This window comes from Mustelus asterias, chromosome 1, assembly GCF_964213995.1.
Source record: "Mustelus asterias chromosome 1, sMusAst1.hap1.1, whole genome shotgun sequence".
Classification (NCBI taxonomy): domain Eukaryota; kingdom Metazoa; phylum Chordata; class Chondrichthyes; order Carcharhiniformes; family Triakidae; genus Mustelus; species Mustelus asterias.
In genome coordinates, this window is record NC_135801.1 from 67,684,165 (window position 1) to 67,756,253 (window position 72,089).

Genomic DNA, 72,089 nt, shown 5'->3' on the forward strand with positions numbered 1-72,089 from the left:
TGCAATCACTTCTCTTGCCTCCCAGAGAATCCTTGGATAAATCCCATCCGGACCAGGGGATTTATCTATTTTCAGACCCTCCAGAATATCCTGCACATCCTCCTTATCAACTGTAATACTGTCTATTCCACTCCCTTGCAACCCAGTGTCCTCCTCAGCTATATTCATGTCCCCTTGCGTGAACACCGAAGAGAAATATTGGTTCAATGCTTCACCAATCTCCTCCGGTTCCACACATAACTTCCCTCTGCCATCTATAACTGGCCCTAAACTTGCCCTAACCAACCTTCTGTTCTTGACATACCTATAGAACGCCTTAGGATTCTCTTTAACCCTATCCGCCAAAGTCTTCTCATGTCCCCTTTTAGCCCTTCTAAGCTCGCTCTTCAACTCCCTCTTAGCCAATCTAAAGCTTTCTAGTGCACTACCCGAGTGCTCACGTCTCATCCGAACATAAGCCTCCTTTTTCTTTTTAACCAACAAAGAAACTTTTTTGGTGCACCACGGTTCCCTAGCCCTACCAATTCCTCCTTGCCTGACAGGGACATACCTATCACAGACTCGCAGTAGCTGCTCCTTGAAAAAACTCCACATGTCGGACGTTCCCAGTCCCTGTAATCTCCTAGTCCAACCTATGTTTCCTAATTCTCTCCTAATAGCCTCATAATTACCCTTCCCCCAGCTAAAACCACTGGCCCGAGGTTCATGCCTATCCCTTTCCATCACTAAGGTGAACGTAACCGAATTGTGGTCACTATCACCAAAATGCACACCAACTTCCAAGTCTAGCACCTGGTCTGGCTCATTTCCCAGCACCAGATCCAATATAGCCTCACCTCTAGTTGGCCTGTCTACATACTGAGTCAAAAAACCTTCCTGCACGCTTTGAACAAAAACTGACCCCTCTAACGATTTTCACAGTAACTTCATTGCAGTGTTAATGTAAGGCTACTTGTGACACGAATAAATAAATCTTTTTCCCATCAAACGAATTGGGGCACCTTTCCCCCCTGCAGGACATCAGAGCACCACGACACCCTCATCCGCTGGCCTACCCCCTCAGTACCACAATTATCCTCATCCCAACTCCCCAGGGAGTTCCCTACACTCCTGACCCAGGGACCTTTGGCTTTTGCTACCAAATAAACCTGTTGGACTTTAACCTGGTGTTGTTAAACTTCTTACTGTGTTTACCCCAGTCCAACGCCGGCATCTCCACACCAGGGACCTTTGCCAGTCCAGGACTTAAACCAGGGCAGAATGCTGCAGTACCACTTCTGGCCACTGCAGCACTGTGCCGGGGTTGGAGAGCTGTTGGCCAATCAGACTGGCTGGCAGCTCTCACGGGAGGAACTTCTTTCTGAGGGTGAACAGTAGTCCCCCACACTGCCAATCGGTGCTCAAGTGACCGTTAAATGGCAGTGGGATTTTGAGAGTCAGTGGTTGCGTCTTACATGCTGACTCTTGGGATGGTGAGCGCCAATTGCTTACGATCCTTAAAATCCCACCCATTATGTTAAAGGAGCCTTGTCAATACAAATTGGTGTTGACATGTGACCACCAGTGCCTTACTAGGCTCAGGTTTGCACAACAGGTTCTTGCAAGACCTCCCTCCCTAAGCACTAGGTGGACATACATTGCTCTTGGCAGTTAAGGTGCCAGTCATTGGAAGGGCACCCCCATCCCCTCCATTCTACTCACAAAGAGTCTCAAATTCTCACTGGAGTCCCTGCTGCAGGGAGAGAAAGCAGAGAATTCCGTGAGAAATGGTTGAGTGTACAAGAGGGATGAACAACATTTATATCTAGGGGACATAGGTTTAAGGTGCGGGGTAAAAGTATAGAGGAGATGTGCGAGGCAAGTTTTTTACACAGAGGATGAAGAATGTCTGGAACGTGCTGCCCGGGGAGGTGGTGGGAGCAGGTACGATAGCGGCATTTAAGGAGCAACTAGACAAATACATGAATAGGATGGGAATGGAAGGGTATGGACTCTGTAAGTGCATACGGTTTTAGTTTAGGCAGACATCATGATCGGCACAGGCTTGGAGGGCTGAAGGGTCTGTTCCTGTGCTGTACTGTTTTTGGTTCTTTGAGGGTAACTGTGAGGCAGGAGTGTGGAATGAATACAAGAATTAAGAGCAGGAGTAGGCCATTTGGCCCCTCGAACTTGCTGCACCATTTGGTACATTCATGGCTGATCTGATTGCGGCCTCAAATTCATTTTCCTGTCTGTCTCCATTAGCCTGAACTCCCTTTGCTGATCAAAAGTCAAATTCAGCCGTGAACATATTCAGTGACCCAGCCACCATTCTTCTCTAAGAGAATTCCACAGACTCAACCCCCTTAGACAAAATAATTCTCCTTGCCTTAGTCTTAAGTAGGAGACCCCTAATTTTAACCCATGTCTCCTGGTTCTAGACTCCCACACAAGGGGAAACATCCTCTCAGCGTCCACTCTGTCAAATCCCCTCACAATCTTATATATAGTTCAATGAGATGGCCTCTCATTCTTCTAAACTGCAACCTGCTCACTGGAATGAGTGAAGCTGCAAGGTGAGCTGGTCTGAGGCGTATGGTGCAGGAGAACGCTGAGGAAGTCAGGTTGTAGGGGTTGGATCCAAAAGTGTTCCAACCTTTCTCACCTCCCGAGGTGCTGGATCCTCGTACTGCATTGTCTCCAGGTAGGAGGGAACCATATTCCCGCTGCTCACTTCCTCAGCCTCTTTCCTCTAGGCCTGCTCGGTTTGAGAGGTTCTCCTCTTCCTCCAGTCCTTGGCAAACGGCACCTCACTCCAGTCCCTCAGATCCCACAGCAGGACCTCGAGTCCGAGTCTCAGGAAGGCCATCTCCCCAGGTCTCTTCCCCATTCTGATGATTGCTGCAGCCTCAGGATCCATGTGCAGTTCAACTTTCTGACCCAGGACGGTAAGCCTTTAACTAGAAATTTTGTGACAGAATTGGCATGTCATCCTGTCGGCCCTCTCAGATTGGTTGGGACACTCAGTAATGGGAGACCCAGTTAAAGAGCCTCAGCAAAGCCTGTTTCTTGGGTCGATGAACACCCGGTCCACTATGAGCCTCCTCACTGCCTCTGGGTCAGTGGCATTGAAATTCCATTCTGAAAACTTTGGTCTTAATTGGAGGAGATTCCTGTTCATTCAGTACCAGATGTGACAGTGGCAGAGTCAAGGGAAGTGATTATGAAGCAGAGCTAGACTCCTGTGGTGGCGGCACGGTAGCACGCTGCCTCACAGCTCCAGGGACCTGGGTTCAATTCCCGGCTTGGGTCACTGTCCATGCAGAGTTTGCACATTCTCCCCACGTCTGCATGGGTTTCCTCCGGGTGCTCTGGTTTCCTCCCACAGTCCAAAGATGTGTAGGTTAGGTTGATTGGCTATGCCAAATTGCCCCTTAGTGTCCTGGGATACATAGGTTAGAGGGATTAGTGGGGTAAATATGTGGGGTTACGGGGATAGGGCCTGGGTGGGATTGTTATCAGTGCAGACTCAATGGGACAAATGGCCTCCTTTTGCCCTGTAGGGATTCTATGCAACTACCAACAGTGTAGAGCCGGGTTGTATGGCCTTGCTCTATATGGACAGTGATTTCACAATGCAGCTTCAATCATGTGGTAGTTTAATGGTCCAAAGTACATTACTTCAGAACAACATAAACCTGTCATGTTATCTGATTACAGCATCTCATCACTTTAGAAAGTATACCTGTACTACTCATCGTAGCATTTCTATTGTGACTCAAAAACGGGCAAATTCATGAATGAAGTTACAGATTCTTTACACTTTCTGTAAATGGCATTCTTCTGTGTACTAAATTGTCTCCATGTACAATTCTGCTGGCATGTTCAGTCTAAAATACTGTATGTTTATCATCTTAAAGAACATTTTTACAAGATGTATTTTCCAAATCTACTATTCGCCTGAGGAAGTCAAGTTTAACCCTTTGCAGCCTGCATGAGTTTAATGCATCACTAGCATTCCAAAATTCATAAATCAGATTTTTAATTTCATAACAATTCTCCTTGTTTTGTTTCAAACAAATCTATTTGACTTTCTTATTCCCCCCTCCATCCCGCCCAAAGAAGTGTTAGTGAGAGCATCACTGCAGCGTTTTCCACTTGGCATTTGTTGAGATCGGCCTGGATTCCAATCGATGTGCGTGTAGGCCACATTCCCAGCATGCCAAGGGTCAGAGTGGCCCAGCCCTTCATTTCCATGAATGTTCCCAGCAGGTCCCGATCAAACCAAGCCAGAAGCACAGCACCTGGCCAGGCAAGAGTGGGAACTTGGCAGTGGGATGCCACAACCCTTGGAGAATAGTTCCTGACAGTCAGTGGAGTGGCTGGTGATGAAGGGAATGGAGGGGGTGCTTTGTTTGGAGGCCATTGGTTGGGTGTGCGCTGGAGGTGACTGAGGTGGCAGGGGGAAGTCTGCAGATTCTATTTAGTAGGGATAGGTCTCCTTGTGATTGGAGTGAATATGGGCAAGCAAGGAAGACTAAAGTTTCATTGTGATACCTAGAAAAGCACTCCTTCTGGTCCACAAAGAAATGTCAAATAAAATGTTAAGACTGGGTGTCCTCTCGTACCCTTCTGGCAGCTTCACTTGAGATGTTCAGCTAAACTTGCAGATCATGTTCTGATGATTTTATAGGTCTCGCTCTGTATAGATAAAGAAACCACACTGCCATTTGGTGGATATTTTGTTCAGAGGAGCAAGTTAAAGTCAGGACACGAAAGAAAGGCAATGGGATCAGAGGGGATTAATGTTTGCTCTAATTTTAAGGGCTCTCTATCCCTACTTGTCAACCTGTCTAATATCTGTTGTGGATAAAGAACAGACCAGAGGCACTACAACGCACCCCTATAGAAAAATCCTGATATTCTTACTGCATTCAGTAACATTGGTTTGTCCTGCGCATTCAACTTATGAGGTGCATTTTTCCTCTGAAGCAGAGAGGGAGTGGGGGTTGGGCTGAATTGAGGTTGGATCAGGCCAAAGAACCTGATTAAAAAGTTTTGTCTTCATTCCACGACTGCAGAGACCCAGATTGAGAGGGTCTAAGAGCAAAATAGTGGGAATATTGGAAATCTGACAGAAAAACAGAAAAGACTGGAAAAGGCAGATCTGGCAGCATCTGTAGAGAGAGAATCAAAGTTAACCTTTCGGGTTGAGTTTTCACCAGAATCTTTGATGAAGGGTCATTGACCGGAAACATTGGACTGGGATTTTCCCACCCATCATGTTGTGACCCGCCATAAGGGGCATGATAGCCCAGTCAAGAGCCTTTCGGCAGGACCAGAGGATCCTGGTAGCAGGTGTGGCCAGAAATTCCCACCTATCAGTTCCGAGTTTCGCTCCATGGGGCTGTCAGATCCACTGAGCGTATTTCCTGACCAGGAGGCTGGCTGGCTCCCAGGAAGGTCGAGCTTTCAGCACCAGTCAGGGAAGGGAAGAGGGATAGGGTGGGATCAGAGAGGTTGGCTAGAGGGAGCTGCAGAGTGGAAGCCTGGGGTTTTGGAGGCCAAAGGGATCGGAGGCCTGTGGAATTGAAAGCTTGAGTGGGATTGGAGTGCATCAGATCTCAAAGACCATGGGGTGAGGGACAAGGGTCAAAGAATCATAGAATCCCTACAGTGCAGAAGGAGGCCATTTGGCCCATCGAGCCTATACCGACCACAATCCCACCCAGGCCTTATCCCTGTAACCCCATTTATGCTGTTAATCCCCTTGACACTGAAGGGCAATTTATCATGGCCAATCAACCTAACCTGCACACCTTTGGAGTGTGGGAGGAAACCGGAGTACCCGGAGGAAACCCCCGCAGACACGGGGAGAATGTGCAGACTCCACACAGACAGTGACCCAGAGAATCAAACCTGGATCCCTGGCGCTGAGAGGCAGCAGAGCTAACCACTGTGCCACCATGCCGCCCCAAAGGCCTCATGGGTGGGTGGGAGGGAGGATGGTGGGAGAGATCAGAAAGGTTGTGCATGGGGATTTAGCGAGACAGATGTGCTGGACCCAGCAGCTGTGAGTAAAGGCACTTATCTCCCAGACTCAGCAGTCCTCCCCTTCCGTGAACTGCCGGGTTTCCCAAGGCCCATGAAATCCGGCTGGAGGAGTGAAATCTGAAACCATGGTCCAATGTGAAGCTGCCTGCCTGATTATAACATGTATATTGCTAACCCCCCTCCTGGATGCAAGTTGTTCCTCCATCCCCCGGCCACACACACACACATCACTAACTTCATCTCACCTCATTAAAACCGGAAGTGGACAGGTCGGGGGTTGAAGGTCGCACTTCGATCTCTTTAACCTCCCACCCCATCCAAACCAGCCCATCCTTCAGGGTTAAAATTCCAAGCCCCCCCCCACCCCCCACCCCCCCACCCCGCCACCCACCCCGGTCTCTCAAAACACAAGTGTGAAAGATTTACACCCACCACAGATAAGGCAGAGAATAATAGTATTTATCAGTTGTAAATGCTGAACATTTCAACATGGAGAGGGATGGGGGAGGTGATGTTTACCATCCGCTGGTAAGCAGGACGTAATCTGGAAAGTTGGCAGTATCGAAGGTGACTGGCATCATTATAAACAACTGTTTTGCTCCACTATGCCATCTGGTCCAGCAGCTGATTGGTCCTTAATAGAGAAAACAGCAATGGGGAGTATTCCAGGCTGGAAAGGGTTAAGTTCGCTGGCTGTGTTTCAGTCACTAATCAGATCGGGCTCAATGTTAAAGAGTATGTCGTCGTTTCCCCGGCGAACCTCGAGCAGCAGAGGGAACTCATTCTTCACGGCTTCCTGCAAATCATTTGTCGTCTTCAAGGGAACCCCGTTCACTTTGACAATGACATCACCATCCTGGATGCCACCTCTGGAAATAAGGAAATGGAGATACATCAGACTATGACAAAAAGCTGATTTTTAATTATTGTCGTGCGTTCACTAAGCATGAAGTTAGTTCTAGCACTCAAGTGGTGGCATTTTCCCAACCAGCCGCTGTTCTGCGCAGAGGCTGCTGCATTGTTTCATTGCCACACTGGCCACTTCCTGAGGGGGACTTGACAGGGCGGACGTGGAAAGGACTTTTCCTCTTGTGGGGGAAACTAGAACGTGGGGTGGAATTAAGCAGCCCCTCCCCCAGCTAGTATTCTCGCTCCTGTCAAAGTTAGTGGACTTTTGAATGGCTCACTGCATTTTCCGGCCCATCCCCCACTGCGACAAGGCCATAGAATTCCACCCTAGGGGGTTGTAATAAGTCTGCGGAGGGAGAAGTCCCTTCACCAAAATCTCTTTATTTACAACTCTAACAGCAGTACACAGAGCGCTATCAGTCAGCAGTCTACCTCTGGGGGCATCAGAGGAAAGACTCCCTGATTGGCCCACCAATTGGATCCTTAATCAGGGAGCTCATACTCCAACAGGCCAACCTCAATGGCCTGATTGAAGTCATTACAGGGGTCACGCTAAAAATAATGGATCGCCCATTTAACACCGAAATGAGGAGAATTTATTTTTCTCTCAGAGGGTTGAGAGTCTTTGGAACTCTTCCTCAACAGGCAGTGGAGGCGGAATCAGAGCTAGATAGATCCTTGAAAAGCAAGGAGCTGAAAAGTTATTGGGGGCTAGGCAGGAATGTGGACTTCAGAGTTACAATCAGATCAGGTTCGAAGGGCCGAGTGGCCGACTCCTAATTTGTACGTTTGGATGTATTTTGCTCACAGGTTGAACGGCGCTGGAATTCCAGCTGGTTCACTGGGAGATAGGAATTCCTTTGGTGTCTGTTACTGCAATTCTGTGACGGCAAGCAGGCCTCCCGAATCAGAGGTGCGCTCTAAAGAACAACCACACTACATGGCCTTGACCTGAATACCACCACCACCACTCAGACAGGTGGGCGGTTAATATATTGGGATTGAGCAACCTGACCCAATCGCTGCCTATTAAAAATTTAAACAAATACAAATCAGCCCATCCCATAAAAGCAAGACAGAAGCCTTGTTAACATTCAAGATTTGAAAAGCAGGCCCACGCTTTGGGATTCCCGGCAGTACACATGGCATGGGCTCGATGGGCTGCATGGCCTTTCTATGCTGTAATGACTCACTGACATCTGAAGCAGGAGGCATCGACAGGCCAATGTGAGTACTGAACATCTACTCCTTTCATCACTCTTTATGGCGCAGGAGGAGCAGGAGTGCTCCCCACAGGCGTCACAGGGAAGCCTTGGGGGCCTTGCCCAGCTCTGATAAAGGCTGCCATATCCCAGTTTCTCCACCACGCTTCCCATTGATAATCCTGATCTATTCACTCACCACCCTCATGCATTATCCTGTTCATGGCCCTGAGTCTTTAGCCTCTAGTCACAGCTGGAGACCAGTCGTACAGCTCTTGGCTGTGGCCTCCTGCCATTCATTTGTCTTCCTTCCTACCAGCCAGGCTATCCACATAGCCAGTATCATGTGGCAGATTATTATTTAAATGAGGCCCTACCAATCAAAGTTTCCGTGTCCCAGACCTCCTGATCTTTTCCCCTACGCCAAGACAGTTCTTCCTTGCCTCACCCTTACTAATATTGGGCCCATATTTCTATTAAATCTTAGGTGGCTACCTTTAAAATGAATAGAGTTGCTTGCAATGCCTCGAGTCTTTGCTGTTGTAGACGCCAGCAACACTATTGAGGTTTGAAATGCTGATAGGTTGATTCAGTTTTTCCTAAGACTGCAAGGTGCACATTCCCTCGTCGGTGGGTTTTTAGCCGGTGAGGGGTGCATGAAATGGAAGGAATAGGCTTCCTAGCGGGTTCCCGCTCTCCTGATTTTATGCTGCAGTGGACAAGACCTCAGACAGACCACCTGCCCTTGTCCCAAGGCAAGCAATGGTCTAGTGATATTATCGCTAGAGTATTAATCCAGAAACTCAAGCTCATGCTCTGGGGACACAGGTTCGAATCCCGCCATGGCAGGTGGTGGAATTTGAATTCAATAAAAAATATCTGGAATTAAGAATCTACTGATGACCGTGAAACCATTGTCAATTGTTGGAAAAACCCATCAGGTTCGCCAATATCCTTTAGGGAAGGAAATCTGCTGTCCTTACCTGGTCTGGCCTACATGTGACCTCAGAGCCATAGCAATGTGGTTGACTCTCAACTGCTCTCTTCAATTGCCTAGCAAGCCAATCAGTTGTAGCAGTGTTTTAAGGTGGGAGCCTTCTCAAGGGCAACTAGAACAGATAATAAATGCTGGCCTGCCAGTGATGCCCATATCCCATGAGTTTCTGATAAAAAAGAAACATTGAGGTCCTTTTGGCCACTTAATGGCCGTTTCCCACCCAGCCTCAATTTTTAAGGTGCAGGGGAAAGCATTGAGCTGGAAATGGGGGACAGGAGGGGCTCCATCAGAGTTCCAACTTCGGGCACCCACCCCTCCCCTTCCTTAAGGTTGGGTGACCACTGGACCTCCGTTGCCCACTAGCCACTCCGCCAACACCTCAATTGCCCACTTTCCACCCCCCAGGCCTTGCCTACCCTCCCCAACCCGAGACCTCAAAAAAATATATCTCTCTATCCAGTCCCGGGACTGCAGCTCTGTCACCTTCCTTCAATTCCTCTGTCCACTGCAGGGACTAGAGCGCTGCCAGCCAATCAGATTAGTTGCTAGCTCTCCAAGGTGGGACTTCCTCCTATGGGAGGGGCAGAATTCCCTCCTGCAGCCAACTGACGCTCACTCAAAACGGTTGTGGACCAGACAGGCCCATCAGTTTAAAGATCCCAGCTTCTAAGAGAGAGAAGCTAAATGTGTACGATAAGATGGTAGGATGGGGTCAGGTGATGGTGAAGGGAGTTGGGTGGATGGGGGGAGGTGGTCGAGGGGTGTGTGGTTGGAAGGGGCATGTTAGGTGGTCATGGTCAAGACCATAGTTATCAAGGAATTAGCAGACATCTTAATCCATCTAACTTTTAATGCACCTAAGTTTGTTCCACTATTCTGGACGGCATGGTGGCACAGTGGTTAGCACTGCTGCCTCACAGTGCCAGAGACCTGGGTTCGATTCTCGGCTTGGATCTGTCTGTGCGGAGTTTGCACATTCTCCCTGTGTCTGTGTGGGTTTCCTCCGGGTGCTCCGGTTTCCTCCCACAGTCCAATGTGCGGGTTAGGTGGATTGACCATGCTAAATTGCCCCTTAGTGTCAGGGTGACCAGCTAGGATAAATGCATGGGGTAATGGGGATAGGGCCTGGATGGGATTGTGGTCGGTGCAGACTCGATGGGCTGAATGTTCTTCTTCTGCACTGTAGGATTCTATGATTCTATTCTGCTCAGAGAGGTGGAAGCATCCAAAGTCTCCAATTGAAATTGGAGTATTGGACATTTCCGGATGCAGGGTAATTGCCCATTGGAAGTTGGAATTTCCTGGGTAATTCCACGCAGTCCCCTGGTGTGGGGAGTTCAGCACATCTGCAGGGGTAGCTGCGGGTAGATCTGGGCCCTTATTTCAGGTGAACTTGTGGTCGGAATTCACATGATACCAACTCCACCTCATCTCTCTTGCCATGAACCAAGATGATTGATGCTTTGCTTTTTTGGCTTCGGGTTACTTCAATGTCCATGACCTGCTCAGTTTCCTGTGGAGCCTTTCAGGCATTTGGCACATTGTTCAAATTCCACATGATAGTGCAGATGGAGCATCGATCAGCCTTTCATTACTCTAACAATTTCCCAGTGCTGAATACTTTTCTCCCTCCGTTTGTTAGCATGCCAGACATCATCCTAGCTGCAGTGCAAAAGCTGCTTTCTCTTCAGCCATGATAATGTCGTCCCTCACCTCATCATCCTTCTCTTTAGTATTGAGCGCAAAGTTTGGAATTACAATTACTCATGGACCAAGTGGCTAACTGGCATTCAAAAGTCAAATTCTGCAGCTTGGCACAAGGGGGTGATATTACGCTTGCTGCCAGAGAGAAAACCAACCAGATCACACCCACCCCATCACCGCAACCCCCCCCCCCCCGCCAAGCCAGAAGTGGTTCACTCCAACGGGGTTTACAACAGCACCCCACGAACGGGGAGCTGGCATCCCAACCCGCTGAAGTGAAGGGGGGCAATCGAGGCCCCCCAGGAGGTTGCCGGTGGGGGGGTTGCCCCCTGTGCATTGCCAGTTGGCACTGCCCAGAGATGCTGAATCTGCTAAGTCTCTTCCACTGATTTACTTTGCTGTTCTTTACTGAAGCTCTTTTTTACTCAAATGTATGGAGCTTACCTGTATGCTGGTGAATCTGGAATGACTTCATGTACGTAGATGCCAGCATGAACATTAGGGAAGTCAGGAGTTCTTTGTTTAAGTTCTTCTATTAGGCTGGAGAAGAAGATAAACACAAACCTTTAAGACAAAGCTAGAGAACTAGTCAATGATGTTTTTCTGTCCAATGTCAAAATAATTTAAGAGAGAATGTTAAGAGAATAAATGCACAAAATTGCTGTGGGTGAAATCCTTTCAGCATAATTTATTAAAACAACAAGGGTGGAATTCTCTCCCAAATATTTTAAGTGTTGAATTCGCGGGAAAACTGGAGCAATTCACGCTGGTTTTTACAGTGGGAGTTCAGACTAGAATCTCCCACACTCTGTGCAGTGCGTGAATATCATTCGATTTCAGGGAGGCCACCTGGGAGGGTGAAAGCAGTGTGTCTTTGCGCATGCACAGAGCTGTCAACCTCCCATTTGCTGGCCAACTCAATCACTGGCCAGCCCCGCAATGCTACCCCCATCACCCCCAGGGCCTGATCGCGCCCCCCTGACCATTCCTGGGTCCATCCCTGTCCCGGACCGCCCCGATCTCCAGCAACCCCTCCCCCTGCAGTGCCAATCTTCCCAAACCCCGCGGTGCAGAGACCCCCGCAGTTCATTCAAAGTAGGAACACTCCTCTGGGCCCTAAAAAAAGGCCACCCCTCACCAAGCTTCAACTTCTCCCACACCCCATTGCTAGACCTTCCCAAACTGTTGAAATAATAGTATGTAGGCACAGCAAGTGATTTGGAAGACAAATGGAATGTTGTTGCTTATTGCAAGGGGAATGGAATATCAAAATAGGGAAGTTTTGCTGCAGTTACACAGGGCATTGGTGAGACCACATTTGGAGTACTGCGGACAGTTTTGGTCTCCTTAAGGAAGGATACAGTTCAGAGAAGGTTCTCTCAACTGATTCCCGAGATGGAGGGCTTTATCTTATGTGTAAAGGTTGGACAAGTTAGGCCTGTAAGAAGAAGGATGAAAGGTGATCTTACTGAAATATATAAGATCCTGAGGGGACTTGACAGGATGGAGAATGAGGAATGTTTCCCCTTGTGGAAGAGATTAAGGGGGTGATTCTCTGCTTCTGCCAGCTGGAAGCGGGATGGCCGTTGGCCCATTGAATCGGGCGTCAGGGCTAAAACTGGAATTATGCGAGGCATCAAACCCACTGCAATTCTCCCGGCCCCGGTTCCTGCCCAGAGCAGCAGGAACCTAACTGAAATGCTTACAATGTGATTTACATGTTATTACTGGGTTTGAATCCAGATGCTCCAGCTTTCCAGTATGCTCCCACCACCGCCACCCCCGCGTGCATGGAGTCCAGCAGGCAGGATTTGCCACAGGTCCTGACAAGCGTAGACTACAGGGGGGGGAGGCAAGTGCTGTGCCCATGTGTCCCTCTGCTGCTGCCAGGCTGTGGAGGGAGGGTCTCCCAAGTGAGTTGGAGCTTGAATGGGCTCAGACTGGGGGAAGGGGTTGACCTCAGCACTCTCCCCCGGGATGTGATCTCATGGCTGGACTGCCCTTCTAACCCTAGGAAAAGTGGAGATCACTCTTACCATGGTGATCTCTGACAGCTTTCAGTTCCAAATCTTCATTCTTGTCTGTTTACCATGAAACCTTTGAAGTGGCCTGGTCACTTTAATATCCATGTCCCCTGGAAGCCTTCAAAGTCACAGCAGCACTCCATTCTGCAAAAGGAATTGTCCTTTCTCTCTTACAGAAGCCCAGGTGTGAGCAGACCCCTTTGAAGTCATATGACTGACAGGAGATGTCAGCTTCACTAGAGAGATTCCATTTTGTAGACTGAGCAGTAAGTGCAGCCTGGCAACTTTGAACTGCTCTGACTGACAACTCCTGAGCAGATCAGACAGTTCATTGTTGATACTATCCAGTAAGCCTCAAGTACCAAAAGCCTCAAGTGTGGCCAAATTCCCCTCCAATTCGATTTTCAAGTTTGCTGACGACACCACCATAGTGGGTCGGATCTCAAACAATGACGAGACAGAGTACAGGAATGAGATAGATAATCTGGTGAACTGGTGCAGCAACAATAATCCCTCTCTCAATGTCAACAAAACGAAAGAGATTGTCATCGACTTAGGAAGCGAAAAGGAGGACATGCCCCTGTCTACATCAATGGGGATGAAGTAGAAAGGGTCGAGAGCTTCAGGTTTTTAGGTGTCCAGATCACCAACAACCTATCCTGGTCCCCCCATGCCAACACCATAGTTAAGAAAGCCCACCAACGCCTCTACTTTCTCAGAAGACTAAGGAAATTTGGCATGTTAGCTACGACTCTCACCAACTCTTACAGATGCACCATAGAAAGCATTCTTTCTGGTTGTATCATAGCTTGGTATGGCTCCTGCTCTACCCAAAACCGCAAGGAACTACAAAAGGTCATGAATGTAGCCCAATCCATCACGCAAACCAGCCTCCCATGCATTGACTCTGTCTACACTTCCCGCTGCCTCGGCAAAGCAGCCAGCATAATTAAGGACCCCACGCACCTCGGACATTCTCTCTTCCACTTTCTTCCTTTGGGAAAAAGTCTGAGGTCATGTACCAACCGACTCAAGAATAGCTTCTTCCCTGCTGCTGTCAGACTTTTGAATGGACCTACCTTGCATTAAGATGATCTTTCCCTACACCCTAGCTATGACTGTAACACTACATTCTGCACTCTCTCATTTCCTTCTCTATGAACAGTATGTGTTGTCTGTATAGCACGCAAGGAACAACACTTTTCACTGTATGTTAATACATGTGACAATAATAAATCAAATCAAAACCTCCTCATTTCACCAGACTTGCTCACTCAGTCCCATTCTTTTAACATTGCCTTTCGTTTTAGGTGTCTCTGGGCCTTCTTGAAAAGGTCTGAAAAAGCTTTGCGTTCATTCAATTTCATGCTCCAGTCCTTTTAACCAGCCTTTGATTGACAGGTTGCATCAATTACACACCAGCCAGGAGCTTTGTTTGTTTTACTTTCCCTTTGTGGTTGAATGCATCTCAAGTATTAGGTTTGTTGCAAATATTCTTATTCTGATTGACAGGTTACATCAATTACACACCAGGCAGGAGGTTCCACTTCCTGTTTTCTAACCACAATGTTTATAAACAAGTCAGGGTCAGATTATGTAGATAGAGTCCTAGACACTATGATCTATATCTGTACTGATTCCACACTGCAAGTTGAGAGGCAGATGTCTCTAGCGAAATTAAAAGGGATCATCAACCGTTCTCAGTTTGCAACCACCTTCACGTTTTGGGAATCATTTTGAGTGGAAAGAACAGCTTTGAAAAGATAAGGCGCAGCACAGTGGTTAGCACTGCTGCCTCACAGCGCCAAGGACACGGGTTTGATTCCCGGCTTGGGTGACTGCCTGTGTGGAGTCTGCACATTCTCCCCGCGTCTGCGTGAGTTTCCTCCGGGTGCTCCGATTTCCTCCCACAGTCCGAAAGATGTGCTGGTTAGGCGCATTGGCCATGCTAAATTCTCCCTCAGTGTACCCGAACAGGCGCAGGCGATGAGGGGATTTTCACAGTAACTTCATTGCAGTGTTAAGGTAAGCCTATTTGTGACACTAATAAATAAACTTAAAGAGTAAAGTAATGCTTATAAACTTACGCAGGAGTTACAGTCAGCATCCTCACACCGATGAAACGCTTTTTCATGCCTGTGACATCTATATTAAGCAGAAGGAAAAAAACAATTACAATAAATTCTCTCTTGCCTAATAATATGGTAATTAGCAAATTACTTTTTAAACATACAAATATCTTTAAAAATAAAATTCCTTGTGGCTATCAATGTCTACAAGGTGAACGCCATCTGCATCGAGTCAGTCTATCATTTTGTTTTGAGGGTTCAGGCTTGGAGTTTGGACTAGCTTCCTGAAAGATTTTTAATTTTCTTTATTCTTCCTCCTTAATTCATTCATTAATCTACTGAGCCAATAGCACTGGGGGAGACATTCCAACACAATTCACTCTGACCACAGAACAGAATCACGCCATTACCACGAATCAACTGCACCCTGAGAATCAGTTTCAGGAGGATACACAAAATTCAAAAGAAGTCTCTACCCACATTTCCAATGTCAGTTCCATTGCCCAAAACTGAATTATTAACATCCGCACCAGGAAAGTGCCCGACAGAGAGCATCTCCAACAAGAGAAAATCGAAAACCATTTCCCCTTGACATTTGACAGCATTACCAAACCCCCCATTATCCTGGGAGGGGTTAATACCGACCAAATGTGGAACTGGACTTTTACAAAATGTATTTGTTCACAGGAAGTGAGCATCGCTGACTAAGCCAGCATTTATTACTCATCCCTAATTGCCCTTGAGATGGTCATGGTGCGTCGCCTTTTTTAACCGCTGCAGTCCCTGTGGTGTAGGCACACCCACAGCTGTTGGGGAGGGAGTTCCAGGATTTTGAAGTGACAGTGAAGGAATGGTGGTAAGGGGCAGAATCTTATCATATTCTTTCAAAGTGTCAGGTTTAGACTGAAAACTGGCATGTAGCTCACCAGCTCCACAGCCCAGTTTGCTGTCCAGGGGTGGGATTCTCCGTCCACGTTCATCCCTAAACCAGAGAATCACACCTGAGGTCAATGACTCGGGGGGCTGTGATAGGTAACCATGTCCCCCCCCCAGGGGCTATACTTCATTTTATGCCCCCAGAGGGATCCCCTCAACTGAATCTCATCTTTCAAAACCTATTGTAAACCTCGCCAACTTGATGACATGTCAACGAGCTTTGACTATTCAGTGAGGAGGCACCATGTGGTGGGGGGCTGGCAAGTTATATTCAAATGTATTGAAGTCCATTAAAATGAAGTTTGCTCCCTTTGTAGGCATGAACCTCATGACATCACCGGAAAGGCGTGTGGAAAATGGGAAACACGATTCTCTCCGGAATTTCCACCCACGTCATCATTCTCTCTGACGGTGAACGCAGGCTGAAAATCGCCCCATAGTTCCAAGTCAGAATGGTGTGGGGCTTGGAGGGAACTTGTAGGTGGTGGTGTTCTCATGCATCTACTGCCTTTGTCCTTCTACATAGTAGAGGTTAAAGGTTTGGAATATGCTCTCCAAGGATCCTTGGTGAGTTACTATAGTGCATCTTATAGATGGCTTGCAATGCTGCCACTGTGCACCAGTGGTGAAGGGAGTAAGTATTTAGGGTAGTGGATGGGTAACAATCGAACTTTGTACTGTATGGTGTCAGGTTTCTTGAGTGTTGAGTCACCCAGCTTCTTGAGTCACTCAGCCAAGTGGAGAGTTTCCCATCACACGCCTGACACGTGCCTAGTAGATTGTTGACAAGCTCTTGTGGAGTCAGATGGTGAGTTACTTGCTTCAGAATTCTCATCCTCTGACCTGCTAATGTAGCCACAGTTTTTATATGGCTGGTCCAGTTCAGTTTCTGGTCAATGGTAACCGCTGGGATGTTAATTGTGGGGGATTCAGTGATGGTAATGCAGTTGAATGATAGGAGGTGATGGTTGGTCTCTCTCTTCATGGAGATGGCACTTGTGTGCCATGAATATTATTTGTCACTTATCAGCCCAAGCCTGAAAGTTGTCCAGGTCTGACTGTAAATGGATATGGACTGCTTTAGTATCTGAGAAGTCGTGAATGGTGCTGAACACCCCCACTTCTGACATAATGATGGAAAGAAGGTAATTGATGAAGCAGCTGAAGATAGTTGGGCCTCGGACACTTACACATGAAAATCTCCACCCATCTCCCCCTAGATTTACAGAGCTCCTAAATATACCTTTTTCCTCTGTTTAAAAAAAAAAATTCTTATAAATTGTCTAATACTGCAATGGAGGGACACCAGAATCAATTATTACCACATAAACATTTCCTTGCATTTTTTTCAAACAGGGGGTTACTTGTATCAGCACTTCTTATTTTTTTTATGCAGGAATTGCACATTTTTGTTTCAGGATGCATCTAATCTAGAGATCCAAATACCTGCTATTCTCGAGACAGGATCAAACTCATCAGTTTCTAGGATTGTTACATTAAAATAAAAAGAAGCTGGCTGCTTCAATGAGGTCTCTCTCTAACTCACCTAGGTATTAAAACTGCACCTTCTAAAAATACAGTTTGGTGAATACTGTGGATAAAGAAATTATAGAATCATAAAACCCCTACAGTGTTGAAGGAGGCCATTCAGCCCATCAAGCCTGCACTGATAACAATCCCACTCAGGCCTTATCCCTGCAACCTCATGCATTTACCCGAGCTAATCCCACTGACACTAGGGTCAATTTAGCATGGCCAATCCATCTAACCCACAAATCTTTGGACTGTGGGAGGAAACCGGAGCACCCGGCGGAAACCCATGCTGACACGGGGAGAATGTGCAAACTCCACACAGACAGGCATCCAAGGACAGAATCGAACCCAGGTCCCCGGGTCCCTGCTAGTCACTGTGTTACCGTGCTGCCCTAAATGTAGGTTTTGTGTGATTTCTTTCACATTGCCTTTTAATGTTGGAGGCAGGAACTCCATTTTGAGGGTGCAGAGTTGACTTGCATGGCTCATTTCTGAAGCTATGTTTTTTTTCCCCTTCCACCTTCCTACTTTCTGTTTATGGGAATGCATATCGGAATGTGAATTTTGGGCGGTGTTACGTCTGATCCAGCATTCTCCAGACTGCAACACTCTTATAAAATGAACACATATGGTTTTGCATATTTGACAACATTTCAAAAATTACTTCTAATTTTATAGTTAATCTTCTAGTTGTGGAAAGAAATATTCCTGCCCCAAGTCTTTTCCCACACTACTAGTCAAAACATTTGCTTCCTATTATTAGTCTGGCCTGTTAGATTTCACACATTGTACATTTTGCATGCTGCGATTTGTTTTTTTAATTCTTGTAGTAGTCAAGATTAGTGCAGTATGTTTCACTCTGGAAAGTAAATCAGCTTCATTCATGCGCTCAAAATTCTTACCTTTGGCTTGTTTATCATGAGAATCAGTAAGAAACATTGCAATGCGGTCTGATGGAATTGCAAAGGAAATTCCTGCAGTGACCTTCAGTGTATTTATTCCTATAACCTCGCCATCCTGTAGGACGATAAATTTTTAAAAGAAGATTCAAAGAAAACTCCAGGGTGTATTCTAAATATCTCTCATTGTATTTGCTGCTGTTAGATTCAGAGGATGATATGTGCTTTGAAGTTTGGCATCGCATTTTTGTTTTTGCAACAGACAAAACCGTGCTAACTCTCGAGGCAAGTCAGTTTATTAGCTTCCGGATGCTCCTATCTAATCGTTTCTGAAGAGCTGAACAAAAAATAGCAAACACGCCCAAAGCAGGAAAATATATTGTGGCTTTATTTTTCCAGTTAAATGGTAAACATTTGTAGATTAGCATGTGAAAGATAAGGAAATTACGCATAATTGGGCTTACCAAATTCACCAAAGGCCCTCCAGAGTTTCCATACTTCAGTGATGTACAATATGCAGAAAACAGCAAAGACAGTAAGTACACATAAAGTACATTGCGTATTTGACTTTAAGTTAGACAGTTTTATACACAACATGACTAAGAACTCCCAATTGACCGGGTGAACAGTCAGTCAGTTGAGTTAAACTTCACTAAAAACAAAGTGCTCTCTCTTTCAATCATGTTTTATCCTCTGATTTTTCTATTCTTTTCGGTGGGTAGTGATGGTGGAATGAATCCAGTCACCATGTTCCACCCTACTAGCTATTTTGCGATTACAATTCCTGACAGTGAGATCCACTGACTAAACTTGGGCCATCACATTTGGCATCAAACCTGCCCTCATCTGATGCTTAGAAATGTGCAGATTTCCCCCAGTTACTGGCTAATTGATAGAACAGGGAAGGACATATCTCAAAATATCTCATTTCAGATCATGTGAGATGAAACGAGTTGGAAAAATATAATTGGTCTTACTCTGGTCCAAATTCAAGGCATTGCCAGCTTCTGCAAAGATTCCTCGGTTATGAAGTAAATCATGCTTATTGCAGTGAGTGGGTTTAGAGCCAAATGTCATTGTATCTAAGTGAACAGTTGCTGACCACATCAGTCAACACCAGAATTTTCCCGTCCTGCCCGCCACGGGAATCATAGTGGGCGGGACTGGATCATGCAAAATTCCAGTAACCTAGGGCAGGATTGAAGCGAGCGCAGCCAGAAAATCCCACTGTTTTTCCTTTCTCTTCAAAATATATTATAATGCCAGCCATCATTACTTTGTCCAGTAATTTTAAAAAGCAAATGCAGAAACATATCATGCTTTTGAATAGGTTTCTTCTCCAAAACCCAAAGCGTGTACTAAGTGATGCGTCTTAGATTTAAACATTCCATCTTTGGATTAACATCACTGTTGTTTTAAATTCTACTCTGGTCAACCAACCAATAATAGTTCATGCAAGGCAAAAAGAAAATGCTTCTTTAACTGCCACCATAATTATTATTAACTTCCTAAGATACTAATTCCATTCCCACCCAGCTTTTTCCAGAATTGGTTTCATGTAATCATACAAAACTATTCCATGTTTGAATATGAATAATTTCCTGTTCAACAGTTCAGCCATCACCAAATCCATTGATTTCCATATTCGTGCAAAGTTAAATCAAGAGCTTTATAAATAAAACTAGTACATCAAAGGTTAATGTAAGCATCACTCTCACCTTTTTGGAGCTCACTGGGTAGAAACTTTATTGAAAATAACCTGCTATATAACATCTGCAGTGAATCATCAGCAAAGCCCACATAAACATTTGATTCAAACATGCAACATTAAATATGTGTTTTATAAATGTGTTGAAGTTATGTCTGCCAGAGTGCATAATTTTTGGCAAAGGCAAGATATCCACTTGTAAAGTTATAACTTTTACCATGAGGAATGCTCCTCTGTCTACTTACAATAACACTGCTGACTCTTGTATTGTTTAACAAAAGGTAAATTATAAGTTTATAAGTTCATAGTTTATAATATATAGGAGCAGAATTAGGCCATTCAGCCCATTGGGTCTGCTCTGCCATTCAATCATGGCTGATATGCTCCTCATCCCTATTTTCCTGCCTTATCCACATAACCCTTCAACCCATTACCAATTAAAAATCTGTCTAACTCCTCCTTAAATTTACTCGCTGTCCCAGCATCCACCACACTTTGGGGTGGCGAATTCCACAAATTCACAACGTTTTGGGAGAAGTAGTTTCTCCTCAACTCTGTTTTAAATGTGCTACCCCTTATCCTAAGACTATGACCTCTCGTCCTGCAATGCCCCACAAGAGAAAGCATCCACTCCATGTCTACTTTATCCATACCTTTTATAATCTTATATACCTCAATTTGATCTTCCCTCGTTCTTCTAAATTCTAGAGAGTATAGGCCTAAACTGTTCAATCTCTGTTCATACGACAAACCCCTCATCTCTGAAATCAATCTAGTGAAATCAATTGTGGAAACCAACTGGTCAACACTGAACAGCGAGCGGACATGCAGAATGACATATAGGAATTTTATTTCATTCCTATTAGGGTTCTGGAAGCATTTATGTATAACTTGTGCTGAAGATTAATAAGTGCCATTAAAGTTCAAGACAGGCTGCATTGAACAAGCTGCATGGACGGAGTGACCTTTTCTCATTCTGTGCTTTACTATCTTCTTAAGTTCTTGCTGGCAAATACAACAACTCTATTGTCAATGTCCCTGAGGCAGGAATGATTGTTGTCTGCAACTAAAGCCGCGAAAGCAGCACAGAAAGTGCCTGCTAAACAGATGAACGTCACTATGGCTGGAATTCTCCAGTCTCGAACGTTCCTCCACTGGTGCTAGCACAAACGGAGAATTTGATGCTCCGCCAAATCTCCATTCACTGCAGCAGGACCGGAGAATCCCAGCTGCGGGAGAGGTCGGAGAATTCCGGCCTATGTTTCAGGTTATTTCATCACACTTAGAAAATACCTTGGTACCTTGCACCTACATTGATTATGGCATCTGTCTGAATGTAGTCCATGTCGGAGTCTCTTAGACCCAGCTCCCGTCCATCCCTCTGAGCAGAGCTGACAATTCCAGTTGTCACCGTATTTTGCAAAGCAAAAGGACTCCCAATAGCAACTACAAATTCTCCTGGCCTGAGGTCGACAGACTGACCTAGTGATAATATCGGTAGCTTTTTCTGCAAAAGATTAAATAAAAGCAAATTAATAATGTAATTTTATCAAATAATATCCTGTTTCTTGCAACCTCAAACAGAAATAGCCTTTTCTTTGCAAAGATGTACAAATATTCTTGATACTATAGTAGCTTTCCTTTCCTTGTGGTACAGCAGTCACTAGACTTCAAAATTACTACACTGGTCATGAAGCACTTTGCAAGGTTGAGAAAGTATAGCTTGATGAATAAAAGCAAGGGGCACGATCTTACCACCCGTTCATGCCACGCTCCCGCTGCAGCAAAACTGAGAATTTGGCAGCAAGACAAATCTCCGTTCACTGCAGCAGGATGGGAAAATCCTGCTGGCGTGAACGGTCAGAAAAGTCCGGCCAAGGTCTTTCATCTTTGTGACATCACAAAATGTCCCGTAGCTTTAAATACGTACGGTGAATTTATGGGTTTAAACATTTACAGTTCTACAACCTGAACACAGAAATGTGTTATGGGCGTTTAATTCCAGTTGTGAGGAATGCTTTTATAATTTACTTAGACCTGATCGTTGTGAACTCAGGAGGCTTCCTCACTTGTGGAATAGTATGGAAAGTCTACCACCATTTTTTCAACTATATCCATTACCACATTTTTGCCATGTACAAAGAAGAAATTAATTTCTAATTGTTGTAGCATTTTGATTGTAAAATAAAATTTCAATTTCCCATTGCCTAATTACAGAATGAAGCACTTTAGTGAAGTTTCTGCCTGAATGTAACAATTTATTTAAAAAACACTTCCTTTCTCCAAGCTGCTCAGATGCTACATTGTTTAGGAGCTAATAATATTCTAGCACAGAGCCACTTGTGAAACCCTTTGGGGCAATGTGTTCACCTACATTCATAGAATCATAGAGTCATGGAGGTTTACAGCATGGAAACAGGCCCTTCGGCCCAACTTGTCCATGCTGCCCTTTTTTTAACGACTAACCTAGTCCCAATTGCCCATGTTTGGCCCATATCCCTCTATACCCATCCTACCCGTGCAATGGTCTAAATGCTTTTTAAAATACAAAATGGTACCCACCTCTACTATTATCTCTGGCAGCTTGTTCCAGACACTCACTACCTCTGTGCGAAAAAGTGTGACTCTGGACCCTTCTGTATCTCTCCCCTCTCACCTTAAACCTATGCCCTCTAGTTTTAGACTCTCCTATCTTTGGGAAAAGATGTTGGCTGTTTAGCTGATCTATACCCTTCATTATTTTATAGACCTCTATAAGATCACCCCTCAGCCTCCGATGCTTCAGGGAAAAAAGTCCCAGTCTATCCAGCCACTCCTTATAACTCAAATAATCAAGTCCCGGTAGCATCCTAGTAAATCTTTTCTGCACTCTTTCTAGTATAATAATATCCTTTCTATAATTGGGTGACCAGAACTGTACACAGTATTCTAAGTGTGGCCTTACCAATGTCTTGTACAACTTCAACAAAATGTCCAACTCCTGTATTCAATGTTGTGACCAATGAAACCAACCATGCTGAATGCCATCTTCACCATTCTGTCCACCTGCGACTCCAATTTAAGGAGTTATGAACCTGTACCCCTAGATCTCTTTGTTCTCTAACTCTCCCCAACCTCCTACCATTAACTGAGTAAGTCCTGCCCTGGTTTGATCTACCAAAATGCATCACCTTGCATTCATATAAACTGATCTCATGATACAATGCAAGGTCATCTGATTCATTTAGTATCACACTGTTTCCACAGCATCTCCTAAAATATTGGCAATGATCTTAAAGTTCAGGGATAGAAGTGGCAGCAACAATACTGAGGTAGTGAATGGCACCCTGACAATGTGCAGCTATGTAGGATCAGCTGCCATGTGTGCCAAAGAAAGAGGCCTTTCCTTTGCAACGGAGTGCAAAAGCAGCCTTAACAGGTGTAGAGAATGCGGTCTTATCTATAACCAGTTCCTGTGAGCAGTTGAGCAAGAAAGTGTTAATTCTTTGAGAGTATTATAAGGCAAGGTAAGAACTTTGTTCTATATTTTTAGGCACTAAAAAGCCCAAACACCTGCATGGGGTATTGCCCTTCAATGTCACCTACACTTCCATATGGTGCTACCTTGTGATACTTGCAATTGGCACACAGCAGGTCACAGCCCTTAATACTAAAGATCATCCTGTGCATGATTTACATGATGTACATCTCCAAAGATGTGCAAGTTAGGTAGATTGACCATGGTAAATTGCTGCTTGGTGTCAGGGAGGTTAGCAGGGTAAATATTGGGAGTTATGGGGATAGGGCCTGGGTGGGATTGTTGTTGGTGCAGGCTCAATGGGCCAAATGGCCTTCTGTAGAGATTCTACGACTCTGTGAGCATTATGGGTGCTAAGCATTGCAGTATGAGCCACTTAGAATTCAAGCAAAACCTGTAATTTTGGCAGGAGTTACATTTCTGCAAATTATCATTTCTTTTAGAATTGGATAAGAACATAAGAAATAGGGGCAGGAGTAGGCCATCTAGCCCCTCAAGCCTGCTCCGCCATTCAATAAGATCATGGCTGATCTGATAGTGGGTTCAGTTCCACTTACCCGCCCGTTCCCCATAACCCTTAATTCCCTGAATGGTTAAAAATCTATCTACCTGCGACTTAACCACATTTAACGAGGTAGCCTCTACTGCTTCATTGGGCAGAGAATTCCAAAGATTCACTACCCTCTGGGAGAAGAAGTTCCTCCTCAACTCTGTTCTAAACTGACTCCCCCATATTTTGAGGCTAACTCCCCTAGTTCTTGTTTCCATTGTAAGTGGAAATAACCTCGCTGCTTCTACCCTGTCTAGCCCCTTCATTATCTTATATGTCTCTATAAGATCTCCCCTCAACCTTCTAAACTCCAATGAGTACAGGCCCAGTCTACTCAATCTCTCCTCATAAGCTAACACCCTCATCTCCAGAATCAACCTGGTGAACCTTCTCTGTACCCCCTCCAAATCTAATATATCCTTTCTTAAATAAGGGGACCAAGATTGTACACAGTACTCTAGGTGTGGCCTCACCAGTACCCTGTACAGTTGCAGCATGACCTCCCTGCTTTTATACTCCATCCCTCTCGCGATAAAGGCCAACATTCCATTTGCCTTCTTGATTACCTGCTGCACCTGCAAACTGAGTTTTTGTGATTCATGCACAAGGACCCCCAGGTCCCTCTGCACAGTAGCATGTTGTAATTTTTCACTGTTTAAATAATAGTCCATTTTACTATTATTCCTTCCAAAGTGGATAACCTCACACTTACCAACGTTATACTCCATCTGCCAGATCCTTGCCCACTCACTTAGCCTATCCAAATCTCTCTGCAGACTCTCTGTGTCCTCCAAGCAATTTGCTTTCCCACTCATCTTTGTGTCATCCGCCAACTTTGTTACCCTACACTCGGTCCCCTCTTCCAGATCGTCTATATATATGGTAAATAGTTGAGGCCCCAACACCGATCCCTGCCACTAGTCACTGATTGCCAACCGGAAAAGCACCTATTTATTCCGACTCTCTGCTTTCTGTTAGATAGCCAATCCTCAATTCACGCGAACACTTTACCCCCAACTCAGTGTACCTTTATCTTATGCAGCAACCTTTTGTGAGGCACCTTATCGAATGCCTTCTGGAAATCTAAATACACCACATCCACCGGTTCCCCTCTGTCAACCGCACTCGTTATATCCTCAAAAAATTCCAGTAAATTAGTCAAACATAGCTTTCCCTTCATGAATCCATGCTGCGTCTGCTTGATTGAACCATTCTTTTCCAGGTGTCCTGCTATTTCTTCCTTAATGATAGATTCCAGCATTTTCCCAACTACGGATGTTAAGCTAACCGGCCTGTAGTTACCTGCCTTTTGTCTACCTCCTTTTTTAAACAGTGGTGTTACATTAGCTGTTTTCCAATCAGCTGGCACCTCCCCAGAGTCCAGCGAATTTTGATAAATTACAACTAACGCATTTGCTATTACTTCTGCCGTTTCTTTTAGCACCCTGGGATGCATTCCATCCGGACCAGGGGACTTGTCTACCTTTAGTCCCATTAGCCTACCCAGCACTACCTCTTTAGTAATAGTGATCATTTTAAAGGTCCTCACCCCCTACAGTCTCATGACCATCAATTATTGGTAAGCTATTTGTGTCCTCCACTGTGAAGACCGACACAAAAAACTTGTTTTAAGGCCTCGGCCATTTCCTCGTTTCCTATTATTAAATCCCCCTTCTCATCTTCTAAGGGACCAACATTTACTTTAGCCACTCTTTTCTGTTTTATATATTTGTAAAAACTTTTACTATCAGTTTTTATATTTTGTGCTAGTTTACTTTCATAATCTATCTTTCCTTTCTGTATTACTTTCGTAGTAGTTCTTTGTTGTTTTTTAAAAGGCTTCCCAATCTTCTAGTTCCCCACTAATTTTGGCCACTCTGTATGCATTGGTTTTTAATTTGATACTCTCCTTTATTTCCTTAGTTATCCATGGCTGGTTATCCCTTTTCTTACATTCCTTCTTTTTCACTGGAATATATTTTTGCTGAGTACTGAGAAAAATCTCCTTAAAAATGGATGTCCTGTGGTTTAGACAATGGAAGTGAAATTGATCTTGAGAGCTCAGGTAAAGCATACAACAGCGAATCTGCAGCCTGTTTTATACAATCAGCTCCATTCTCTTTCCATTGAAGTCATTAGAGAAGAGAATCAGCTGAGTGTAAAGCACACTGTTGATTTGCTTTTGCCTGTTTCATGCTATTACCGAAAAGTAATTCCACCCCTATTGCTTTTTTACTTCTGGGTTCCTCTCCAGCACTGCAGATTTAAATTAACATTTCCTTTTCTCAGATAGCTGTAAACATCCTACAGAAGATGCAATTAGACTTTCTCTATCGGGTACATTGACTTTAGATCAGCACTGATTAGCAGAGAATATGCAATCTTACGCAGTCTTTTCAACATGAGCTTGTTTCAAAATGACAAATCACACTGAAGAGGTGGGAATTTGTTGTGGAGGGTGGTTGTCTTCTGACTTTGGTTAAGATATTTCAGGCAACAGGGTAGACCCTGCATCTGGCCTGGTGAGTACCTAACCTGCAAGGGTGACATGGTGGCATTGTGGTTAGCACTGCTGCCTCACAATGCCAGGGACCTGGGTTCCATTCCGGCCTCAGGTGCCTGTCTGTGTGGAGTTTGCACATTTTCCTCGTGTCCTCCGGGTGCTCCAGTTTCGTCCCATAGTCCAAAGATGTGTGGATTAGGTTAATTGGCCATGCTAAATTGCCCCTTAGTGTCCAGGGGGTTAGCAGGGTAAATACATGGGTTGTGGGGATAGGACCTGGGCGAGATTGTTGTTGGTGCAGGATTGTTGGGCCAAATGGCCTTTTTCTGCACTGTCCAGATTCTATGAACTACTTTATACTGTCATTCAGTGTACAGGTTTCATTTTAAACGTACTTCAAGTATTGAACTTCTTTATTTTATTAAGGACAAAATATGTCAGAAGAAGAATGAAAAAACAATTTAATTAACAGAATACTTAATTTTCTGGCTTTTAAAGTTTAACCAAAAGATGATTCACTTACCTTAGGATTAATCTTTATTGTTGCTATGTCTGATTTCTTGTCCATATCTTTTATTGTTGCTTCATAGTTTTTCCCATCATGTACCTGCACCTTCAGCTGTTGTTGACCTGACGTTATGGTGTTACTGGACACTACTACATGGGCATTGGTCACAATTAGCCCACTATCTGATATTATAAAGCCAGAGCCACTGGACAATGGGATGTTTCGTCTCAGTAGAGGATGCCTGCATTTGTGAGGAAAATTCAAACAGGACCAAAAGATTTTCTTCATTCTTTTTTCATTGTCAATGCTTAAGTTGTATTAAATATGTATTTTTACTGATATTATTGTACAATTTATTAAGGAAACATCTGCAGAAGTAATTTTCCACAATTTGAACATTTTATTTTCTAATAAAAAATTGGCGGATCGGTGGCACAGTGGTTAGCACTGCTGCCTCACAGTGTCAGGGACCTGGGTTCAATTCCGGCCTCGGCTCACTGTCGGAGTGGAGTTTGCACATTCTCCCTGTGTCGGTTTCCCCCACGTGCTCTGGTTTCCTTCCACCCTCCAAAGATGTGCGGGTTAGGTTGACTGGCCAATTGCCCCTTAATGTCAGGGGGACAAGCAGGATAAATCATCATAGAAATCATAGAAACCCTACAGTGCAGAAGGAGGCCATTCGGCCCATCGAGTCTGCACCGACCACAAACCCACCCAGGCCCTACCCCCACATATTTACCCACTAATCTACGCATCTCAGGACTCTAAGGGGCAATTTTTAACCTGGCCAATCAACCTAACCCACACATGGGAGGAAACCGGAGCACCCGGAGGAAACCCACGCAGACACGAGGAGAATGTGCAAACTCCACACAGACAGTGACCCGAGCCGGGAATCGAACCCGGGACCCTGGAGCTGTGAAGCAGCAGTGCTAACCACTGTGCTACCATGCCGCCCTACATGGGGTTATGGGGACAGGGCCTGGGTGGGATTGTTGTCGGTGAATGGCCTCCTTCTGCACTGTAGGGAATCTATGATTCCATTCAAATTATTGTAATTTTTAAGTACTTAAATCTCACAAAGGTAGTTTTTTTTAAGAAAAGCATTCATCACTATTGACGCTATTAAATTCTATTCTGCTTCTGTGATCTTCATCATCTTTCACTTCCTGTCACTATGAAATGTGACAGCCAAAGTAACAATTGTTAGCAAGTAAAATTAAAATTCACAATGGTAACAAAAGAAACCTGATTGGTAAAGCTCACTGAATTAGAAGAGTTTGCAAGTGGAAGAAAAAAAAACCAGGAGAGAGTAAAGTGCATTGCATAACGCAAAGGCGCAGATGGTGTAAAGAAATTCCCACCCTCATAATCAACAGCACCATTCAAACTGTCACTAGAGTTACTTTGTCAAGCATTTCTTCCCAGCTTGTCACCCTCTCCACTGCAATATAAAACTATAACATCTGCGAAGCCATTCTAAGGAAACCATAATCAATTGGTGAAGTTTGATGCAAATTAAGATTGCTGAGCTTGAAGAAACTAGAAATAAATGTTTCGAAAGTCCATTATTTCTAGCTCTTTTGGGTGGCACAGTGGTCAGCACTACTGCCTCACAGCGCCAGGGACCCGGGTTCGATTCCCGGCTTGGGTCACTGTCTGTGCAGAGTTTGCACGTTGTCCCTGTGTCTGCATGGGTTTGTTCTGGATGCTCCAGTTTCCTCCCACAGTCCATAAGATGTGCTGGTTAGGTGCATTGCCTATGCTAAATTCTCCCTCAGAGAACCCAAACAGGTGCTGGAGTGTGGCGACTCGGGGATTTTCACAGTAACTTCATTGCAGTGTTGGCCATGCCAGTGAAGAGCATATTCCACAAATTTCTTTTTAAATATATTAATTCAAATGTACTAAATATGTAATACTCCATGCACATTATTCTTGACCAACTTACCTTAAGAACAGCTCTATGTGAACAACTGCAGGTGCGATTTTCTCCACCACATCGGCAATAAAATTGAATTTATATCTTGGGCTGTTTGGATGTGAATGACCTATACTACGCAGAAGAAATGTTGCATATTATTTATGAAATTCGTACCATTACTAACATTTAAAATCAGATACATCCGAACAAAACAGTAAACTTCTTTAGGAAGAACTGCAGAACTGTATTCAATGATTTTGAAATATTTGTTGCGAATTGTCAGAAAATATCGTTATGACAGTTCAAAATGCCAACATCAACCAGTGGTGGAATAATGAGGCATTAGAGTTACTTCTAATTCATCTCAGAAACGATCCTGATATAATACGTCAATGAAGAAAGTACACCAAGCGGCATAAAACAGCTCACAGTCACACTGAACCATGCACGATTCGGAGATGACCACCATAATTAGAGGACAGAAGTATATTGGTAAGCCTCAAGAATGATCAAAATGTAGAAAAAATATCCTTTCCTTCCACGAACTAGTGGGTGTAAGGAACATACTCTCAGAAAAAGTTAAAATGTCAATTATCTCCTTAAAAAAGTAAATATCTGGTTTAGAATTAGAATTTGAGGTTTAAAGGATAAGTATAGCTACTGATGATCAAATATGTTACAGAGTATCACAATTCCAATACCACTGGCAGTATAGAAATGTCATCCTTGCAACACAAATGGTTGACATTGATTATAGGTTGGAATGTTGGATTAATGTCCTTGAGTTTTAGTCAGTTAACATTCAGAGGTCAGTGAAACATACCAGAGAATCTTATCTTTGAAGTTCAGTTAGTTGAGATAATGCTGCTTAATGTACTTGCATAAAGTATCTTTGTGCAGTGCCTGAAAATAGTGTATAAAGAAACTTTATACACACTGAAGTGAAATTAAATTTTAACAATCTTAATTTTGTCTGTTCTCAACCAAATTCCTCAAGTGATCAAATAAGATTGACAGCCTTAGACAATGGACATTATACAGATGTCATAGAATCATTATGGCAGGGAAGGAGTCTATGCCAGCTCTCTTTATTGCCCTCATCATCAAAGGAGCCTTGGCTTTGGTTTCCCAATCTTTCATCTTTATTGGAATGTACTTACCATGAAACATCTCCTCCTCAGAAAGATCACGGATGTTCCATTAGTTTTTCCTGTCAGTCTTTGATTCTATTTGACTCTGGCTAGATTCCTTCTCATCCTATTGAACTTAGCCATTTTCCAGTTTAGAAGTTCTACGTTAGATTGTCCTTTGCTCTTCTCTATTGTTAATCTAAACCTGATAATGTAACAATCGTTCTTACCCAAGTGCTCCCTTTAGAGCCATTTGGTAAGGCTCATTCCCTAGCACCAAATCTAGGAATGCCTCCATCCTATTTGGACCGGAGCATGCTAGTCAAGGCACTTATGTTCTCCTGAACACATTTTAGAAATTGCTCCCCCTTATTATCTGTTATTCGAATATGATCCTAACATTATCCTAATAGACACTTGGGTAATTGAGGTCCCCAATGTCACTACTCTGCAGTTCTTATACATCTCTAATTTTGTTGCACATTTGATCATCTATCTTTCTCTTAATATTTGAAGGCTAACAGAATACTCCACATCTCCCCTCCCCCATTGCTGTCTACTCCCCCCCGCGCCCACCCCTGCCACTCCACCATACCCATAGCATGATCATAACTTTCTTGCTTCTCAACTCTACATGGATTTTGTCCATGTCCTCTCAAGAACATCCTCTCTTTTCAACACTATATGTCCAAGGCCTTTTCTCATCCACTATTTTCTTACTTTATAATGCATTTGTAAACCTCTGCACTGATCCATGATGTTATCTGTAGAAGCCACAGAAAAGTCTGCGTTTGGGAAAGACAGTTTGAAAATGGATTGCTTATGAATTTTCTACAGCATAAAAACTATGAAGTAAGCACATTGGAAACCATGGAGTAGTATATCAGATTGTTCATGTATTTTAAAAGGGCTGTCAGTGAATCCAGGTATCCCTTCCTTATAGACAGCAGGTATTTTCACAAGGCACCCAGATAACCCAAGAAAATTTAAGTGAACCAGTTTTTCCAAGGGATGAAAAATAGGACTGATAGGAAAAGTTGATTAGAATTAAAATTTACCTAGCTAAGCCAGCACAAAATGAAATAAAACTGTACTGAATTTTTGACTGCTCACCTATGGGCAGGACTGTATAATGCAACTGCATCCATTTTTATGGCAAGTGTTTTTAATAGCATGTTTCAAAACCTGCCATTTATCCACAATGTTGAGGAGAAAACTGTTGTCAGATGATACTCACTATACTTACACATGGAACTACAGACAGCGAAAGTTCCTCTGAATATCTACTGTGCTAATGAGGTAGTGAGATAGATGAAAAATATGTGTTTTCTATATTTATTTTATTTGGTTGCTGTACAATGTAGTCATAAAAGTCAAGCAGACTACATGGTGGCACTAAATATCCTCACTCAATAGCACTAAGTACATTTTCCAGTAAGGGTCATGGGTTAGTGATTAGGAGCAGAAACCAATTCCCCAACTCAGAGATTCTAACTTCAGCTATAACACCTCAGCTGCTGCCTCAGCTAAAGGTAGCTCCCCACACTGGCCAAGCTGCCTTTAATGACAGGAGCATTATAGATGTAGCCAACTAAGCTAATCTACTCCAGGCCTACAGACGACCCTGGTTCAAGTCCTTCTCCAGGACTTGATGACCAAGGAAAGTGACATTCACATTGTGCCAAATAGGTTGAGTATCAGCTTGTAAAACCTTCCAACATACGCCAATGGCAGGTGTTACGAGTGGGAGAAATTCCCAGTCAGACATGTTCTGCTGGGGTCCACTGCATGGCTGGTGTGGATCTGATTGGTGCCAACAGCATGGGATCTGATCTCCATTCTGGCTGGCATGCCTCCTTGCCCCTACCCGTGATAGAAGCCACGGTGCTCTAGGTCGGATCTGCCCTTGGGAGGAAGATGACCTAGCCAAGAATAAAACCATAAACCATAAGATATAGGAGCGGAATTAGGCCATTCGGCCCATCGAGTCTGCTCCGCCATTCAATCATGGCTGATATGATTCTCATCCCCATTCTCCTGCCTTCTCCCCATAACCCTTGATCCCCTTATTGATCAAGACACTCAATGACCTGGCCTCCACAGCCTTTTGTGGCAATGAGTTCCACAGACTTAGCACTCTCTGGCTGAAGAAATTCCTCCTCATCTCAGTTTTAAAGGAGTGTCCCTTCACTCTGAAGCTGTGCCCTTGAGTTCTAGTTTCTTCTACTGGTGGAAACATCCTCTCCATGTCCATTCTATCTCGGCCTGTCAGTATTCTGCAAGTTTCAATTAGATTCCCCCTCATCCTTCTAAACTCCATCGAGTATTGACCCAGAGTCCTCACTGCTCCTCAAATGACAAACTCTTCATTCCAGGGATCATTCTTGTGAACCTCCTCTGGACGCTTTCCAAGGCCAGCACATCCTTCCTTAGGTATGGGGCCCAAAACTGCTCACAATATTCCAAATGGGGCCTGACCAGAGCCTTATACAGCCTCAGCAGTATATCCTTGCTCTTGTATTCTAGCCTTCTAGAAATGAATGCTAACATTGCATTTGCCTTCCCAACTGCCAACTGAACCTACAAGTTAACTTTAAGGGAGTCCAGAACCAGGACTCCCAAGTCCCTTTGTGCTTCAGATTTCCGAAGCCTTTCTCCATTTAGGAAATAGTTTAAGCCTCTATTCTTCCTACCAAAGTGCATAACCTCACTCTTTCCCACACTGTCTTCCATCTGCCACTTCTTTGCCCATTCTCCTAACCTATCCAAGCTTACCCACTTCCTCAACACTATTTGTCCCTCTACATATTTTTGTACCATCCGCAAATACATTGTATTCTCATACATTGTAATGTCAGCCTAAGGTTTTTCTCAAACACTTCCATGATTACTAAAAAATTTAATCTGATGTGTATTATGTTTTCAAACTTGGTATAGGTTAATTTTAGCTAACTTTCCAGTTAGCATATATAATTTTAATATCTCCAAGAGCAAAGGTTTAAGGTGTCTCTATCCTTCAGATGGTAGTTGTAATTAAATATCATTGAGGAGATGGAGGTGCAAGTTTAATTTCTAACTGTTTGTTAATATCTGCGACTTACGCTTCACACTATTGGGAGATAAAATGATTTTTGTAAATCGCTGGAGCTTGTAGAAGACCAGTCATTTTATATTAGCTACCTGAAAGTGAATTGCTGTGCCCCTTCAAATTGCATACCATCCGACATGGAACTATATCACCGTTCCTTCACTGTTTCTGAGTCAAAAATCTGAAACCCCCTTCCTAACAGCCCTGTGCCTCTGCTCACACGGACAGGAACTGCAACAGTTCAATAATATGGTTCAACATCACTTCTCAACAGAAATTAGATATGGACAATAAATTATGCCTTTGGCAGCAATTCCTCATATCCCATGGGTGAATAAAAGAAAAATGCAATGGCTCCATTATTGTGGGAATAAGAATTAGGATCCTTTTTGCTTCTAGATGTCAATGACGGAGCTCCAAAATGGGAAAAATACATCAGTGTTGATCAGGTGAAGGATTTTTTAAAAACATAAATTCTGAGCTATGACAAAAATGTTGCATTTTCAATAACCACTTTTGAAGATTTTGTTTATTTACCTGTGGGACGTGAGCGTCAGTGGCAACACCAGCATTTATTACACAAAATAATTGCCTTTGAGAGCTGCCACATTCATAATCCCTTTATATAAATAAAATATTAGACTGATACTATTACTCAGTATGGTGGCGGTAATAAGTTTGATATTATTTTTCAACAGCCATTTGTTTGCCCAAAGTTCCAATCTAGAATACACTTTTTGAAATTCTTCAAATCCTTCCAAATCTACAACTCTACCACTTAAGAACAAGGGCAGAAGATACATGGAAACACCACCACCTGCAACCTCCCAGGTCACACAACATCCTACTTGGAACTTCATCAGTGTTCCTTCACTGTGCCTGGATCAGAAACCTGGAACTCCATCCCAAACAGCACTGTGGGTGTGCCTACACCATATTGAATGCAACGATTTAAGAAGACAGCTCTTAAAAGCAATTAGATTACGAGCAAACATCAAGTGCAGTGATCACAACGGGGGAGGCTCGGAGGTCATTGAAGCCCCCGGGTGGTCGGGGGCATGGCTGGGCAGTGCCCACCTTGCGTGCCCACCAGGCACACTGGCAGTGCCCACCAGGCACACTGGCAGTGCCCACCAGGCACACTGGCAGTTCCAGTTGGGTACTGCCAGTATCCAAGAGGCAGTGCCAAAAGGATGGGGTTTGAGTGGGGGTGTGGGCTGAGTGAGGGTAAGGCCTGAGTGGGGGCTGAAAGGGATGGGGGGGGGTCTATTATGGGAAGGACTATGTAGGGGGTACTATGCATAAGGGCTATGCAGAGAGGGCTATGATGGGGGTTTCGTGCAGGGCAGGGCGTTGTGCAGGGGTGGAGCATAAAGGGGGGCATGATGGGGGGGATGGCAGGGCTCAGATATGGGAGGGCCCAAATGCCCTGATGCCAGTGACCAGTGCCAAGGAGGGGGTGAGGCTACATGCGTCCGATGAGAGATCAGGGTGCCCTTGTGAAATGGTACCCGAGCTCTCTGCAGTCAGGCTCACCGGCATGTTTAGGCCTCGCCATCCCCCACCTCCAGTACCGGAGTGAAACTCACCACTCTCCAAAAAGGTGACTGAGTGTGGGACGATAGCAGTACAGAGCAAGCCTGGCGGACCAGCGCCGAACGCTCTGGTATCGTCACCATTATGACACTTTGGGCCAGGTTCTCCGGTCTTCCAGCCGCGTGTTGCTCAGTGGTAGAAGGTGGCATGCCATTTGCTGACGGCAGGATTCTCTGGTCGCTGTCAATGGGATTTCCCATTAAAGGCACCCCATGCCACTGGGAAACCCACGGGCAGGGTGCACTGCCAACAGGATCAGAGAATCCCTTTGGTTTTTTGGGGGGGGAAATTCTGCCCGTTAGTTTTCAACTGGCTGACAACGGCAGTAGCTCTCACCCAAACAAACCAACAGAGTCAGTCGTGGCTAATATAGGTTCAAGAGCCTTCTTGTATTAAAGGGAAATTATACATCTGAAAATTGTTAATTCAGATACTTCCTCAGGCAAAGCTAAACAAAATACAGTTAATTGTATCATGTTAGCAATTAATGTCACCTCACCTTAAAGCGTCTGGCCCTATTATCTCAGCATTGGTAATATTGAAAAGATGCATATTTAGAAAGAAACAGAAAAGGCTGGAAATATTCAGACCAGTGGAGTTGATTATTCCACCATTTTCTATTTTTATTTCAGACATCCAGGATTCACAGTATTTTAGTTTGGCACATTTAGAATGTCAGTCTGTAGTCATATTTGACTTCAAGAACTGCATGAGAGGGATGCCAAGAGCTTTGATGAATGTATCCATTATTTCAATGCTTCAGCAGAAGGTTTGGACACGTTTTATTCTGGTGCTTCTATGATGGACAACCAAAACAACTGACTTTTCACTTGTGGTTCCTGATTCTGCTGTCAAGAGGTAATGTAACCCAGCATCAGAGGGTGATTGTTGAGGGAACAGGCAACTTAAGGCTGTAAGGGTGCAAGGAGGCCCTCCTGGGCTGACCCACCATCAGAGATTAGCACCATTGCTGTCGCTGGTGTAAGAAACGGTGCCTCAAGATGGAGGCACTCTCTGAAGACTTTTTAAAAACTTTAAAAATAAAATAATAGGCCACATCTAGTGGATTGTTGTTGTGGAGGTGAGCCATGGCCATCTTGTAATCACGACCATGGAGTAGGATTAAAAACGGGAGGTGGCGCGCTGGGGGGCCCCGCCTCCATTCATTGGTCATGATTCAGCAGTGGCGGGGCATGAGGTGCCCATGTCAGCATCTTCACACTGGGCTTACTCAGTGCCTTAAGTGGCTTAACTGACTACCAGCCGCTTGAGGGCGAATAGCCAACAGGCCCCATCCCCAAACCCCCACCCCACCTCCCCCCCCCCCTTACCAGGCACTTTAAAAATGACCCTGAGGTGGAGCATTTTAAAAATTGCCACAAACGCTCTGCACCAGTCCGCTTTGAAGTCTTATTATCTTGATAGTGATATGCCTATCTGATTTGCCCATCTCCGTAATCTTCCCAGACAATCTCCTGAGATACCTTCACTTCTCTAGCTCCACCCTGCTGAACATTCCCAATTTTCAACATTTCACCATTTGTTGCCATGATTTCAGCTGTCTGTGCCCCAAGCACTGGAATTCCTTCCCTAAAAAAATTAGCTTCCTGATTTCCTGCACCATAGCCATGGGGAAATGGTGGTGTCACTGGACTAGTAATCCAGAAGCCCAGGCTAATGCTTTTTGTGACATGACTTCAAATCCAACTACTATGGCAGGGAAGGGCAGAGATTGCAGGGGTCCTGACAGCAATATTTAAATCGTTGCTGGCCACAAATGAAATGCCAGATGACTGGAGGATAACTAATGTGGTACCTTTATTCAAGAAGGGCAGCAGGGATAAGCCAGGTAATAACAGGCCAGTTAGTCTAACATCAGTGGTAGGGAAATTATTGGAAAAAATTCCAAGGGGCAGGATTAATCAACACTTGGAAAGGCAGGGATTGATCAAGAGTAGTCAGCACGGATTTGTTGATAGGAGATCCCGTCTAACTAATTAAATTGAGTTTTTTGAAAAGGTAACTAAATATATTGATGACGATAGCGCAGTTGATGTGGTTTACATGGAGTCAGTGGGGCCTTTGACAATGTCCAATATGGAAGGCTAGTCTAAAAGGTTAGAGCCCATGGGATTCAAGGCAAATTAGATCAAAAATTGGTTTATTAATAAGAGGCAAAGGGTGATGGGGGAGGGTGGCTTTTGTGTTTGGAAGCCTGTGACCAACGGTGTGCCACAGGGATCGTTGCTGGGACCCTTGCTGTTTGTTATAGACATTAATGTCTTGGATGCGAATGTCGAAGGTATTAGTAAATTAGTAAGTTTCCAGATGACACGAAAATTGTTGGTGTTGTTGATAGTGAGGAAGATAGTCTGAGGCTACAGATTGATCAGCTGGTAAATTGGGCAGAGCAATGGAAGATGGGATTTAAGAGGTGATGCATTTTGGGAGGTCTAATAAAGGTGGGATATACACAGTGAACGGTAGGTCCTGAGGGAGGATTGAGGAACAAAGGAACCTTGGTGTCCAAGTCCATAGATCATTGAAGGTGGCAGCACAGGTACATAGGGTGGTGAAGAAGGCATATGGAATGCTTACCTTCATTAGCTGGGGCATCTTTTCCCCATGGCAGAGGTGTCTAAGACCAGAGGGCATCGGTTTAAGGCAAGGAGTCGGTGGCTTGGAGGGGATCTGAGGATTTTATTTTTACCCAGAAGGTGCTGGAAGTATAGGAGCAGAGAGGCCTTGGTAAAACTTTATAAAACATTAGTTCGGCCACAGATGGAATTTTGTGTGCAGTTCTGGTCACCACACGATCAGAAGGATGTGATTGCACTGGAGAAGGTGCTGTGGAGGTTCACCAGGATGTTGCCTGGGATGGACAGTTTCAGCTATAAGGGGAGACTGGATAGGCTGGGTTTGTTTCCCTGGAGCAGAGGAGGGATCTGATAGAGGTAGACAAAATTATGAGAGGCATAGATAGGATAGATCATAAGAATCTTTTCCTCCTGGTAGAGGTGCCTAAAACCAGAGGGCATAGGTTTAGGGTGAGGAGTAAATGGTTTAGAGATGATCTGAGGATTTTGTTTTTCATCAAGAGGGTAATGGGAATATGGAACGTGTTGCCTGAAAGGGAGGTGGAGGCAGGTCCTCTCACAACATTTAAGAAGCATCTGGATGAGCATTTAAATTGTCAAAGCGTAATAGGTTATGGACCAAGTGCTGGTAAATGGGGTTAGTATAAATTGGTTTTTGATAGTCATCGCAGCCATGATGGGCCAAAGGGCTTGTTCTGTGCTGTTTGACTCTATGACTACAATAACTGGTGGAACTTTAATTCATTTAATAATTCAGAAAAACTCTGAAACTGGAAGTTAGTCCATGAAACTACTGTTATAAATGTCCATCTGGTTCATTAATGTATTTTAGGAAAGGAAATGCATTCTTACCTCGTCTGGCCTACACGTGACTCCAGATCCACAGCAATGTGGTCGACTCTGAACAAGCCATTCAGTTCAGGAGCAATGAGGAATGAGCAAATGCCAGAGACACCCACAAGCCATTAAAGAATAAATCAAATAAACTAACAGTAACTCCATTTGAAAAGTGAAGTACTTGATTGGCTATAAAGCATTCTGAATGGTCATGGCTGCTTTGGAGGGCATGCAAACACAAGTCTTTCTTTTAACCCTCTCCACTGCGCGATCTTCCTTTAAAGACACTTCGTAAAATCTGCCTTTTTGACGAGATTTTGGGTCATTGGCCTTAATATATCCTTATGGGGTGTCAGGTTTAGTTTCATAATGTCTCCATGAAGCGCCTTGGGAGCTATTAAAGGCGCTATATAAATGTAAGTAGTTAATATTGAAAGGTTACCCATTGTAGTGTTATTGTTACAAATTGATCAAATAAGACCCAGCTGACCACTGGGATATAAGGATCTGTAAACGCAATTTGCAGATAACTTTATAAGAATTGCTAGAGAGAGCAACTGTTGCACATTATTAAAGGATTTGTTTACCTGCTTTACATGCGCCCTTGTGAACCTGGACGATCGGCGGCAGTCTCAGTTGCAGGGCTCTCCTGCTGACCATCTTGAGTTTGCACGGGTTGTCATAGGTATTGGCGTCGCTGCCGCACACCTTGTAGTTGAGTTTGCAACGGCAGACACCGGGTCCCTTTACCAGGCGCTTGCCGAGCAGGGACTTGCACTGCATGCCTTCCCCGCAGCTGGCATCGCTGGGGCGCCCGCAGGAGTGTCCCTCGCCAGCCGCGCACACCAGGCAGCAGTGACAGGCATCGTGCACATAGCCATTCAGGCAGCTGGGGCTCGGGCACTTGGACACATCGCAGCGCTGGGAGCAGGGCGGCTGCTCCGGGGAGGACTGGACAGCCGCAGCGGCCACCCCACAACTCAGCAAGAAGCAACCCAGGAGAAAACAGGCAGTAAAACTCGCCATTGCTTGGAACACGGACACAAAACTCAACTCATGTACAGAACCAATTTTTAAAAAAACTTCTTTAGACTTTAACTTAAATTCCAAGTATAAAGATTCAGTTATGAGCAAAAAATCATTATTCGAACTGACTTTACAAACCAATCTCTAATGCAATGTGCAAAACTTTAAAATTCGAATGCCTCAGGAGTTAATTAAAAGGGTCACAGAACAAAATCGAGCACGATAAAGAAAGTCGATGCATTCAGACTTTTTTTCTAAAGCTGAACTGTTAATCTGCAGTGAAACAAAAAAAAGCAAATCCAGCCACTGGGTAAGTGAGAGCAGCCTCTGGCTCGCTGCTGTGGGAGAATGATGTGTAACCCTGGGAAACTAATGGTGATAAGGAGGAAGCTTGCTGAGTTTTTCCTCTGAGTCACCAAACTGCAGCCAATGTTTATGGGACTGGAGGCTTGCTACAGATCCTCGCAGCTGTTACTCGACCCACCCACAACTGACCCAGACTAAGAGGTTCCACATGTATGAAAACAAAATATTCTGTTTAGGCGCTTGACTCTTCCGCCATACAACACTGATAAGCGAATAAATAGTGTTCCAAAATAAATATACACTTTTATTTTAATATTCAAAAATATACCTTATTCATATATAATCTGAAAACCATTATAGGGGATTTTCACAGCAACTTCATTGCAGTGTTAATGCAGGGTAAGCCTACTTGTGACACTAAGAAATAAACTTAAACTTAAATAAACATTTCCGACCATTACATCTATATTTTCCCTGAGAGCAACATTTACACTGTGTTCAGCCTAAGAACGTTACATATATTTCAATACAAGTCCAAAGTTCTTTACCAAATTATGTACATTGATCAAATTATTATTAAAGCACTTTGTGATGCTTTAATTGAGTTAGACACAGTTAGAGATTGTATAGACAGTTACTTGCCCCTCTATCTACATTGGCTGAAATGCCTAATACACTATTACTATAAGGAGTCGACATCAAATGAGTTATTTTAAAGAAAGTCTCATCGGCGGGTGGGAGTTTATATACACGCAATTTACTAATATACTTGTTACATTTTTGTAAGCAGATTGATCAGTTTTGCATAAAGCTGACCCCAAACATTTCTGCAGTACATTTAATTGAACACAAAACAAAGGGACTTTGCTTTATCTTCTTCAGTTCCCTGTCTAAAGGCAAGTCCTTAACCATTATTCACTGGACCACAGCAAAGTGACACGGATAGGGAAAGAATGTAAGTCCTGATTCTACCGCAGCGGACCAAGGAGCAAACCTCATACAGTGACTGTTAATCTGTTCCACATGCCAGCCGTCTGGCCAACTGAACTAATATATACATAAATTAAATATGCATTATTCATGTTAAATCCAGCATTCAGTGACAAGCAGACAATTAACAACACTTGAAGCTGAGGCAAAATGCTATCAGCCCATGGCGGCTGGTTAAAATAGAATAGAATCCCTACAGTGCAGAAGGAGACCATTTGGCCCATCGAGTCTAACCGACCACAATCCCACCCAGGCCCTATTCCCATAACCCCACATATTTACTCTCCTAATCCCCTCACACTAGGGTCAACTTAGCATAGCCAATCAACCTAACCTGCACATCTTTGGATTGTGGAAGGAAACTGGAGCACCCAGAGGAAACCCATGCAGATACGGGGAGAATGTGCAAACTCCACATAGACAGTGACCCGAGGCCAGAATTGAACCCGGGTCCCTGGCGCTGTGAGACAGCAGTGCTAACCACTGTGCCACCCAACTCCCAGTAGCTCAGGAAAGACGTGGGAGCAGAGTGTTCCCACTAGCAGACACATTCCCCAGAGAGGGCCTGGTACTGGGGTTGTTCTAATGGCAGGGGACAGCGATTGAGGCTGTCATGGAGCTGATTATTTTTAAAAATGTTACCAGGAGGTTAACAGATTTGATGGAGTGACTGTCTAAGCAGTTAAAAGCGGGTGGTGGTAAGGAGCTGGACAGCATTGAGGGTACTGTTTCATTGTCATACAGGTTGACTGAAATTCATTCAAGTTGGAGGGAGTGCACAGCGGGATCTATCCCTGAATATAAAGTTGGAGGGAGTGCACAGCGGGAGCCATCCCTGAATATATTTATTGGAAAAGCCTCTCCCAGATCCACTTAATCTAGTGCAGGCAACACTAGGGGACTAAGAGGTTTTCTTGAGGCCTCCAGCTCTCACTGGCTGGTGTGCTGTTTGAGTTTCAGTCCTCCAGTGAGGAGGGGAGTGGGAGTGAGAGACAGGTTCTGTCACATGGAATGTGGGCTGCAATAACCAGAGGAGCGGCAGCTTCATGAGGCCGTGAGGGCACATGGGCAATGTGCACTCATAGGGCCAACAAAGTTGGCTGATGTTCCCAGCTGAAAGAGTTTAGAGGCTTAGCTTCATAGAGATGTTGGAGCAGTAAATGTCTCTGAAGGCTGTATCTGTCTATGCAGATTGCTGAAAGGGCCAATGGGATGAGGTGGGCACCCATTGCCACTGGCAGTGAAGGTGACTGTGGCGCTCAACGTTTATGTCTCAGGATCAATCCAAGAATCCTCTGAAGACATTGTGCAATTTCCCAGTCAGCGGCATTCACTGCAACAAGCAGATACTGGATACCTTGTAGGGTAGGGAAATGTATCAGGTATCTCACCAATCAGGCTGAGAGGTATCGGATTCGGGACCAATGCTGGATCTCCTTAGGTTCAGGGAGTAATCGATTGAATGACTGTGGCCGTCTAGGCTCCTGCAGAGCGGGACAGATACCTTCAAGAAAAGGAAAGGGTTCCACTCACTGACTATTCAATTTGTCTGCAGCTACCACAAGAGAACCTGGGGGTTTGTGCATGGTTCCTGGGAGGCTGCCATGGCTCTTGCAGTCTGACATGGAGATGCCGGCATTGGACTGGGGTAAACACAGTAAGAAGTCTGAGAACACCAGGTTAAAGTCCAACAGGTTTATTTGGTAACGAAAGCCACTAGCTTTCGGAGCGCTGCTCCTTGACTTACCTGACGAAGGAGCAGCGCTCCAAAAGCTAGTGGCTTTTGCTACCAAATAAACCTGTTGGACTTTAACCTAGTGTTGTCAGACTTCTTACTCTTACAGTCTGAGACAGGCCCAGGTGTCTCAGCTTTTCAGGCAACCAAGCCCCTTCATGATGGAAACTTGGTGACAAGGGTTATGCTCTAAAGACATGGCTCCTTACACCAGTGCTCACCCCCAACACAGAGGCAGAAGATCTGTACTATTACTACCTTTGATAACAAAGGCAACCATTCAAAAGGCAAATGGCCTTCTGAAAATAATGTTCAGATGCCTGGATAGATTGAGGGGAGTCCTGCACTGTGCCCCATTAAGGGTCTCGGATCGTGGTGATATGTTGTGCCCTGCACACGCTGGTACTCTAGAGGAGAGTAGCATTACAAAACGTTGGCCAAATTGAGCACACCCCCTCCTCCTCTCTGACAATGAATTTGAGGAGGGTTGGAAATATGCAGACAATGGAAATGCACCCACAGGATTGATGCCAAGAGGCAATAATATGTGTGTAAGGGAGACACGTGAGTTATTCATCAGCACACATTCCTCCTGAGACACCATTAAACACTCATGAAAACAATTCACCTCTCTCCCCTCACACAGCCTTGGTGGCCTTTCATTTACCACCCTTACTGTTGCACTGGTATTGTCATTATATAAATCCGAGGTATAAATTCACCATTGCCCTTATCATGTGAACACCTTTTATAGCCTCCATTTCAAGTGCTTGTATGAGGTGACAGACAACTGGTGCAGAAATGAATAGATAAACCTTATATAATGCATTACAAGATCTTTAAAGCAATATGTACATCTAACACTTTGGCATTCAGCAATATATATATATATCACCCAGTGATAACACAAGTTCTATCCAGGTGGATTTACAGGAGGGCTTCAGGATGCTTCTATGCTGCTGCTCCTGCATTGCCTGTAGTTGCGATGGCTATTTGCCTGCCCTGCTCTGGTGCATGAGATGACCATGATACATAAGAACATAAGAAATAGGAGCAGGAGTAGGCCATCTAGCCCCTCGAGCCTGCCCCGCCATTCAATAAGATCATGGCTGATCTGAAGTGGATCAGTTCCACTTACCCACCTGATCCCTATAACCCCTAATTCCCTTACCGATCAGGAATCCATCTATCCGTGATTTAAACATATTCAACGAGGTAGCCTCCACCACTTCAGTGAGCAGAGAATTCCAGAAATTCACCACCCTCTGAGAGAAGAAGTCCCTCCTCAATTCTGTCCTAAACTGACCCCCCTTTATTTTGAGGCTGTGCCCTCTAGTTCTAGCTTCCTTTCTAAGTGGAAAGAATCTCTCCACCTCTACCCTATCCAGCCCCTTCATTATCTTATAGGTCTCTATAAGATCCCGCCTCAGCCTTCTAAATTCCAACGAGTACAAACCCAATCTGCTCAGTCTCTCCTCATAATCAACACCCCTCATCTCTGGTATCAACCTGGTGAACCTTCTCTGCACTCCCTCCAAGGCCAATATATCCTTCTGCAAATAAGGGGACCAATACTGCACATAGTATTCCAGCTGCGGTCTCACCAATGCCCTGTACAGATGCAGCAAGACATCTCTGCTTTTATATTCTATCCCCCTTGCGATATAGGCCAACATCCCATTTGCCTTCTTGATCACCTGTTGCACCTGCAGACTGGGTTTTTGCGTCTCATGCACAAGGACCCCCAGGTCCCTTTGCACAGTAGCATGTTGTAATTTTTTTCCATTTAGATAATAATCCAATTTGCTATTATTTCCTCCAAAGTGATACATGGTCTCTGGGTGCCTCAGCCTTAGTGGGCCTGGCATATGCAGAGGGCTGTCTGCATCTATGCAGGGACTGCTTCTGTTATCAAAGCTTCATGAAGCATTGGTGTCACCATCAAAGGAGCCAGGAAGCTGCTTTCAACATTGGGAACCCCTTGAAAGGAACTCCCAGAGGCTTCGGGCAGATACTCCTCCACCCTTTTAAAGCCATCTTTCAATTCCGTTCTTACCTGGAGTAGTTGAACAAATGACAGAGAAAATATGTCTTGGAGCCATCTCACCTACCCATCACTCAGTCTAACTAATGGATGAGGTCATATTATGGAGGTTGCTGTGCCCATATTACATTTAATCAATGGGATGCTGAAGGTGTATGCACATGGGAATGAAACTCAGACACGTCTCCATACATTTCATGCTATCTGCATGAAGCTGAGCATCACTGAGCCCTTCTCAGTCCTTTGATGGAGAGTGGCCACAGCTATGCCTCTGCCATCTGCTCCTGCAGGTGCATTACTGTTACCCCTTCTAACTGCATGTCAGTGCCCACCGATGTGAGAGTATCTGTGTTGGTGAGATGTGTACGCGCCTGATGTGATGCTGCCTTCTTAGATGGCGGCAGATCCTCTTCTGTGATCTCACTTGATTCTAGAGACATAATCGGTCCCTCACTCTTGATCAGGAACTTCACGTGTTCATCAACGCCCATTGGGCATCATTGTTAATACTCCTCAGAATGTTTGATGTCCACATACATTGCTGTACTCTCTGTTGCCAGAACCCATCCTATTTCGATGGCCTTCTCCTTCATTTGGGTCACTATAGCTATGAACGGCAACATCACCTCCAGTTTCGTCTGATCCCTGACATTGTGAGTGAGCTTACCCTGCAATCACATATATAAACAATATCACTCATCTCTCATATCCACAGAGTTTGTCTGTCTATTCCAGCTACTTTGTCCAGCATCATGCGACTGGGAGATCTGTTGTAAGCAGTCATTCAATGTTGGCAACTCGGACTGACCATGGGCCTTCTATGGGAGGTTGCCTGGCATCTCATGGTAGATGCTGGTACCTGGTTGTGGCCAAATCATGAATTTGCCACATAGATTCACATCCCACAGGTGCCATTTATGACTTGCAGGGATGCACGCTTGCTATAATGAAGGCCACTCATTTTGTCAGACTGCATCGATTCATTGAAATGTTTGCAGAACTGCACCCATGTTTGTGTGACCACGTATGGCTGCTCCTCCAGCCATGCTTTCATTGTGAGGCTTGCTTACCTCCTCCTCCCATCCCCTGGGAATCCTGTCCTCTAACCCTCTGGACTGGATTTTGCGATTGCAATAGCAGTGAAACAGCACAGCAACTTCTACTGTGCACATGAAAACTGCATGTTGTGGTGTGTGACAACATACTTCAGGGGAGCCTGAACTCCCTTCTGTTCCCTCACACCACCTGTAAGGCATCAATGAATCTTCGTGCAACCCTTCTCTTACTTCAGCCATTCTTGCTCAGCCTTCATTCTTCAGCACTACTTGCAATGCCCTCTTTTGGGTCAGGGACCCAACCAACTGAATTATGCAGATTGCCAGAGCAAAGTCATTACCAACTCAGTTCCAGACTTGTCAACTAATCAGGGAGGGCAGTGGGATAACCCGCCTAAAGCAGCAATGACAAATCTCCATTTAAAGGGACCTCGGCAGAACCCACAATGACAGCGGTGATTGCAGCATGCAATACAATGGGGAGGAGCAAAGATCAACAGAATGCATGGAATGTGTGGAAAGGTTACCCCCAAATCCTCCCCAATCTCAGTCACAGATTAGCCCCTTGAGATGATGATTGAGGCAGGGAGGGCACAGAAAGAAGTTCTCTTCCCTGAAGATGGCAGGATGTGGCAGGGCAGCCTCACCAAGCAAGTCTAATTGCAAGTTGAGGCTGTCAGCAGCTAAAGTGTAGGGCCAAGGGACTGAATGGAGTGCAGGAAAGATTTAATAACCTCATGGCTCCAACAAGGTGTTAGGCTCCTGGACCAGAACCCAAGGTATGTTATGAAGCCAGACTAGATCCCAACAATGTTTCTATTTTGGCATCAATGTGAGGAAAGGATGCTTTACTCCAGGAATAATCTCACTGACAAAGCTGTGATCTTGTTAACAAAACAAGCTTCATTCATAACATAGTTTAGTATAACTCTAACAAAATGAAACAGCTTAACTTTTAACAGTTGAACAATATTTAAACATGAAAAGAAAAGCTCTAATTTCTAACTTATCACTGTTTTAGTTCCAAATATGCAACATTCTTCCTACAGACTTAATGACCACTTTAAATATAGTTAGCAATCACAAATATACTTGTTATAATGAATGTAGACAGCCTTGAAGTTTTCAGAGAGATCTAGAGCTTTCAGAAGACTGCACAATTCTCCTGATTTCAACTAGAGCAGCCAAACTCCAACTGCTTTCTGCATAAGCTGTTTCATTCTCTGCTACAGATCTAGCACTGCACATAAACCACAATATCACATGACTCTGTCAATCACTCTAATCCAAAATCCCAGAGGAACCTAACTAAACAAAAGTCCATTAACTCTACTTAACATAGCCATTTGCAAGGTTGAAATTAGTTATTATCCTGCTCCCCGCATCTAAGCTGTATTCCCTCCAGACATGCCAACTACTTTTAGCATAAAGCTGAATTTTAAACATACACCTGAAACATAAAAAAACCACACAATATATATATACATATGATATGCTCAGTTTCATCACAAAGATAAGTGTCTTACAACTATCAGCTGACTGCGTTGCTCTGTCACCTCCCTAGCATTCCCCTACACAGCACTCCTCTGACTGACACATCTTACTGTCACACACATTGCTTCCCATACAGTCTCCTCCTGAAATCTTCATCGCAACAGACAACATTCATACTCAACATCCTCCTATTGATCTCTCACTCCCATTCTTCATAGCCATCCTCCTCAAATATTTGCCCTACATCCTCAGTAATCAGTTCATTCCACACTTCTCAAACTCTCTGGGCTGGATTTTGAGATCGCAATAGCAGTGGAACAGCACAGCAACTGTGTGACATTGTGTTCCAGGGGAAGTGAACTGATGGTCCAACCAACCAGCTCTTTAAAGCAGCAGGGGCCTGACTGTCCACAAGTTACACTGTGCGGATGTGTCTTCGAGCTGCTACTAGCAGACACAATGCCTACTCGGGAGTGGATCCACTATTTCAGGAAGGCATTGGCGCTGAAACAGGGCAGCAGGAGCAAAATTTCAGAGGTCAGAGTGCAGATATTTTAAATGTTGAGTTTTATTTGTTAAATGCAACTTATTAGCATGGCTTATTAAGACTTGTTAAGGGGATTTTGCTTTTTTTAAACAAGTTTGAATTGACTTTAAAAAGATCTTTAAATGTATATAACATTTTGTCAATTTATCTGACTTTCTGATGTTTCAAAGTAAAGACTCTTTAGCAAGTCTGAAGTGATTCATAAAATATATTTAGATCTCTGATGTTTTAATAAATATTTATCTGAGGTATTTGACGTGCCAGCATAAAGCTCTCTTTAGCAGGATTGGACTTTTAAAAATGTATTGGATCTTGTAAATGCTACTTACATGCGTATTGACACACCAAGGGGTGGAGAGAGCAATCGGGATGCTGAAATCAGGTTTCTGGTGTCTGTACAGATCATGGGTACTTGACAATACTCTTGTACAGTTAGTGTCGAGGAAGGTTGTGGCCTTGTGATAGTGTGGCCCCTTCATGGAGGTGATCGTTCGTGGATCACATTGTATCCCGGGCCTATCGAAACGGACCGTGCAAACCTCAGCATATTGGGTGTTAGGTCACGGGTCCGGGTAGGTGGAACCTGTGATATGATCCTGGAGTCGGTGAGACTAGATCTGTACCGGTACTGAGCTTTTCTGTATAGTTTTATTTTTTAAATAGTTTTATTTCTGTATATTTGTCAATAAATCACCATTATGATTTAAGGCTTCCTCATCATGTTACCTTGTGCTACAACAGGCCTGTTGCACATTGCATACTTTTGTCCGGCAGAAAAGCCTGATCCTCCATCCCACAGACGAAATTGCACCAGAAGTCGATGCAAAGGGCGGCACGGTAGTTACCATTGCTGCCTCACAGCGCCAGGGACCCGGGTTCAATTCCAGCCTTGGGTAACTGTCTGTGTGGAGTTTGCACATTCTCCCCATGTCTGCGTGGGTTTCCTTTGGGTGCTCCGGTTTCCTCCCACAGTCCAGAGATATTCAGGTTAGGTGGATTGGCCAGGCTAAATTGTTCCTTTAGTGTTGGGATTAGCAGGGTAAATATGTGGGGTTACGGGGATAGGGTTTGTTTTTGGTGCTGGCTTGATGGGCCGAATGGCCTCCCTCTGCACTGTAAGGATTCTATGATTGGAAGGAGGATCCCAGCATGGATGTTGCTGGAGCCATGCCTCACGGGCCATCAGAGGAAGCACTGACTGCAGCAGCCAGCTGCTAGCTGTTGCATTTGGGCTTTGAAAATGCTAAGCTTGCACCTCCTCCCCCAGAAATCAGACAAAAGTAGAGTACAGATGAAAACTGAAACAAGTGATGTTTTATTTCAGCAGCAAAGGTTTGTTGCCAGACATTTGAGGTGGTTATTGCTGAACAATGTTAACTTCAGCTGCTTAGTGCAAGGCTTTCAATACAATTGTGTTAATTGGCTATTTTCTGTTGTAACCTTAAATGCTTCATGTTAATGAAGTTATTTTGAACAGTTTAGAATGATTGTGGGCAATTACGTAAGAACAACAACAGACTCAAATAGAACACAAACAGAAAATTATCATGCTCAATAAATAATGCAACATAAACATTTTCTCAGAACATTAAAATAAATCACCCTGTCCTCTTTGCCTGAGGGTCACTACCACAAAGGGGAGGAGAGAAAAAGAAGTCCACTTCGCAAGAGATGGTACCCTAATTCTCCCATGTCTTCGCTGTACCCTTGACCTGCCCTCTCTTGTGCCAAAAGCCATGCCCGGTAGCCAATAACTCATTGCAAGCATTAGAAGTGCAGCTGCCAGCTGGTGGGACTACACTATTATGTACTTGAAGTTGTCATGAGCAGTTATTGGAATTGTTTGAATTACAGCTGGATTAGATGCATACAATTCGTGTGTTAGCGTCAGTGTCTGGTTAAGATCACTTGTAGCCTCCTGATTGAGATGAACATAGGAGCCGATGCCTCAGTAAGTTTTTGAAGAGAAATGGCCAGCTGCTGACAAAGTCTTGTCTTTAACTTCCTTATCCCCTAACAAAGACTTGTCATCTCCTGTCTGATCAGGTCCAGAGAGTCAAGCTGCCTATCATGTTGAACACTAGTATCATCTCTCAGCCCTACAGTGAACACTTCTTCTGCCAAAATCCCAACATGGGGCCAAAGCGGTTCACCTGCCACTGAAAATTGTGGAATAAGTAATTCAATTATTGCCAGTCCAACATCACCCGACTGGACCATTCTATCACTTGGCCTCTCAGTAATCTCAGGGATTTAGCTCCAGGGACTCCTGGAAGGCATTTATCCCACACCTCACAGATAGTAGGAAGGGTCAAGGAGTGAGAGATGGTGATCTGAGTATTGTGGCAGGATCACAGCCTCCCCGCTTCACCATCCTGAAGGTGTAATGTGAAGATAGGAGTGGCAGCACCACTTTGGTTGCCCTTGCACGCAGGGTGTGTCCCCTCCAGCCTGTCTGGATGTCACCCCCCCCTGCCCCATGTAGTTCAGTTACCGTCTCGCTTTCCTCTGGGGCCCACAGCTCAGAGTCTTCTCCAGGCCCACTCTGGACACCCACAGCTGCTACTGCTGACTCACCACCATCTCCAGCCACTATGTCCAAAGACAGCCGTGCACTTGTCAGAAGAAAACATTTGCCGTGATGTATGTTCATTTGTCACATTACACATACGTGGTTTAAATATTCAGCTGGTGACACTCAGCTTTTCTCACTTCATGTCTGCTTGGCTACCGGTCAGTAAGTTGTTACCAATTCCCACCAGCTGTCTGACCCTCTCTTCAGACTTGCTAAGACCATTCTGAAGGAGCACCCAACCCTGGGCAATGTACAGCTCTGGACATAGTGCACTATCTCACTCTAAACACATGCAAAATAAATATTACTTTGCGCATCTTTTGTTGATTTGTTTGACAGGTTATGAGATTTGAGACAGTTATCATTCACTTCAGGGAATTTCACACCTCTACTTTTTGGGCTGCAAATAGGAGATATTTACAAGCGTTGAGTGAGTTTTGTTTATATTTTTTATTTATTCAGTTTTGGGATATGAGCAAGGCCAGCATTTATTGGCCACCCTTCGTTGCACGCACCCCAGACATACTCTCTTCCTCCTTCTGTCAGGAAAAAGATACAAAAGTCTGAGGTCACGTATCAACCGACTCAAGAACAGCTTCTTCCCTGCTGCCGTCAGACTTTTGAATGGACCTATTTTGCGTTAAGTTGATCTTTCTCTACACCCTAGCTGTGACTGTAACATTACATTCTGCACTCTCTCCTTCTCTGTGAATGGTATGTTTTGTCTGTATAGCGCGCAAGAAACAATACTTTTCACTGTATACTAATAAATGTGACAATAATAAATCAAATCAAATCAAAGCTGGTGGTAGTGAGCCACTTTGTTGCATGTTGTGTATATACAGCCACACAGCGGGGGCAGGGGGATTCCAGGATTTTGACCCAATGATGGCGAAAGATCAGCGATACATTTCCAAGTCAGGATGGTATGTGACTTGGAAGGAGACTTGCAAGCGGTGGTTTTTCCTTGTGTCTGCCGTTCTTGTCTTTCTAGGTGGTAGAGGTCGCTGATTTGGAAAGTGCTGTCGAAGAAGCCTTGGCAGGTTGCTGCAGTGCATCTTGTAGCTGGTACACACTGCTGCCACTTTGCATTGGTGATGGAGAAATTAATGTTGAAGGTATTGGACGGATGCTGATCAAGCGGGCTGCTTTGTCCTGGATGGTGTCCAGTTCTTGAGTGTTGTTGGAGTTGCAGTCATCCAGGCAAGTGGGGAGTATTCCATCACACTCCTGGCTTTTGGCTTATAGATAGTGAGTAGGGTTTGGGGAGTCAGTTAGGAGGTGAGTTATGCTTCACAGGATTACTAACTTCTGGCTTGTTCTTGTAGCCACAGTATTTACATGGATAGTCCAGTTCAGTTTTTGATCAATGGTAACCCCCAGGTTATGGATTGTGGGGGATTCATAGAATTATACAGTGCAGAAGACCTTTCAGCCCATCGAGTCTGCACCGACACATTAGAAACACCTGAACTCCCACCCAACCCCATCTGCCAGCACGTGGCCCATAGCCCTGAATGTTATTCAGCAATGGTAATGTCAAAGAAAGGTGATTAGATTCTCTATTGTTAGAGATGGTCACTGTCCAGCATTTGTGTGGCACCAATGACCACTTGACTTCATAACAATACACCCAGCCACATGCACACAAACAAGATCTGTGTAATCTTTTCAATCTTAAATGAAAATTTGAACATAAACATTTCCAAGAATTCCACCAACTCTGGCAGAACATGTAAATTATTCAATTCTTGCAACATTGCTCTGCGGTGCACGAAATAGTGCTGCTCGCCAAAGGACCCAATTCTCCCAATTTGGGGCTAAGTGCTCTCGCTGGTGGGAAAGCAGCAGTGATTCACACTTCCGCTGGCAGCGGTGTTCACCAGCCACTCTGCCCATTCAAATGGGCTAGCCTGGCCCCCACGTGAAGCACACGGATTCTCCAACTCCAACGGCCGCTGATTCGCTGAGTTGAGAATCATTTGAATGAGCAATAAGCAGGAGCAGTTTAAAAGCACCTCCCGCACACCACACAGTCACATCACCAGGGGAAAAGGCCGGAAGGAGACTAGCCCCATGCTTCCTGGATGCAGACGTTGAGCAGATGCTGGACACCAATGAGGAAAGGAGAGCCAGCACGCTGTTCCTCAGGGTAGGCAGGAGACTACCTATTAATATGGCAGAAGCCTGGCAGGTGCTGGCTGAGGCTGTCAGCTGCAACAGTCTGGCCCAGAGGAAAGCAGTGCAATGGAGGAAAAAAATTAACAACCTCCTCAGAGCTGCAAGAGTGAACACCCATTTGTCCTCCCCTGGCATAATTCCCAACCCTAACCATAGCCAGGTTACAATCAGCACTTCCAGCCTTCAACCAAGGGCATCAATTCTGGTCCTGCCCAGGTGTAACCCATCCAGTTTGTACTGGTTCCACCTCCCCCAAAAACAGTCCCAATGCCCCAGGAATCTGAAACCCTCCCCCTCACACCACCCTTTCAGCCATATATTCATCCTTTATATCCTACTGTTTCTACTCTGGCTACCACGTGGCTTAGGTAGTAATCTGAGACAACTACCTTTGAGGTCCTACTTTTCAACTTGCTTCTCAAAATCTCTCAAAGGATAAAACAGCTCATAACAGGAGGGAGTGAGGGAAGATGGGTGGGGATGTACCCGCGCGAAGAGTCCTTACCCCTTTGAAGACAAGACCCTGGAAATCGCATGGGAGGCCCTGGAGCTGTCAGTTGCCAACTGCAAGGTGGGGATGCCCCGAGCAACTGGGGATCCAAAACACATTCATCCATATCTCAACTGAGTATCACATTCTCCACACCATTGACGTTCCCAAAAACTAACCCATGTCCTTTATCTTCCAGGATCACCATTCGATGAGGCTGGGCTATCTGGTGTCGCCCCCCCCCCCCCCTGCAACCCAGGCCAACACTGCAGTCGCCTGGGGCTAGAGGTCCAAGCAATGTCCGATGATATCCAAGGCCTTAAAGGCCCAGGTGAACATAGCAGATGTGCTCAAGAGCTTGGCCCAGTCACACTGGACCATGGTTGAGGGCATCACACACATTGCTCAGACTATGCAGGGCCTCCAGGACTGGCATCTCCAGATGACAGTGAGGCAGCTGGATCTCACTCCAGTTGCCCCTCCATCCCATGGAATGACCCGGGGGCCACTGGGCACCCTGAAGGAGGAGGAAGCGCTGGAGCACAGACTGGGGCTTTCCACCAGGGAGACTCTGACAGTTTCTAGCCCTTCTGAATTCCCTCCCCTTGACACTGGCACATCTACTGGGATTTGGGAAGAACACGATAGCACGGCGTCACTAATGACACCCGGAATTTGGCCGGGCCTGTCCGGATCCAGGCCCTCCAGAGTCTGCATGCCAAGGGCATCACAGGCCACAGGGCATAGAATGCAGCAGGCCACCTCCACTTCCAATGTGCAGCTTGGGGGAACACCTAGAAGGAGCAGGAGACCTCGAAAGGTTAAGAAGTTGCAGGAGCACTGAGTTGGCAAAGTTGAAATATAGAAGGGTTCATTATGGAGAAGGGAACACTGAATGTACACTTTCACCATTAAAACATTGTTCACCTTATGCCCGAATACCTTTCATATTGTGCGGTCAGCCTCATCTGTGGGATAATGTCCAAAGCACTTTCCTATTTATTTTAAACATAAGTTTTAACAGTTTTATTAAATTACTTGAAAGGTTTCACAAGCTTAAAGTGTTTAAAATCATTAAGCATTCACCTTCTCTTCAGTATTTTGTCCATTTGATCAGAATTGCAGAGCTTCAGAGATCTCTTCTAGTGGACAAAGTGGAGGGCAGTAAAAAGAGAGGTCGACCTAGGTGTAGTTGGGTGATAGATGTCACAGAGTGGTTGCAGAGAAGCTGCAGTGAATGTGTGAGGATGAACCAAAAGAGATGAGTGTGAAACACCATAACAGCAGAACTCCTGGTAGAAGTAACAAGCAACAGCAGCCTTTCAGCTGAAGACTGACCTCAATGGGTGCCTTCAGCTCAGGGGGAATCCTAAATGAGTCCATCACAGGCTTCCCTGGCAAGCAGATTTGCAGCTGCAGGTACAGATGAGACAGCAGAATGCCTCTCATCCTCCTATTGCTTTACCTCTGAGGATGAGGGACATTCTCTACATTCCTTGGGCGCCAGTCCTCTCGGCAGCGTCATGTTGTGCAGGACACGGCATAGCACTACAATCCCTGGGACCCATACTGGGACATAGGGAAGGGCACCTCCAGATCAGTCAAAGCAGTGGAGCCTCATATTGAGCAAGATAATGGTTTGTACCTCTCCTGTGTTTCTTTCGTGGGGTTACTCCCTGGGGACATCAGGCCTTTAGTGGATATCCTTTGTCCCACAGCAGCTAACCGCTGTGGTTCCTGGCAGAGAGAAAATCTGGAATTAAAGATTAACAAAGTATGAAAGAGTGATAGCAGATCTGGCTTCTTGGTGCATACTTGCACTATCCTTGCGTGCAGTGGTCGCATACGCAGCTACACATTTTGAGTGGAAGCTCTTTCGATTGATGCCTGTTGTTCCGATGACACCTTGATTGTCACATGTTTACAACCCATTGGACCTGGGGAAATCCCAGGAGGGAAGCAAAATTGACAGTCCTCTGTGCTTGATTGGCCTCATCTGGCTCAAAGTTAAAGCAGTTGAAAGCCCTCATAAACAAGCCCTCAGTGACCTGGTTGATGCAACTTTGGGCTGCAGATTGGGAGATCTTACACATCACCAGCAGATCCTGCATAGGCTTTGAGATGAAAACATTGAAGCCATGGTGACCTTGGTAAGTGGAATTGTGCCCGGGGCCAAAGAAAGTGGCTTTTGGCTTCCCAATAATTAGTTGGAGGAAATTTATTATCTAGTACTAGATACATGATAAGCAGTGTGACAAATCTGAAACAGAAGAAGGTTAGGGTGGGATTTTACGAGCTCGATCATCCCAAAACCGTAAAATCCCACCCTAGATCAACAGACCTTCCAATGCTCTGCCCCTCGCCCACACCGATTCCCGTGGCGGGCGAGCCAGTAACATTCCAGCCATTGTGTTGCAATGGATCTGGGTGTTGTCAGCATTTATTTGAAAGTTGATGTGTGGTCAATTGTGAATGTTGTGGGGCAATGATATGAGAAATCGAGACCAAAGATAGATCCTCGGGAGACTCCCAGATGTAATGGTGCGGGAGCAGGACAAAGAAACCATTGTGGTGGATTAGGGTTATGGTTTGATAAAAGCTCTGTTTTTGAATTCTTGCTTACAAAGCACATGGTTCCACGCGCTGGGAGTCTGGAACAGTTCCGCATGCAAAATTATTGAAATTCAGATACAATTACCACAGGCAAGATGCCTCAGTTTAACTCACACTGGAATCATTGATATAACCACAAAGAAATACTCCATGTTGGTGTTTTCTAGAAACAATTTTGTCTGCTGGTGTTGAGTAACTTAGCTGTGGATACATAGTTGTATGTGTTAAAACTTTGAGTGAATACAAGAAAGAGAGTACATAGCGAACATATGATTAAATTACCTATATTGAGGGTCCATTTCCAGTAAGTGGACTGACACAGCCAGCAACAGTCCCTTGGAAATGGCTTTACTGCATAGGGGAAAAAGAACCATTGAAATTTAAGCACAGGGATCGCTTTCACCACTGCTGGTTCAAGAGGAAGCTGGATTGTTCAAGACACCAGGATTAGAATGTAAATATCTTGGAGGGGCTATAGGGGGTTGTTACAGAAATAGGGATGGACAAGGTCATTGAAGGATTTGTAAACACTGATGAGAAATTTATAATTGATACATTGTTTAACCGGAGCTAAGGTGGATTAGCAAACACAGGGGTGATGGAGGAACAGGGGTGATGGAGGAATAGGATTTGGTGAGGATTAAGATACAAGCAGCAAAATTTTGAATAATTTAAGTTTACGGAGGCCAGCCAGAAGAGCATTGGATTAGTCAAGTTCAGAGGCAACAGAGACATGGATGAGAGCTTCAGCAGCACATAAGCTGAGGTGGGGGTGGAATCGAATAATGTTATGGAGGTGAAAATAGGGAGTCTTAGTCGTGGCATGGCTGTTTTGAAAAAAATACCTTCACTGTCGCTGGGTCAAATCTGGAACTCCCTCCATTACAACACAGTGGGTGTACTTACATCGCAGGGAGTGTAGCAGTTCAAGAAGGCAGCTCAACACCACCTTCTCAAGGATAATTAAGGATGGGCAATAAATACTGGCCTAGCCACATCCCATAAATGAATTTAATTTTTTAAAAATGTAGTTGGAAGCTCATCGCAGCATTATCTTTGACACCAAAGTTGCAAATGGTCTGGTTCAGCCTCATGAAGAGGGGCAGAGGGGTGGCAAGGGAGCAGAGTTTGTGGCAGGGACCAAAGACAGTGGATAGAATTTTCTGAGCTTTCATGCCAGCAGGATTTTCGCATCCCACTGCAGTGAACGGTGATTTGGCTTGGCACCAAATTCTCCGTCTTTGCTGTAGCAGGAACGTGGCGTGAACGGGCGGTAAGATCGCGCCCAATGGCTTTGATCTTCCTAACATTTATATAATTGGTGGAAATTTCTGCTCATCAAGTAATGGATGTCAGAGAAGCAACGTGGCAATTTAGATACAGTGGAAGGGTTGAGGGAGTTGAGATAGAAATGTCAGCTACATGTGGAAACTGAAATGTTTTGGAGGATGCCCGCTGGGGGCAGCATGTAAATGAGAAAAATGAATTGTAATATGAAACTAGGCTGAGTCTTGGATTTAAATTTTGCAAGCACAGACTGCAACATCCCCTGCCACCAATCCATATCGGAAAAAAGCTCACTGTGCTGATCAATATATTGAAATTATAAAAGAAATGAAGTGAAGATACTCGGCAATGCGTCACAAATTTCCAATCAGCACTGGTAACTGCTAAGGTTACTTTTATGCAGGGACAAGGAGGATCACTTTTCGTATATTTTGGTCAATTTTGCCACATTTACTGTGGATGGCATTAATCACATAAACCTATTTCTAATGGTTAGTGCATATTTGAAACCTAGAAAAAAAAAAGAGAGAATGGCTGGAATTCTCCAGCCGTCCATGCCCTCCTGCCGCTGCCAGTGTGAATGGAGAATCTGGCGTTCAGCCAAATCTCCATTCACTGCAGCGGGACCGGAAAATCCCAGCTGCAGGCGAGGTCAGAGAATCCGGCCCAAGGCTCAAAGGAGCATTGACAATAATAGAATAAGCAAAATATTGTGGATGCTGGAACCTGAAACAAGAACAGCGGAAGCTGGAAAAACTCAGCAAGTCTGGCAGTATCTCTGTAAGGAGAGAAAACAGACAGTAGCACTGGTAAAATAAAGTTTGCAACTGAGAAAATAATCAGTGGTGGACAGAGGCTTTTTGAAAATAAGCTTCTATTGTATTATCTGCATGACTGCAAGAAAGGTAGAAGTAATTCTTAAATATAGGAGCAATGTGAAAGGTTTGGTGTGACTCTGGCTTTCTATGAATTTAAGGGTGAAAGAAGGGCAAAGATATTTTTGGCATGAAAGATAAAATTGAACTTCTTGATGTCAGCTTTAGAGATTATTGCCCAATTGGTTTTATCAATACTGATTGCTTTATTTGTTCAAAGCTGTTAGTTAATAATCATAAACTAGTTATTAATCACCAATTCAGCATCCGAACGACTTGGTAAACCTAATCAGATTATTTTTGGCCCCTTTATTCAATTTCTAATCTTGCGAAAGGATGTTCTTCACAGTGCTGAGGGAGAACTGGTTATATATGTGGAATTTTCCCTTGTTTATAATGCAGGGAATGTGAGATTCTGCTCTGTAACTTTCAGTCAGTTTCAGGTCAGGATGTTGTGGCTGGCACCGATATAGACATTTACTGGTGAACCACACAATATACCAGTAATAGAAAAAAGTGGTTTCAGTGAATTGAGGGCATTCATTACCTCCTCTCATTCAGGATCACTTTTAGTTTATTTTGGTCAATTTTGCCATATTTACTGTGGATAGCACTGTTCACTTAAACCTGTTTCTCATGGTTGTTAGTGCTATAAAAAGAATATTGATCAGGATTTTCTTTTTAAAAGTCACTTACAAGGGAGAAACATTGAAATATGGTCGGCATGGTGGCACAATAGTTAGCACTGCTGCCTCACAGCGCCTTGGGTGACTGTCTGTGTAGAGTTTGCACATTCTTCCCATGTTTGCAAGGGTTTCCTCCGGGTGCTCCGGTTTCCTTTCACAGTCCAAAGATGTGTAGGTTAGGTTGATTGGCCAGGCTAAATTGCCTCTTAGTGTCCCAAGATTTGTAGGTTAACAGGGTAAATAAGTGGGGTTACGGGGATAAGGCCTGGGTAAAATGATCTGTCGGAGAGTTGGTGCAGGCTCAATGGGCTGAATGGCCTCCTTCTGCACTGTAGGGATTCTATGATTTCCTGTCTTTGATTCATGCAGCTAAAAATATTTACGATTTTATTGTGCATAATCCACAGGAAGTTTTCCCCAAGCTGTTTTTATGGAGAAATTAGTAAAGCAAAAGATGGGCATAAATTCAAGATGTGATGATTTTTATTTTCCATGGTCAATTTCATTCCTCTCCCCTCATTCCATTTTTAAGCTCTCCTTGCCATACAAAGCCTTACCTAAACCCTGGGATAAACAAGTGATTATCACCTAAATTTCTACCAATGACACTACAGAGCTAGAAGTGGATAAGAATCAATGGAAGTCAACACTGTGGAAGGAACATGCTCTTCATTCAACGCCCCTTCCTGGTTGCAGGAATAACATTAAACCTAATAACGGCTATGTCCAGACAGCGCTGGGTACTCTGCGTTGGAACTGCAAATTACCGAGTGGTCATGCTACAGCAAACATATGGTTTTATTGGGGAATTTTATAGTTTCCTTTTAATGTTGCTCTTGGGAAGTGGAATGTAATCTATAGAGGTTGAAAGCACCATGTGCCAGGAGAGATCATCTGAGCTAAGTTACAGAAGTAAGAAGCATGTACTTTAGACATTCCAGCTTTCAACTCATTTCAGGAACATATTGTCAGAGCTATCATTATTTCTACCACTGCCTTTCAAAATGCTGCACCCATGAAATTTATTCTAAACTTACGTATAAGTGAAACAAAAATTTATTGGTAGAGATGTGTAACTTCTATTCTACAATCAGATCAAAGCCAGGCTGAACCAGGTCAGTTGGTTAAGAAAACAGAAGGCAATCATAGAAATAAAAACCATCGGGACATTGGACACTCTCTGGTGGCAAGTTCTCATGGACTCCCAATAGAATCCCTGCAGTGTGGAAGGAGGCCATTTGGCCCATTGAGTCTGCACTGACTCTCCAAACAGGAGCATTGCCCACCCTCACCCTATGTTCATTGCCTCACACATTTACCCTGCTAACCCCCCTAGCCTACACATTTTGGGACACTATATGGCAATTTACCATGGCTAATCCACCTAACCTGCACATCTTTGGGCTGTGGGAGGAAACCGGAGCACCCGGAGGAAACCCACGCAGACACGGAAAGAATGTTCAAACTCCACACAGTGACCCGAGGCTGGAATTGAACCCGGGTCCCTGGCACCTGCAGCAGGCTCCCAAATTGTAGCTGCATCCTTTACTGGAATGTTACCCCATCCTCAACTGGGAGCCTGAGGCTGGTATTTAATGGAGGCGATCATTCATTGAGCCTCGCATTACCTATTTTTGGAAAGGCCTGCCATGGTGTGCTACCCAAGCACTTAACTGGGAAGCAGTGGTCCTTCCATGGGATTAAGGATTCCAGGAGTGGAAATCCTGCCCTGTGAGCTCCTGGCCAATCAGCGCCACACTGCCGGGCAGAGAGTGCTACTGTCACCCTAGGCCCAGGCTTATTGCTGAATCCCAGGTAGAGGTGGGTGATGGTGGGAGGGGCTGTGGGAAAGGGGGTCAACAGCAAGGGCAGGGGTGTGGCTCTCAGTGGCCTTCTTCCTTCACTATGCTGGTTGTCATGACATGGTACTGGATGCCTTTGAATGAGGGAGCCCACAAGCAAACCTGCATAGGTTCATCTGTTGTGCTCATCACATGACGATCCCCTGCCTGCTGCTATGGTAATACCAGTGGCAGTAGGTTGAGGTCCTTAACCGGGTATTACTTGCCCACTTAAGGGCCTCAGTTGCTGGTGGTATAGGAATACCATCCACAAGGTTCGCGCCACAGACTTACAGATGGAGGTGGGATAATGGTGGGGTGTCCACCCCACTGCCCTCTTGCCTAATTAAATGCCCTGCCACCAAAATCACCATGGTGGGGGTGGGTCTGCCCTGATGTCTGTGTGGGGATCCTGGCTGGTGGAGGTCCTGGTAAAAGGAAGGGTACACATTGTGTTAAAAGGTGAAAACCACCAGCCTAGATCTCAGGACAGACTGAGTTAAGGATCCAGGTTCCATTAACACCAGAACACAAGGAAGCCCTCTACTCATACCTGCAACCCAACTCCTGACAACATTCCCTTCCCCCCACCGCACTATTATTCTCCAACAATCATTATGACATACTTCACTGCACTTATAGTACAAAGGGTTAATAGGTATTATGCTAATAGCCAGAGTACATTATCAGTCAGATGATGTAAGATCACATGTAACTGGAACCTGAGGGAAGAAGCTTCTAATAGAATCCTGCTGAAGTCCGTCTCTGTAAATAGCCAATAAATGACAGCGAGTGTGCATGCTTTTCAGCTCCCTTCTGTCAAAGGTACTCAGAACCTGAGCGTGATGATAATACATAGTAGCAGTGGTCTGTGAATCATTCACTAAGCATCCCAGCCACTTTTCTTTCTACTCACACACAGTCATCCCCAAATTGCTCACACTCACTGAATTGTTTTTAGCATATCTTTCACTTCAAAACCATTTATTTTAGTCTTTGTGGAATAGTAGGGAGGAAGTGGTGGAAAGATTCCCGGCCTGATTATCAGCCCATTGAACCAGGTTAAATGTTCCTTCCGTGGCCAACAAGTCCTGGTCTTGGACTCAAATCCGGATCTTCTGCTCCAGATGTAGGGATGCTACCATTGCACCACAAGGTTCCCCGCTCACTGAAATCACTGACTTACACACCCAAATTGCACTTCACTCACCCAATGCAATGGCCTAAAATTCAATGGTCATGACTTCTTGCATCATTTCTAACCACCCCCACCCTCGCACCTCTCCATCCCTCCATGAGCAGCATTTTGTGGGACCCATCCATTCCACCCCAAACTCAGGCCCTGAATGTTTGCACCAATTTCCACTTGTTCACATCAATTCTATGTATATGCAGAAGTTACAAGGAAATAGTGGACGAATAGCTTTAATTTTTGATGTTAATTCCCCAAATGCGCCCCTGCAAGAAATTCTACCCACCGTGTGCAATGCTGGAGGTTATAAACAGTAACTATGAAAACAATGGTTTAACAAAGCTAATGCCCTTTTTGTGTTCAAATTAGGTCCAAGAATATATCTGGTTTTAATAAACACAGCATAATTCAAGTCTACTTACACCATGAGAAACTAAATAGAATGCCAAACTGTTATTGGTTTGTGCATTTTTCTCATTTTTATTTGGTTATTTTGAACTCAAATTCAGAAACTGATTATATTTTTTCCACTCTTCATCAGATTTGAATCTTTGGCCATTTCTCACCTTCACGTGCAGCTAATTGTTGCAAAGTGGCGGTCTTGCAGGTAAGTGGAATGTAGTTCCAGTTTCACTGCTACCTGCACTGCTGCCTGACAGTGCCAGAGACCCGGGTTCAACTCCGGCCTCGGGTCACTGTCTGTGTGGAGTTTGCACATTCTCCCTGCATGGGTTTTCTTCCAGGTGCTCAGGTTTCCTCCCACAATCCAAAGATGAGCAGGTTAGGTTGATTGGCCATGCTAAATTGACCCTAATGTCAGGGGATTAACAGGGTAAATATGTGGGGTTATGGGAATAGGGCCTGGGTGGGATTGGCGGTCAGTGCACACTCGATGGGCCGAATAGCCTCCTTCTGCACAGTGCGGATTCTATGAAGTATTCTTTTCCTGCACTGAAATCAGAGTGCTGCTGAAAACAAACTGATTTAAGGTATGACCATTTGTTTCTGATAACAGTGTATTTTGTTGGCTCTATCATATGAAATGCCTTAACATGTGCTGATATTGGTGCTGCACACTTCTTAAGATCACGCAAATATTTTCTTTTCTTGGAGCTGGACTTTAATATACATGAGCTGGAATTTTCCGGCCCCTTTGCGGCAGGTTTTCCAGCAGTGGAGGCAGCTCTCCATTGGCCACTGGCAGGATTTTCCAGTCCCGCCAAATTCAATGGCCATTTGTGTTGCTCACTGGCCACGTCATTAGAGAACCTATCGCACGGGGGAGGGGGAGTCACCTTTGGCGGGATTGAACGATCCCATCAGCGGGAAGGGCCAAACAATTCCATCTGTTGCCTTTATTTTGTTTATAGGTCAAAGCATTTGAAAATGAGCATTTTGTGAAACATAACTTCAAATAACAAAAAAGCCAACTGTTTCTGAAGATTGTTAAAACAAATTGTCCAGTTCTTAATTATTCAGACCATCTTAATAAAATAGCAAAAAAAAAGAAATTGCAGACTAAATTCAAATGCCCTTGATGAAACTGATTCAAGTATTTTATCATACTGTAATTTGAAATACTATTCTCTGGAACTTCATGGTACACAGAGTGATAATGCACCATCTAGTGGATGAAGTTACAAACTTAAGTCAGAAATCTATACTTGCCTTCATTACACTGTGTGGGATTTTCCAGCCCCGGCACTGGCAGGCATCATCACGGGCAGGACAGGAAAACAACGGGCTCTCCAAATTTTCCTATCCCGCCTACGACAATGCTCGTTAGTGCCAGGGCCAAAAAATCCCACCAACTGTTTCTCTGGAGTTTCTGCTAATCTTCCGTTGAAATTCTGACAGTCGATTGGTAAGCTTTTGCAAAATCTCCACCCTATTGCTTCATCCAAAAGATCACTACAATTCTGGAACAAAACTGAAGTAGAAAGTTCAATCAGCTCGCAACATCTATCTGCCTGACGATCCACAATCAGCTCATAGAATCATAGAATGCCTACAGTGCAGAAGGAGGCCATTTGGCCCATCGAATCTGCACTGACCACCATCCCACCAATTCCCGTAACCCCACATATTTACCCTGTTAGTCCCCTGACCCTAGGGCCAATTTATCACTGCCAATCAACCTAACCCGCACATCTTTGGACAGTTGACACCCTTTTGCAAGTCACTGAGGTCCTTTTCACAAAAAACTGGACAGTTCACTTAATTCATGATAGCTGTGGCATCACATATTCAAAAAGCAGTGGATTTCATCTCCATTGCTAGATTCCCCCGGATGCAGGGCATCATTGATTGCACCCATATGGTCACCAAGGCACCCAATGACTGAACAAGCAGACAACAGGAAGGGCTTCCACTCTGTAGTGTTCAATAGTTTGGCATTTGATTAAGTGTGCCTGTTGACTGCTCATTGTGTATGATTAGTTACGCCTGGGCATGATGTCTGCGAGAGAGAGGGACTGCATAGTGGCTAACTGCTGCAAGCATGAAAGTAGACATTTTACAGCATTGAATCAAGTCCTTACACACACAGGACAGGATGTTCTGACTGTTCCTGCCGACAGGATGTTCCGGTCCTGCTGACAGCAACTCTCCGCCGCAGATTCCCTGGGGGTGGAGGGGGCAAACAACGGGAAATCCCATTGACAGCAGCAGGACCGGAAGATCCCACCACTGGCCAATGGTGGGGGGGGGTGAAAAATCCAGCCCATTGAAACCGATGTGCAATCTCTGCATAGCTCCGAGATATTAAAAACACACCAACAAGCAATGAAGGCGATAGAGAATTAAATATACCATCACCTGCACCTTCCCTTTCTTCACCAGGAGATTTACCCAAGCCACAGAATTGATGGATTTTGGTGTTCAAGGTCTATGGTCATGAGTCTGAATGTAACAGCAATCCATAAGAAGGCAATACTTGTACATTGGCTGTGATCTTCCAGCCACATTGCGCCTGGTGCAGATCGCATTAGAGCGGAGTGCGGCTGGAGAATCGCGGGTGAGGGGTTTAGCGCATTTAGCGCCACCACAAAACCCCATTGGAATCTTCCCAGCCACCGCTCAAGGATGTAATCTGGTTCCCTCCCACCCTTACTGGGAAGTAATAAGTATTTAAATATGCTGAGTCCATTTGAGACCAGATTCTACTTGGTCCGGGGCTGACCCTGGATGCAGTGGGAACCCGACAAGAATAACCATTAGTCTTCATAAATGGAGGCCAGGTATGATGGCGATGCTGAGGGGCACTTAAAGGCCATTGAAGCCCCTGGGTGGTCAGGGACATAGTTGGGCGGTGCCCACCTGGCAGTGCCAGTCTGGCAGTTCCTACTGACACCCTGGCACGTGCCAGGTGGGCACTGCCAGACTGTTGAGGCAGTGTCAATGGGGTAGGTCCTGAGGGGGTGAGGCATGAAAGGCGAGGTTAATGAGGGGGGGCATCAAGGGAGTCATGAAGGGAAGTCATAAGGGGGTTTCATGAAGGGAGGGTTTATGACGGAGGTATGAATGGAGGTCATGAAGGGCGGGCATGAAGGGGGTTCAAGAAGGGAGGACATGAAGGGAAGATCTTGAAGGGGGGGACATGGAGGGGGTCATGAAGGTGGACCCATTGGGAAGGTCCCAATGCCAGCGGTCTTTGTTGGGGAGCAGGGTGTGGGGAAACATCCCTTCAATGAGGGGGGGGGTGTGTCCCCAATGTCTGTGGGGGGAGGGTGTTGGGTCTTCAATTTCAATTTGAGATCAGGATACCCTTTAAAACTGACACTGTTCTCTGTGAAGCTGGGCTTGCCGACGTGTTTAGGTCCCGTCCCTTTCAGAACCAGTGCAAAACTCACCCCTCTCCCACAAATGACTAAGTGTGGGAAGATTGAGATCTTATTCATGCCAGCTTAATCATTTTTTGGGAGAATTCCACCCATATGTCTTGGAGCAGAAGGCTATTCAAGCAGCTTACAGAAGACACATCTACATTTGATGTGTTGATCAGTGTTCTTGAAGAGTACTTTGGGCCAAAGCAATGTGTGATGATCAAATGATATATATTCCACCAGAAATGCCAGGGAAATAGAGAGTCCATAAATAAATATGGGGCAGTGTTGTGACAATTGGCTTCAACATGTAATTTTGGCACACTAGCCAACAATCGAATTTGTGAGCAATTAAATGAAAATACTTCAACTCCATGAATTAAGGAACATCTCCTCACGGAGGATGAAAGTTTAACTTTGGGAAAAAACCATGATCTTGGCTGTCCAAATCAAACCTGCCATGTTAAATTCAAGGGGGTTGCACAGCAATTCACCTTTAAACTCAGGGGCACAGACACAGCTTGTCCAACCAGCTTAAGTGTGAGGTTTACAGACAGGGAACGTGAGATGGGATTAGACCGTCGTGAGACAGGTTAGTTTTACCCTACTGATGATTCCAAAGTGTTGTTGCAATAGTAATCCTGCTCAGCACGAGAGGAACCGCAGGTTCGGACATCAACAAATGCCCCATCATGGTCAGGTAGTGCCAAAACTGCCCAAATCAGCGATTCACAACGTCATGTCCAACTCAAGAGAAAAAGTGTAACTTATGTTTAAAGTGGAACCACTTTGCAAAGATCTGCAGGTCGAAGAAGACTTTATCATTTTGATACCTGGAGAAGTCTCTTCCTAAGAGTGAGGTGCAGGATGTATGTACCATCACAAATGGTAAAACACCAGGTTATCTTCAGGAATGCTCAGTCAAGATCATGGGCACCTCAGGATTGCTTCTCATTGATGTTGGTGTGCAAGTATCTATTTTGATAAACAAACTCTACCATCAGTATTTTTTGCTACTTACTCTCACTTCTGTGGCAGATACTTTTCAAGCTTACAATGATTCAATTATTCCAGTTTTGGGAACAATCATTGTTCCCATACCCTTTGAACATGTTACCTTAGACAGGTTCATGTTCTACATAGCTAAAGCCCGATGCCTTAAAGGCTTAAACTATTTTGATAGACTTGGGTTCAAGCTTGAAGACCCACTGGAGCAAACATTAACATGATGGATCATGCACGCTATACACACCAGTATCCTTCCTTATTTAGTGGATCTGGACAGATTAAGGGATACTGTCGTGCCCCTCGCATCAACACATCAGGTAATGTCAAAACTGAGCCCAAATTGTGGGCTCATTGGTTCACAACGCCATGTCCAGCACCATTTCAGATTCACAAGATTTGGGATGGTGACCATTTGCAACCTGTACCAAAATGTCACAGGAACTGAAATGATGAGAAGCACGTGACATCATTGAGTGAACTGACTCATTGTTGTGGATATTGACCATTTGCATAATGCAAAAATGGTAACCTTAGACAATGTGTAAACTTTAAAGCAATCAACAAAGCTATCACTCCAGACATGTAGTTCTCCCCTAGCCCACTCTCTCAAAGAGTCATTCAGCCTGTCCTCTGTTAGTCATGGCCTCTTTCTCTCTACTGCTGCAATGGCTTCACTTTCTCTCCAAACCACAGTGGGTGACCTCTCCCTCTGTCCTGATTGCCAGTCCGTCTCTGGGGCTCACCAGATGGGGCCTCCGACTGATTTTCTCTCCTGGCTGATGACTAGGCTGTCATGCTGGCCAATTGCCGAACAGGCAACAAAACAACAACAAACTGCTTGCCATTCAATTCAGTAGGACCTCTGGGTCCCAAGGCTTCCTGGGTTCTGCAGCCATTTATGAGTTCCCCAAGGCCTCCTGGCCTTCCTGTAAATATTGTGGCCAATGATTTAATTGAGATTGCAAACAGTCAACTCTGGGACAAAAGAAATGTCTTGCATATTTTTTTCAATTGCAATAGATGAAAGCCCTGTTGTGATGGATATGGCTCCGTTAGTAATATTTATCTGGTGAGTTTCAAAGGATATTTGCATAACAGTGGAGCTTGCAGAACTGATGATGACAAGAGAAGCAACAACTATAAATGACCTTTTTGATAGCTTGGTGAGAGCTCTGTAAAAGCTGTGAATCTGGCCACAGATGTGGCACCCTCAATGGTGAACAAGAAATTGAAACTAAAATTGTAAATGATCAACCCAAACCAGTAGGTCAGTTATTTCTGACAGCTTTTTAAAACAAAAAGATCTGTGTAATGATACTCCGAAAATGAATCACATTATGGGCCTGATTTTACCATTTTGAGTCTAAGTGCCGAATCTGGGCGTCAAATAGATCCGAGCCTGGAATCCTCTTTCCATCGCGCCCATACGCGTTTTGCCGGCTCCGGTCCGATTCGCGCTGTGGGCGGGGCTTAGCGCTGGCGGACCGAATGGAGCTCTGAACTGCACATGCGCAGTTTGAAAAAAAATCTGAAGCAGCGCGCCTGGGCGGGGCAGGACCCAGATCACCCTCTTGGGGGGGGGGGGGGGGGGGGGGGGGAATGGGAGGAGGAGGAGAGGGGGCGGGACCCAGATCACCCTCAAAAGGGGGGGGGGGGGGTGGGAGGAGGAGAGGGGGCGGGACCCAGATCACCCTCTGTGGATGGGGGTGGGAGGAGGAGGGGGCGGGACCCAGATCACCTTTTGGGGGGCGGGGGGGCGGAGGAGGAGGGGGCGGGACCCAGATCACCTTTTGGGGGGCGGGGGGGCGGAGGAGGAGGGGGCGGGACCCAGATCACCCTCTGGGGGGGGGGGGGGGGGGGGTGGGAGGAGAAGAGTTGGTGTGACGGGTCCATCTGGCTCACCAAGTCAGTTACAATACTGCGTTCAGCATCTACTGAACCATCTTGGATACAAAGGATAATGGAATTAGGGTTCTGCATGTAAACCTTGCTTCTGCTAAAAATTATATCCTTGGTGTCGGCAGCCATTCCTGATGTTACAGTACTGATAACACCAGGAAGATCGACCAGTGCCATTCATTATTCTTTGCATCCAAGATGGTTCAGTAGATGCTGAACGCAGTGTTGTAACTGACTTGGTGAGCTAGATGGACCCACAAGGCAGAAGGACCATCTTTGTGTTGACCAAAGTGGATCTAGCTGAGGAACATACAGCTTATCTTGCGAACGGAAGGATGGTGGAGGGAAACCAGCGATCGAGGTAGGTTTGGGGTGTGCTCTGCCGGGGGCGGGGGGGGGGGGATGTCTGCCAGGATGGTTAGTGGGGGGGGGGGGGGTCCGCGAAGGATGGTCGAGGAGGATGGTGACTTCACAAGGGCAGAGAGGGCTTTGGAGGTTCCCCTGCAGAATAGAAATCCACTTCGGACTTTTATTCTGCAGGTCACGAAAAGCGCGGATCCGGAACGGGCCAGAAGACGGTAAAGTGGGATTTGGCGGTAGGGTTGGGCACGCGGTTCATTAAGTCGATTTAAACGCATGCTAATGCATTTAAATCGTCGGGACGCCTGATTCGGGCACGGGCCAGACCCGCGCCCAAATCGGGTGTCGGTAAAAGCCGCGATCTGCTCGGAATCGGGTGCAGATCGCGGTATAGGCCCGACGCCCAACTTTACCGCGATTTTGCGCCCAAGTTTTGGTAAACTCGGGCCCCATGAATGTTGTTATTAAAATTGTACGTTTTGTTTGAGGTTCAGGTCTCAACCATTGGCAGTAAAGCCAACTGTTAGAAGAATGTAAAATTGAGGTGCTGTTTTAAAATAAAACTTGAATTGCATGGTGAAAGGGAAATATATTGATTACTTTGTTTTCATGGTTGATATTACAGAACATCTAAATAGAGGTCCTTGTGGCGCAGTGGGTAACACCCCTGCTTCTGAGGCAGAAGTTCTGGGTTCAAGTCCCACGCCAGGACTTGATGGCCAAGGAAGGTGCATTCAAAATGCAGTCAAACGGGTTGAGTGTCAACTTGCAAACCTTTCCAATGGCTGGTGGTAAGAGCGAGAGAGACTCCTGGTCAGCCATGTTTGATACAGAATGGTGCCCTTTCAGATATAAGCCTCTGACGACAAACTACCAACCAGTTCCAGGAACAACTAGCTAAGGAAACAGATGAAAGTCTTCCATAATGCACCACTGGGTGAGGGAAGAGAATTGGGTGGAAACTGCAGAATGCACTGAATGCAAAGTTCAGACCTTTGAGACAGACCTTAACTATGGGAAGCAGCATCCCATACTAACGTGGCACATTTTCCTGCCTTCAAATCACTACATGGCACTGTTGGGATTCAATGTCACAGGACTACAAAAGGTTATGGAGACAAAATTGCTGAATGGAGATAGGATTCTCTGACTTCAGGAACCATGAAGGAAAGTTTGGGATTTTCAGTGCACCATTTTCTGTCAATGTGCATGGATGTACCAGTGGGACTCCAAACAGAATCGTTGTGTGTCACATTTATGAAAGATAATTTTTCCAGACATTGATATTGCCAAGCTTTATCAATACCTGGCACCAAGCTATTCTAAACCAAGTCCTTTACAGCAAAATTCTTTCCATGGTTGGCAATATGCACATGCCTGAACAAATATTTTTTGTCAAATATCAACAAATCCAAACCACATCCACCAGCTTATGTCACAAAACTAACCCAATATTCAAGATAATCTCAGCCCACACATTTGCTCCAAATATTGATGCAATGGTTCAAACTGAGGAGTGCCAGATATTGAGGAACAACAACCATATAAGTATATAAGATTTATATGTAATTAAATAGCGATATACTTTATATTTATTGAATTGTATTTTCATAACTTTTTTCTGAAGGTGGCCAGCATCAGGATATTAGATCAAACTCAGCATTTGAAATCAATTTGCATATCCGAGAACCAAATCAGTCCCCCATTGTAGATTTGGTATTCTCATCTCTAAACCAAGCAAGCCCACGTTACTCCAGCGTACATTTGTTAACTAACCATCTAGCATTGGTCCAGATCAAAAGAGCTGGAATCCTCAGTTGCAATGATGGATACTGTTCTCTTCAATCATATCTGGGGATTCTGAAGGTTGTGTTGCTTGCTGTTGTGTTGCCTGCCTGGTGTCAATGCTAAAGCCATTTCAAACATCATAAGCGCTTCAAACATCATGACATTCAAGGATATGGGACAAGTGCAGGAAAATTGGATTAGCGTGTGTTAGAGCAAATGAACGAACTGAGTCTTCTGAGACTGTATAGAACTTCAACAAAAACGAATTTATTCAACATGCATTAGGGAGAGGAGTACTTGGAGCCGTAATTCCAGTTTGTTCCTGAGCTACTCTACCCATCGTAGGTGCTTACACATTCTTATACATTTTTTCATTACAAAGTGCTGCATTTCAATTAGGTCATCATATTGTTACTTTAAATTTGTTAAAGTTCTGTTTTGATCACATTATGCTGATCCATTGTCCTGTGTGCTTTATCTTTAATCATTTTCTGAACATATTCTGTCTACTTGTTTGCAATATCAAAGCACTGTAATTATCAAGCTGATTTCAATGGTGTGTTAATTGTCCCCATTTCCCTGATACCTGATTAGTTTTCCAGAGGCACAATGGCTCCTCGAGACATGGTTGAGTCTCAATGAGTGGTATCGATACTCTTATTGTTGCTGTAACCTCAGAAAGATCTCACCTGGGGTGTGACTGTTTAGTGCTGTCTGGGATGTAGTTATTTGTATTTTGTCGTATGTCTGCTTGCAGTGCGTGTGGATACTACAGTCAGGCCGTCTGTTTAACCCTTTCCATTCTTTCCTCTCCTGCTGCAGCCCACACTCCCTGGGCTGCCCTACTACAACATGCCTTTAGTGGTAATTATTATCGGTGCAGACTTGATGGACTGAAGGGCCTTTTCTGCACTGTATGACTCTATAAATTGTTACATTTGCTGATGATTGTACAGTGTTCAATATCATTTACATCTCTTCAGATGCTGAAGCAGTCCATGTCCACATACGGCGAGATGTGCTTCACCATTTAAAATGGGAAATACACTCATTTCACATCCTTGATCAAGGATTTGGAATGGGAATCACTACAGGAAAGGAGGGAGAAAAATAGAGTGGCCAAATTCTATAAAATATGGAATGGACATGTGGGAATTGACAGAAACAAGTACTCAGTGTCCTCCAGCAACAACAAAGCATGAGGTAGTCATCCAAATTACAAAGACTATTTGTTTCCAAGACAGTGTATCAACAATTTTTCTTTCCTCGAACAATCCCATCTTTAGACATTTCCATTTATAAAATTTTCATTCTCATGACCTGCTCATCAGCAGGTCATGTCTGTTTCAGCAAGTGCTAACTACATTCATAAATGTTGACAGAACATGGATGTTAGTCAGTGACACTGACACACCAAAGCAGAATTAAAAGACCAGAACAACATTAGGTCTTGGTTTATAAGTGGCTAGTAACACTCGCACCATACGATGGCCAGTTAACAACCATCTCCTGGGTGCAGTGTGTCCAAGTTTGCTGATTATACAAAGCTAGGTGGGAAAGAGAGCAGTGAAGAGGAGAAAAAGAGTTTGTGAATAGATATAGACTGATTAAGTGACTGGGCAAGAACGTGGTCGATGGAATAAAATGCCCATTTTAGTCAAAAGAAATACAAATACTTTTGAATAATGAGAAGCTATTAAATGCTAATCGAGGGATTTGGGTGTCCTTGTATAAGAAAGATAAGGTGCAGATACAGTAAATAATTAGGAATGAAAAAGGCATTTTGGCATTTATTGCAAGGATGTTGGAATGCAAGAGTAAGGAAATATTGCTGCAAATGTATAGGGCTTTGGTGAAATTAAACCTGGAGTGCTTTGTACAGTTTTGTCTCTGTTGGCAAGGAAGGTTCACTAGATTGAATCCCTGGGTGAGAAGGCTGTCCTATAAAGAGAGAATGAGTAGTATAACTGTATATATAGTATATTCAGAGTATATTTTCTGGTGCATAA

The 72,089-nt window shown here is 44.7% G+C and overlaps 1 protein-coding gene across 1 annotated transcript; it reads right to left on the minus strand.

Annotated features, from left to right (window-relative positions):
• Nucleotides 1-6,472: 6,472 nt before the first annotated feature.
• Nucleotides 6,473-39,698, minus strand: htra3b (HtrA serine peptidase 3b). Its single transcript, XM_078213471.1, has 9 exons — nt 38,852-39,698; nt 29,044-29,143; nt 27,108-27,333; nt 21,327-21,521; nt 18,771-18,803; nt 18,310-18,424; nt 14,957-15,014; nt 11,290-11,385; nt 6,473-6,902 (listed from the first exon to the last, which is right to left on the minus strand). Exons 1-9 carry the CDS (start codon nt 39,288-39,290, stop codon nt 6,734-6,736), a joined length of 1,431 nt encoding a protein of 476 aa, XP_078069597.1. The 5' UTR covers nt 39,291-39,698; the 3' UTR covers nt 6,473-6,733.
• Between the last annotated feature and the right edge of the window lie 32,391 nt (nt 39,699-72,089).

Excerpts from the sequence above, each read along its gene's own strand:
- htra3b (XM_078213471.1), bottom strand. The coding sequence starts at position 39,290 with ATGGCGAGTTTTACTGCCTGTTTTCTCCTGGGTTGCTTCTTGCTGAGT. Across the intron at positions 29,144-38,851 it reads CAAGGGCGCATGTAAAGCAG|GTCATTCACATCCAAACAGC; the intron begins GTAAACAAATCC and ends TGCGTAGTATAG. Across the intron at positions 11,386-14,956 it reads ATGCTGACTGTAACTCCTGC|CCTAATAGAAGAACTTAAAC; the intron begins GTAAGTTTATAA and ends CTTCTTCTCCAG.